This window comes from Falco biarmicus, chromosome 2 (assembly GCF_023638135.1).
Source record: "Falco biarmicus isolate bFalBia1 chromosome 2, bFalBia1.pri, whole genome shotgun sequence".
Taxonomy (NCBI): Eukaryota; Metazoa; Chordata; class Aves; order Falconiformes; family Falconidae; genus Falco; species Falco biarmicus.
In genome coordinates, this window is record NC_079289.1 from 116,424,420 (window position 1) to 116,496,508 (window position 72,089).

The 72,089-nt window shown below is 40.3% G+C and overlaps 1 long non-coding RNA gene across 1 annotated transcript; it reads right to left on the reverse strand.

The window, feature by feature from the left end:
- Positions 1 to 5,165: 5,165 nt before the first annotated feature.
- On the reverse strand, positions 5,166 to 38,534 carry LOC130144033 (uncharacterized). The gene is made up of 2 exons (XR_008819992.1): positions 38,366 to 38,534; positions 5,166 to 7,057 (listed from the first exon to the last, which is right to left on the reverse strand). It is a non-coding gene; the product is annotated as an uncharacterized LOC130144033 (long non-coding RNA).
- Between the last annotated feature and the right edge of the window lie 33,555 nt (positions 38,535 to 72,089).

Sequence of the window (72,089 nt, forward strand, 5' to 3'; positions counted from 1 at the left end):
ATGCTGTTGTAAATAAAAACACTTTAAACAACAACAACAACAAGGAAGACTGAAACTTTGATCAGGCTACAGTTAATTGATTAAAATGTCCATTTCGTTGTCCTTTCATGTCTAAGCTTCAGTAAACAACATGAGAGAGCAGAACCCAGCATGCAATAGTAGGAAGGAGGCCACAAAGGAAAGCCTGGCAAGTAAACAAAGATTAAAAAGAGAGGAAAAAAATAGATTATACAGAATAAATACAGAAACCTACTGTGCTCATGCCCAGCAGCTTAACCCAATTCTCCAGCTATGCCACTAAAAGGCAGAGGAATTTATAACCATCAGCAAAACACAAGCTCTTATTTACATTTATTTTTCTCACAGTAACCATATGAATTATTTCCTACCAAAAACACACATGATTTTTGCAAAACTAACCTAGTATAATGCTTCCAATATGAAAAGGATTAAGCACTGGGAAAGGATATTGACTTTCATTCTGATGAAATCTGAAAAGAAAACTTGTCTTTGGTTAACAAATAAGCCAGGTTTTCCACTCTGTTAAAGGCAGAATTGCTTTAGTTGCAATTTCTCTCTCATCTGAGAGGTATCAGGATGGTTCCCAAGATTCAAGCATTTCCAAAGACATTCAGACACATTAGCAGCAGGAAGGGCCACTGAAATACTTCAGGATTCTTACAAGTAGTCAGAAAGCTTTCAGGCTCCTTTTCTTATGCAGTCAAAAGAGACCCCCAATCCCTCCTTCTCCCCTCAGGCAATTCAGCATCCCGATACTTCAACTTCTGCTCTCAGTCTTCTCTCAAGAGAGTCAAGGCTCCCTCCACATTTCAAATAAAAAGCCTAGGGACACCCACCTCACTTATCAAAGTCCGTCCTTTCTAAGTATCCCTCTCAGCCTTGAATAACTCCTTGGAACTAAATCCACTCATGCTTTGGCTTAATTTAATAATTTGAGGTGCAAGAGTAATCCGAGACTGAGAGCTGCTCTTGGAGAAATTCCAGGTCATGTTTTTTCTGTACAGAATAGTGTTCTTTCTTTTTTTTTTTTTTTTTTTGGTGGTTGTTGTTATTAATGAAATGTCCTGCTTGGTTGCACCTCAGCGTCATTTGAGCTCTGCAACAGATTCAGTAGGTGAGTACAGGAGGGAGAGGGAGATGCAGGTGTAACCCACTGCGTTTCAAATGCTCTGAGTGACTCTGAAAGTGCAGTGGGCTGAAGTAAATCAGCAACCGCCAAAGATAAAATGGCTTATTCTTCTACGGACTACTGAAATTGTCATGATAGATAATAGATAGGTAATAGAGCTGATATGATTTGAGGGCAGTAGCTACTACAGAGCAACAAAGCTACATAATTCAGACCTATAAATTGTAGAGGTAGGTGTATAACCCAAAAAGGCATTTATTAAACCTCACCTATCATCCTAAGAAGGCCTGGCACTCAGCCCTCCCCTGTCATGGTAAATCATTGCACTCATTTATTTACTAAATGTGTTTGTTGTTAAAACTTAAATAATTCACTTCCATACCTGGCTATTGTTAGACTGTCTTTTCCACATGCATAAAACAAAAAGGGGGTTTCCATCCATGAACGACTAGCATCCTTGTAGTGCAATGTGACTATTATATTTCCACTAAACTAATGTAGTGGAAGAACCAACAAATTGCATTATTTATTTAGAAAGTTGCCCTAGGATTAAGTTTTATTAACATACTACTTGCCTTTCTAACTTTTCTTTGGGCAGCTGGTGAAATCCTGCATGTGCAATTCAGTACTGTCTCTTAAAAGAAAAAGAGCATTGAGGAGAGGGATGCAAACAACTACACCTACACACAGCACAACTTTCTTAAATAGTTGCTTCCCACCTCCAGTTAATTAGTCTATATTCAGTCAAGATAGAAATTTGATCTAAACAGTCACTGCATCAATATAATTCTGGTCACTCAATTTAAAGTACTGCCAGCCAGACTGGAAATGGTGATGTAATATACAAGGCTGTTCCTCAAACTAGAAGTTTAGACTTACGAGTTTCTAAATTTTAACACTTCCATTGCAAAACGTGGCTTTACTTTATACCACCTGGCTACCTTCAGCCAAGATTTTTGTCCAACTTGAGAAACACCATATTCCTCTGCTGCAGGATAGATACCTTGCTGTTCCTTTCTCCAGCAGCTACTGTTTTCCTCAGAAAGCCTAAAAGGCTGCAAACGTAACCCTCCTTCCCCTGCTCCTGCTCTCCTTTCTCTTCTCTTTCTCCATTACCTTTCCCCAGCTCCTGCTCACCCCCCTGCAATGTGCAGCCCAGCAGCCCGGTGACCGAGAGCGGAGCTGCCCCTCATATCTCTGCTCCCTTTGGAAAGCTCTGCTGGGCCCCACAAAAGTGGGAAATTGATTTTCAGAGCCAATGTCAAGCATGTGGCTTTGGGTGGCATAAATCTGACTGGTCTGATTTCCTAGCACCTGCTTTACTAGGATTTCTTCTTGGCTCAGACTTCTGGTTATGTCTGCACTAACTCACGCGTCTGCAGCACTTTATGACCTAAACTGCCGGTCTGTGACGTTTCTTCCTTTTTTGATACGCGTTCCCATCACACGCTGGGCTTCTAAACTGATCAAATTTAAGCCTAGTCTGAGAAGGGGGGGAACAAAAAAAACCCCAAAAAGTATATTTTAAACTTCGTATTGCTGCATCAATACATATTGGAATAAGAAAGGTTTAGTTGTCACAGCAACTGACACATTTGCAGGCCACAGTGATTGCTGTCATCTCTAGACCTCACCTACTCCCCTAAATGGAGATAACCTGCAAGAAGTATGAATGGCACATAAAGAGTTAGTCATTGATTAAGAGATAAATGCTTTTGTGCGTCACAGCATCAGCAAGGCTTCGCGTTGTCACAAACAGGCGCTCTCAGTTCTCCGTTCTCCGTCCTCACTTGCGTGAGAAGGCAGCAGAGGCAAACATTTGAGACATTGCGAGGGCATGTCATTAGCAGTGAGGTTTATGTTCTGATTAATTCTTGCCTAGGTGAATATTTGGGTCATAACTTACGTCCCAAGTAGAAACGTACAGGGGCAACAGCCAACTGACCTTCATTAGAAGGTGTTTAATTTTTTTTCCAAAAGTAAGTGTCACTACTTCTGCTCAATAAAGCACACTGAAATCCCCCTCCCTGGGATGCTGCTCAAATCGACAGTTCCCTTAGTGAAACCACCAGCTAACCAGCATCAGTCCTTGCCAGGACTCCAGAGCATTTCTTTATGGCCATCAACCACATGGAAAAGGAGGGTGGGGTGTGTGCAGGTGCCTTAGGAATAGCATACGGGGGGAAGGTAGGAGATACTTCTGTCTTTCTCAGCCTCTAAAGCCTGTAGAGGTAAGGCTGAGTTTAATTGCCCTTGTAAGTCCCTTTCTCTTTTGCGAAGGTGTCGTATCATTTGAGTCTGTGTACAGTTTGGGTCTCTGCGCCCTGGGACAAATAGCTTCAGTTGCAGTACCACACACTGTGTGCTTCGAGCCTTGCAGCTGGCTGGCTCATGGGATGTCTCTGTTCCAGGCACTATATGAAACAACAAATAATTATTTCTTATTCTAATTTTTGGTAGTTACCTTGCTTTGATATGCTTCTATCATAGCCACAAACACCACCGTCTCTTTTCCACGTTGAAAAATCCTCTGTAGTCTGCCTAACCTCTACCCACGTGGAAGCTATTTCACACTTTTTGGCCATCCTGCCCCTCCCCTCTGTACATCAATCACATAGTCTACTGTGTGCAAGGAACGCACCCTGCACACACTCTGCCAGAATTATTTTTCAGCAGCCATTGCATTTTAGCTTTTGGGCATTAAACTAAAATTTTCAGAAATTATCCACTATAACGTTAGAATCCCTTTCCAAAGCTAGTGAAAGTTAGTTCAGAGCATGGTGCATAATTGCCTTCTGCAGTGGAGCACTTAACAAAAAAAACGCATGCTCCTTACATGTGAACGATGTGCCTCAATGACAGAACAAATATAGGAATTACCAGCAGGCCCCAAAGAAGACACAACCCACCAAAAATTTATCCTCCCAGATTCTTCATTCCTTTAATTATTCTCTGACTGTCCTCATGATAGTGCTGGGTTCTAGCTGGGAATGGAAGTGGATATCCAAAATGTTGCTGGGCATAACCAGCACAACTAACTTTTATTTCAGAACCAATTTCTACTGGCAGAACTTAACTGCTTATCTGATATTTACTATTCCTTGAAGACCCACATTAGCTTACCTAATTGGGGCTTTCCCACACCTCTCTGACTCTTTGACTGCTTACCTTATAGACATTGCTTAAAACTCCTACATTTCCAGTTATCTGATAAAAAATACACTGCTGAAAACAAAAAGTCAAGATGATTTCCTGTTGTAACCCAAGTAACACTATGTAAAAAGAGAGGAATGACCTTTCTACATGAAGCACTAAGACAAAATCAAAAATTAATCAAAGAGGTAGGACATATCATCTTAGGTGATGAAGGGAAAAAAGATAAAGAAAGAACCAAGTTCCACAGTCACAGTGGTTAGTCTCAAATCACATTGCATTTTGTTTAACTTGTGCTTAAATACTGGATCGTGTAACATCACTTCAAGGCAGTTAATATTGCAATAGTGAGAGGTTATTAAAAAGAGTTCACAACTTCATTAAACAAGTATCTCCAATGCTGGAAATTACATTTTTAGATGGATAAAATAAAGTGAAACATTATCTTGACTTCTAAAGTACCATTATTATTCCTCCTTCCATTTTTGCTTTGGCTTGAAGAACGTCAGTGGCGTACCTTAATAGCATAAGATACCCAAATAAAATGTTGTAAAACTTCAAATCTGTAAATCTCAAGGCATCCAAATCAATATACACTGAAGGACAATGCAGCTGGGGCTAAGGGAAGTGAATTATGCCTACCATGTACAGCCTTGGTGGAGTTTTATTAAAGAGGAGAAAAAATTACTCCAAAGCTCCAAGGTATTTTATCTCGCCGAGTTAAAAACTTGTGAATATAGTGGTTTTAGATGTAAGTAGTGACATTTTTACTAAAGTAGCACGAATGTCACAGCAGTAATAATAGCCCACTTGTGTCATGTCCAGGCTTAAGCATATACGCACACATGGAGAGACAGAGAACTGCTGTCAGTCATATCTTTATTGCTTCTACAGTGACTGATGCTTTGCAGCCTGCACATACAGCCCCAGTGCCAAACTTGATCTTTTTTTTTCTCACTTAACAGCCCAAATGTACATCCCCAGCCACTAGTTGGATTTTCTGTTATTGCCTCATGCTTGCTTGATATGTGAGCTCTAGGCAACTGAGTTCTTCTCTCCGAGAAACATCAAACAAACAGCACTCTGGAAACACTAAGCGCTGCCCAGTATCCCTCCCATCTGACTCCGATTAAGCTTAAAATATAAAGAGCTAATCTTGCCAGTACTTATTGCTGGGTAAGTACTGACTACCAATGAATAATAGTCCCACAGATATCTACCTGGAGTAGACACACTGCCATCACTTGTAGTACTAAATCACTAAATTATTAAGTAGTATTGGGGTAAAGATTACACAAGCAGATATTTAACAGGTACAATATCTAGGTGCATTAGCTTCAGACATAACAAGACAATTTTCCTGCAAGTACTGTGCAAGCAATTTTCTTTTCTTCTTTGCAACAGAGTAAACCACTTCCACACCTTGGAAAGGCAAACAAACAGCTGTGCACAATATATTTAATAATATACCACTAAAAATATTTCTGTTGAAATAGAATTGCAGCACCAAGCCTCAAGCTAATAGCTTTTATGGATCCATTAGCTTCACTAGTTGCTGAATTTTTGAAGTGGAATAACAGATTTGCACATACCACCTCAAATTGTGCCTTGCAAGGTGTGTTTGCTAATTTTGAAAGATGAAGCTAGTAATGTGATATCTGAATGTGTCTGAACAGTGCAGTATATGGACTGCAATGCTTTTTAATCTCTCCTCAAATTTATGAATGTGCCGTATTTCAAAAAGCAGGGGCTTTTTCAATCATCTCATTTAAGTGTCAAAGATGCTTAGTACAAACATTGAGAAGATATTCATTATTAGGCTATTGATGCATTTGTATTTCGACAAGTAGTCATATCGTGTGTTTCAATTTAATTTTAAACTTAACATCCAATGCATGTAGAACATTTTTACATGATTTTTAAAATTCCTAATATTTATCAGACATAGTCTTCTGGTTGATAATAGCAAGTTTTGCAAAACTACATTTCCACAGGTAATTAAAGTAATTTCACCTAACTGAACTCACTGCTGTAGTATTCCTTTTTATTATTATTATTATTTTAATGCAAAAAATGCACAGTGCCTGCCATTAACTGAGTTTACCTCTGAAAAAGGACAGCTTGCTGCTGGGAATTCCTTGCAAATCAAATGTATTTTAGCCCATGACCAATGCTGGTGAAATCTATGGATAGGACCTCAGGGTAGATGGCTACTCCTTCACAAGGAAAGCATAAGATGCAAAGGGAGATGTCACATCACAGGCTATGTAACATGTAAATTGAACAGTGGGCTAGCCTCTAGGGAGAGGTTTTATCCTCTAGGGAGAAAACCAATGCTTTTCTGGAGAGCAGTTCAGGTCATCAAAGGAGGATCTACAGCTGGACTACCCACCTAAAGGAGCTGATATCTCTCCTCTGATTATAGGGAAACCCTGTGAATGCTAGCCAGACCAAGTGTTTGCGTTCAATGTTTAGGGCGGCACGCAATTAAAAATTCACCCAACAGAAATACGTGTACATATACATATATACAAAACAAATCAAAGAACAATTGTTCTCGAGCCCATCAGAGCTAAGCCATGTATGAAGGGTTGCGTTGCCTGTCATATTCCAGCTGGATGCTTGACATTTCATCTGCAGCCGTTCCTCGCTACACGTGTGGGTGCAGCTCCAAATAGTCCATCAACACCACTTTCTTCCATTCTTGTTAACAATGGCAGCAGCACAATCACTTGTTGCTCTGAAACATCTCCACTTTATAGAAAAAAAAAAAAAAAAAAAAAAAAAGAAGTGTAAGGGAGGGTAGAATCCCACCTAAGTACAGCCTAACTCTGACAAGAATTCTGGGTTTTTTGGATGAAAGGGAGGCCAAACAACAAGTTTTTCAGGACTGTTGGATAGGACCTCCTCTGAACTAGTTGCTTTGGGGGGCTTTCTTGAATGCAAACGATCTACCATAGTTTTATCAGTACAAAAGGATATTTCCTCGGCTACAGGAAAGAAGCTTTTCAAACTACTGAGCTATGTGTATAAATAACTAGGGAGAAAAACAAGACAAAAAATGGAGATAAACACAAGTAAATTGCTAGGTAATCTTTCCTGTAGATTGCACTTTAGCTAAATTACCTGTACTGATCTTAATTATCCAAATGGCTCCATTAAACAAATGAGATGTCTGAGAACCACACAGGAATATGTATTCTGATTTTGCTCTCCAACCTGTTTGATTAATATGCTACAAAGCTAATTAATCCTAAGGGGAAACATAAGAGTTGTGCTTCATATTGCACAGGTTACTAGTTGTTAAGTAGTAATACACCCAAAAGAAATTTCAATCTAAAGGGTGCGTTCACTATTCATATGTTCTCTATCTAATATTACATTTTAAGACTGCTTAATTATTGCTGACCTTTCCCTTAAAACCAAGTATTTATAGCACAAATTTGAACATTCAAAACATATGACAGAGAAGTTGTGTAGACAGTCTAGCAGAGTTCTACTTATAGGAAAACTTTTAGTGTTGTCAAGTACTGAACTGCAAACTACAGTGCTCAAGTTGATTGTGCGACTAGAATTTTCCAAAGAGCAAAATTTCACCACAATATTTTAACCCCTAAAGCAAATAAGTGTCTGACTTTGGATAGGATAAGAATCCTGAAGATTACACTTAATATTTGTTTACAAGCCTGTCTTCCATACAGAAGACTACTGAATCCTATCATGATATATAAATAGATGACAATATATGCTCCATAAAACAGGATAATACTTTATTCTCCTGCATATAAATTGAGCAGACAGCCTGAATTTGAAACAACAGTAAACAGTATATTTGAAAAAACTTTAGAAAAGAGTAGAAAAATCAATGACTTAAGGAGGAGTATCTTGAGTATCTCTGCAAAGCCCTGCCTTGCATTGCCTTACAGTTCCATAGAAAGAAGTTTAAGAAGTAAAATGCAGTTTTATCAAAGTTCAGGTTAATGTGCAACTTCATCACAAACCATAAGTTTTTAACAGGAAAGAAGCTCTTTAGGTGAACTAAAAGGCGGCTGAGACCCAGCTGAAAAATACGTAGTCTGTGATAAACTGTTACAATAAATAGTACAAGTTGGCTTTATTGTTCTCTACTAAAATTAAAATTCAACTTTGTGAGATTGACAGAAAAATAAGCTTCTGAATTGGTTTGATGAGTAAAAAATAGGTACACACAAATAGTCTAATAACTGCCATCTGCTACAATAAACAAAGGTGTATACAAAGGAAAGTGTACCCACTTTAAGGTAAGATGCTCGGATAGAAACATGGTGCTCGTGGTCTCAGAGCATTTTTATTCCTTGGCTATAGGAGAACTACAGACACAATGCAAAGAACACTGAAGCAAAGGTTTTGTGGGTCAAATTCTAAGAGAGATGAGATCATAGCATCAGTCAGGTTGGAAAAGACCTTTGAGACCATCAAGCCCAACCGGTAACCCAGCACTGCCAAGCCCACCACTAAGCCATGTCTCTAAGCACGGTATCTACATGTTTCTTAAACACCTCCAGGGGTGGTGATTCCACCACCTCCCTGAGCAGCCTGTTCCGCTGCTTCACCACCCTTTCAGTGAAGACGTTTTTCCTAATATCCAGTCTAAACCTCCTCTGGAGCCTTGAGGCCATTTCCTCTTGTCCTGTCACTGGTTACCTGGGGTCAGAGACCAATCCCCTCCTGCCTACAGCCTCCTGTCAGGCAGCTCCTTCTTTCCAGGCTCAACACCCCCATGTCCCTCAGCTGCCTCTCATGAGACTTCTGCTCCAGACCCTCCACCAGCTTTGTTGTCCTTCTCTGGACACACAGCAGCACCTCGTAGCCCAGTGGTTATGCCACTGGAGAGTCTGGGCTTGCCTTTGTATTTCAGGACATGGACATCCTGCTCTACCTCAGGATGTTTTCAGGGAAAGAGAAAAGGGAGAGAACTTCATAAGGTACATTCACTCCAGCCTTGCACATCCAAGAAAACACCTTCGTGTACCCTTTACATGATCATGCCTGCTCTGTTTCCACAGATGGAGTGGATCATGGTGGGCATGGTTCTAAATCTTTCCAAACTGTATGCCTTAGGACATGAGGCTCTTGCAGTTTGATCATGTATAAGAGACTTCCCACCATGCAGGTTAGCATAAGATTTCCCACCGCTGGAGTACTACAGGTTTTTGTAAAATATCTCTTCCTGGCAACTGGACAGCAAAGAATACCACTGGAGAGATGAACCAGTGGTTTACTTTAGGATTTCAGTTGCCAGTTAACCATGAACTTTAATTTTACTTTGAAATCAACCAACACGGCATTAACAAAACAACAAAAGTATATTTGCTTACTACAGTCACCATCAATATTATTTTATATGTTACATGTAATAATATTTCTATGAAATTGTACCATTATTCTACTATTTATGAAAAAATTACTTGACAGCTCTTCAACATAAGAAAATGTAAGGATTAATTAGTCCTGCAAACACACATTCTGCTAACTATTTTTAAGAGTCTGGGAAGCTCCTCACAGACATTTAAGTATGTGAAACAGAGATATCTGCCAAGCTTAAGGGCTAAAGATTTAGAAACTTTGTGTTCCCAAAAGAAGGACTTTTCCCAAAAATAAAAGTCTTGATGTTTCTTCAAAGATGTGTTAAGCTGACTGTATTTGAAATACTTAAACAAATAAAGCAAAATAAGAAAAAATATCATCAAGGTGTTTCAACTACTGATAAGTTTTATAAGCACATCTTTGGCTAGCAGCCAAATACAGGCTGCCACATTCAAAAGATTACATATAATTTGGCATATTTCTCTCAGAGGGATGTTTTAACTATCAGTGGAACACAGGCAATAGAGATAAAAACAGCAGATGGGATCAGAACATTGGTTTACTAATCCAACTAAAAGCATTTACATGAGAGGAAAGTCAGAAACAACCTTAGTAAAAAATTATATTCTGTAATCGCAAAATAAGTCCTCGCAATACACAACGTGCCTTTGCCTTTTAGTGTCTAGAGAGGATTTCTTACTCCATTCTTGATTTCTCTCTCTAATCTGCCTTAGCCTTCTGCAAGAAATAAAAAACCAATTTAATGTCAGGGTAAATTTTTAAAAATGTTAGAATACCATCTCTCTTTTAGAGCTCTGTATGGCTACAGGAACATATTATCAAGCTTATAGGTAGCAATTTTTCTTTTGTAAAATGCACCTTTGCAATTACAGAAATTATTGCCAAAGTTTATCAACTAGATTTGTGCACGCACACACAAACACATTTTCAAGCAAAATATTTCCTTTTTTTCCCTGTTTCTCAGAATAGTTAGTTGTTACTTGTTGGTAAGAAAAAGCTATTGAAATAACAAAAGCGGCAAGCGAAAAATATGAAATGGGGAGATCTGCATGTTTCATAAGCCTTTGATGATTTTCTTTTCAGAACAGTGTCCACACTTCTGTATTTTGGATGCTTTATCTTTTCAGTTATGATTACATAATGCTCCAGTGGGCAGATTAAAGAGGAAAGAAGAAATGGTAAAAAAGTAAGAGGAATAAAAACAGTGGAATGCTAGCAAAAGGAATGGAGGGTGGTGGTGGGGTGGGGGAAGTTATGTGAGCCAGCACTGCAAGAGGTTGAAAAGCAGCCATCTTCTATATTACTGGAAGCCTCAAAATCATTGAAGCTACTTTGCCAAAGATGATAATAGAAGCAAAGCTGCCTCTTGTAAAGAAGGCCATAAGCTGTTAGCAAGCCTAAAAGTATACAGAGCCTCAACCAACACAAAACCCTTGGGGCACAATATGAAATGTGGCCCAAATGAGGGCACGCTGGGAAGCAGCTTAGAAGGAGGAGGAAGAAATATTCCCATCTAGACCTTTTGGGATAAGACTGGGGGAAAAAAGGAGACCATAGGTAGGAAAGGGAGGCCATAGCACAGAACTGGGCAAAGATGACAGAAAGACATGGAAAAATGAATATGGGGAGAAGGAGAGACAGGAGAAGGTGAAAAAGGGGAAAGGCATTCATAGTGTAAGCGGTTGGTTTCTAAATGCCCCCAGCACTTCTGGGGAACAGCAAGGGATAGTGGAAGAAAAAAATGGGAAAGGAAAAGGAGAGCACATGCAGGAGATGGGAAGATCAGTCAGGCCTGAAGCTCTGAGACCAGAAACACACAACAGAATTTCACCGAAGAAATTAGTCCTTTAATGAACATTGCTATGTCAATAAAAGCCGAGTCAGGCTTCGCCACCAAGAATCTCTACTGAGTTAACTTTTATTGTTCTGTAAGAAGACATATGAACACTAGTTAAATCTTCTCCCTTTCACCATATGTTGCCTCCACACTACAGGCTGCTGCTAAAACGTAGTGACAGAGGTGCTGCAACGCAGACAAGGTCTGCACAAGCAGTGTGATGTTTAGGGGGAACTGAGAGCAACTGAGGTGGATGTGGAAGATCTGGGTCTGAGAGACATCTGCAAGTGGAAAAAGAGAGGGGAAAGTCCAATGAGGAGAAAGTCAGTGAAGCCTTGTGTTGAGCAGTTAAACTTGCGTTCTTCTGTCCCCTGAAGGCCCAGTTTTCCATCGGTTGAGCATATGATCATGTTGAGATAGGGGCTTTAAGAAAAATCATGGGACAGGTCAAAACAAAGCTTCTATTTTTAAGGTCTTACAATACCATCAAGTCAGATTCATACTTGTTTTGGAGATGCCCACTTGGTCTTGATCTTTTAAGATAAGCAATAAGCAAAGAAAGAGCAGACAATCAAAGCTCCACTTTCATTCTGTCTGACTGGATAGAGAAGGAGGAAAACCAAGGACTGAAAAAATATCTCAAGCTGAAGTCACAGAGAGGCAGACTAGGGAGATGACATGAGCAAAATAAAATGAAATTAGAAGTTGAACTGAAGTTAACACCTGTCAACCAGCAAATCTCTGGCTTTGTCAGACTCCGTAGTTTCCATTCCACGGAGGCCGACAGGAGAAAAATGGCACCCAGATGAAGTGAAATGCTTAGTTTTGAGAACATTTTTTGAAAATAATACAGACTTCAGTTAGCTTCATGCCGCAGCACAAAGATTTTTGTGGTTTTTCATGGAAGGCTTCACTTCCATAGCCCAGGCTGCTGCTGGCCAGAACTGTGCGCAAGAATTCTCACTGCCAGGGGAAAAGAACAGGGAAGAAATCTGTTGCAGGCATGTAACAATACTGACCTTGTTTTGAAGCTTTCTCAAAAATAATGTAGTATCTGCCAGTAAATGAAGTGTTATAAACCTAGAAATATTATTCTGCCTGTTAAAATGTAAGAAAAGGTATCTGCTAAAAAAAAATAACGCAGATAATTTTGTGCTGGGTTGGTAATGCAATAACACTTACCGCTGTGCCACTGAGTAAGGCTGTTCATCAACAGGTGCACCTACGTGACACACCAGCACAAGATGTGTGTGCACTAGTGGCACATATTAATCGGTCAGGCTGAATACAGCACAACCTCTTTACACATTTCGTACACAAGTATTTGACAGAAAAGCAATGCGAGAGCTGCTCTGCCTTCAAAACAAGTTATTTCAGTTTGGCGCTCAGGTCAGAAAGGCTACCCTACACAGCTCATGCACTGATTAAACTAATTTGATTTGGATTTATGAGTTCACCAACAAAGAGAGATGTCTTGGAGAAGGTGGCATCTGCTGTGGGGTCTATATTAAAACCTGTTTTACCAGAACAGATTCATTTTAAATGAAGCACTGAAGAGGTACGCCAAGAGGAAAACTGGCCCTTCTCAGGGTACAAAGTTACACATTAATATTGCTCTGTAGTATGTAGGAAGGCCAGTCTACAGTAGATGACGAGCACAGCTGTGTGCATTTACAGCTGTCTAAAGCACAACCATGGAGTGGCTTGAACAGCCATCTGCTACCCTGCAGCTATTAATTCACTAGATGCCAGTAATTCAACCAGTCTCTCTCTGATCCTGGCGTATGAGAAACACTTTGAAGAGGAAGGTGTAAATCACCATGTTGCAGCGCACCCAACTAGTGCAATACTTCATCTTCTTCTCTGTGTTACTTCAGATGCTGTAAAGCAAGCTACTTGACCTAGAGAGACAGTATCAGCACCAGGAAACCATGCCTCAGGAGGAGGAAGAGATTGAGGTTGAGAAAGGTGTTGGGACGGAGTGCAAAACCATCTTCCGATTTTGAACCTTGCTGGATGGCAACAAAGAAATTCATGTAACAGATTGCTTCCATAAAAGCAGTTTTCCTGGTCCTTTCACCCAGTATTAATAGTTTCTCAATTTATTAAAAAAAAAACAACCCACAACTTTTTTTTAAATGAACAATGTCAGCAAATTACCAAACTGTTTCTTGATGCAGCAGCATGCTTAAACCTAGATAAACTGAAGTTGGTGACTTAAATTTGTGAGATGTTCAGGCAGACAGATGATACACCATGAGTGCATTGAGATATGTAGAATCTTCCACCAAATCAGCTCCACAATTAAATACAACAGACATCATAAAAAGTAGCTAGAAAGAAAATCTTTGTAACCTAAAGCCACCAGTACTATGGGGCTATGAGATACCCTTGGAAGACCAAATTCTCTTTGGTGTAAATATGCAAGCTGGAAACTGTTTGGTGGACTGAAAGGCAGCTGACATAGCATTACTGCTCTGTGTTTCTCAAATAATCACGATGATCATAGATCAAAACTTGTTTCACTGACTTCAGGGTGGTGCCTGTGAATTGACACCGGGTTTGTTTCAGGGCCTGGAGGCAAGCTGAATAATTTACTTGAGATCCCAGCATCTCTCTTGTTATTTGTACCTTTCTCTCTCAGTCTCTCCTGGTAATAATATTCTTGCTTCTGGCTAACTGTACTGTGTATCACCAAACTCTCATCACTGTGATAGTTAGAAAATGTAGCGATTCTCTTTTCCCAAACTGACCATAAGGCTGATACGTTTTTTTCCTACCTGTCATTAAAAGCAACTGTTAAAAAAACAAACCAAAACAAACAATCCCTCTAACTCTGCAATTACATGTAAATCAGATAGCTAGAAATAAGGGGAAATTTTGTAAAGTAAAATCACCCCAAACGCAGGGCTATAATTTACCCTTGGAGAACAAAATTCTGCTCAATATAAATCTGAAAAAAAAAAAAAAAAACAACGCAGAAAAAACACGACTTAATTTCCTACTTTTGAGAATCAGTAGAATGCATTTTTAGAGTGTTTAAGGGGAAATACGTGCTTTGCTTCATGAGAGCTACAAATACTGGATTGGTTCTAAAACTGAGCTAGAAACAAAAACTGATTAAGGTATATCCAAAAGGGTTTATGAGAAAGTAATGTAAGAAATATTATATCAGAGGCAAAAAGGAGACACATGCAGGAGCTGGAGCTATTGTTTTATAAGAAAAATGCAGGTAAAGATTTAACTTTCTAGAGGGCTGAAAATGAGCAAGATTGCTATTGTGTATGAGAAAAAAAAAGAAAACCTATAAGACTGAAAGATGAATCATAGCTGCAGATAGTAGGGAGAATTCAAGTCATATACTTCATACACAAGTGAAAGTTTCGCTCATCAGAGCTGTGATATTTTTAGTCTTTTTGTAGATTAAGTGTGCAATTCCTAGCTGTATTGTGGGATGATTGTACAACACGCTAGAGAACAAGAGCTGCAGAACATAGCAGTTCACACAAACCTGAGACACATGCACCCCTTGGGATCTGGGGAGATTACTGGCAGTGGGAAAAGCGGCAGATAGCACTAGTAACGCTTGCTGACAGAACTGAATGAAACAAATTTGGAGGGTGATTACATTTAAAACAAAAACAAAAACAAACAAAACAAATAAAAAACCCAACAAAACCCAAAACAAACAAAAACCATACAAAGCAAACACCAATCTACGAAATGAGTTCTCCACTTGTTTTTTTTTGCCTTTGCAGTCCTCTCTTTGCTCTGTCATTCTTAAGAACCTAATTTCCTCCAAAATACCCCTTTTCAACTCATCCATCCCTCATTAAGCCCAGTAGAAAGTGGTTTGCTATTAGTTTATGCAGAGTTCTTTTGATCTCACAGTGAAAAAGACTGGAAATTGCCCTCGTGATAGACCTTCATATTATCAAAGTGTCTCTTAACTGTATCTGGAATTCTGCTCCAGCTTGCTATAGATTCGCACATAAGCCAAACAATTCACCTACAGACAACCCTTTTTCAAAATTAATGGGAATAAAGGAGAAGCTAGTCTGCCTGCCTTGTATGTTCATTGAACATTGATCTTTAACCTGCAACAAGCTAAACCTATCAGACCTCTGCAATTTGTTTGCAGCAATCGCTGAGGGAATGAAGGGTCAATGCATTACAACGTCAAGTCTTGGCTGTTCCAAGCCCTGCTATAAGATGGATGGTGTTGAACCTGCACCTCAGAAAGGAATGAAGCCGTTTCCTGGTAGCTTTCTCGTAAAGAATTATCACTTCAGACAATTGCATGTTTGGCCCAAGGAAATCAATACATATTTTACCAAACACCCTTTCATTGTAGAGACAACAAAGCTGGACGATGCTTTTGACAGAGCTGTACGTCAGCCTTTAGTTAATTAGGTACTAAATACTAATCTCAAGAACTACTGTCAGACCCACTACAATACATCTATATGAGCATCATACAAAATAAAAGGAGTTATGTATGTATACAGTAACTACAGCTCTCTGTTGTGTGTCACCCATGTATCCCCTGATCTATTTCTTCTGTATAGTATCCTGCTATATCTGATAAGGTTATATTCTCACCTGCAGTTTCAGAAGACTGACTGCTACACACTTTGTGTCATTTACAAAGATGAAACAGGCACAGCACATACAACTATAGTCCCAATACAAATAAAATCATACCTAAAAGACTCTGACTTCAGCTGTATAGGGTAGACACACTAAAAGTGGAATGATTTTTTTTTTTTTTGAGAACACATCTCAAAGGAATTCTAGACTTAGATCAATACATGACTAAGAATTTCCAAATTTTACATAGCACTGTCACATCTATTTGGCAAAACCCTGCTTTGTAAACAAGAAAAGAGATAATGAATATTTCCTTTATGTCTGTTTTGATAGTCTAAACCACAATTACTTGACTCAATGACTCTCTTGCTCTCACTTAACAGTATCAAGACAATGATCAAACCATAATAGAAAACATTTAGTAATAACCCAAAATTTACCTAATTTGTTTCCTATTTTCAAAGCTTGACTGTAGGCATCTTCCTTTTATTTAGTGAAAGGATCCTGTATGTATGCTGAAGTCCCGATTTCTCCCCCCCTGTCTGAGTAGATGAAATCCCTACCAGACACAAAATCTATGTTGTGCTTTGTGAAGTTTTGTTGCAGAGCAAAAGGTAATGAGTTTATGAGTATATAAAGGTTTAACAACTTACGATATCAAGTGCATTATAATTCCGCCTAATTCCTCCATCCTGAATGGCTTTTTCCCTGCTCTTTGCAGTTCCCACAAAGTCTTTTGATTAATTTCTGTCCTAGAAATCACAGCTGTTACAGTACTGCATACAGAATACTGAATGCTGCACTTATATACTTCTTTGGTGTTCTTTTCTTCGTAAGGATCCTATCAAGTAAAAAAAGAATGACCCATGAATTCTAGAGCTCCTAATGTTTCACTTGTTCCTTAATTCTCTAGTATCTGAGAAGCTAAGATCCTAAATGCTTCTGTACTGTTGGTATTTTCTTTTTCTTTTTTTTTTAATTCTTTTTAAATATACTTACTGTGTCTCACATTTTATATATCAGCTTTTTTTTTTTTTTTTTTACAAGGGAACAACCAATCTTAAAAGGCACACATTCGCTGAGCTTCTCATTGCGTAATTCTCATATAAAATACAAAGGTATTGATCAACCTCATTTTATGCAGTTCCTTGAAATGACAAGAAGCTGGTGAGAGCTCTTAAACACTGGATAACTCCATGTCCTGTGCTCTTAAAAGGTCAGCTCTGCATGAATTGGGAGTCAGAAATTCCCAGGGCTCATTTCCTCAAAATCTCCTAGCTTCCTTTGCACGGTGCTATTTTTCACCTGTGAAAAGAATGCAGGTTGCTATCTGTATTATCATTGTGAAATTCCCTTTTGGGTGGTGAACTCCTGTTCTAAGCTGCCTTTTGGAATGATTCTGCAAACCTCACTTTTGGCAGGAGTATATTAGAGATGGCAGAGAAGTGCTCAGCACTCCAGTTTCTGCGAGGGAAACAAAACCTTTGGGTTCTGCACACACAGAAAAACAAATCCTTCCTCTGACTGAGGCTGGGAGCAAGTCTGCCAGTTCAAGGGACCTCGGCTGTTTATAACATTATGCTGACGGAAAGCTCCTCTTCAGCATAACGATGTTCAAAGAGAATCAGCGAAGGGACACTACCATAAAACATTTGCTCCGCTTTCTCCTACCACCCTGCACCCAGTTGTGTCCTAGTTCCTTCCCATCAATATTTTTCTGAAAAAGACTTATCCAGGGTGGATGAGGAGGGGTCTGGTGAAAACTGAAAAAGAATGAGAAGTACCTTCACTGTCATTTCCCACAGCTATAGAATCAGCCTAGACAATTAGCTCAGGTTAGATGCAGAACATTTTCAGATGCTAAAGTCAGTGAAATTAATCTGAACAATAATGCAATATCCCCATCCTTCTCAGATTTCTGCTCCTATATCTGAACTACTTTAAGCAAGTTCAGAAGTCAGAATTCATCCTTTGCAAAAAAAAGAGATGCAACTGCCTCTCTATGAGACTTCAAGACTTCCAGCACATTACGGATGCACACGGGGCACACAAGGCTGTACTGCCGTGAAGGAGGGATTTATGGTCCTGAGCTCGCCTCCACAGTCTAACTAGATCGTGCAGACACGTATGAAACCAAGGACATAAAAGAAGGATGTAAACTATAACTACAGGCCAGTCAGTCAACTCTAAAGAAATGCTGGAGCATGAATTACAGTTGACCAGAAATTGTGAGGTAAGCCTCTTTCAACCACAGCTATTAACAACGTGTAAAAGGCCTGCTGAAGAAATCAATACATAATTGCAGCATTTATCAAGATCATATAGATTTGTTTTGTTCCTATCTAATTTGGTTGGTATTACCAAGGAGATGCCCACAAGTGGGATATCAAAACAGCACCTGGGAGGCTATTTCCTCATTTTGTTTTATCTTTTTGGTATTCTATTGAGGAATAAAATCTGATGTTAACTTCAAAAGACAGCCAGATTCTTTGAAAAAGAGATTGTTATTGATCATAGGTCCACAGCTGTGCACAGTAGAAAGCACATAAGGCTTTCCGTATACAAATCCTTTATGTGGCTTTTCCTCATATATTTAATTCTTTGCACCTATGCATTAACAATTCTTCCAATTGCATTAAAAAAAAAAAAAAAAAAAAAGCTAATCTAAAAAAAAATAAATCAGGAAATAATATTGGGAATATGGAGTTTGTTTACATTCTGCTACCTTCCTGAGGGGGTTAGTTTTGCTGATGGGGAAGAAAAAGCCAAGAAAACAGCTAAGAAATGAAATAAAAAGCTGAACTTCAGTTTCCAAGGGGCAGCTTCAGATCAAATTTGTTCAAATAGCAATATACCTTTAAAAAAAAGAAAACACCAAACCAAAAAACAAACAAACAAACAACAAAAAAAACCCAACAAAAAACCAAACAAACCAAAATCCCTTAGAGATGTTTTTTAATAGCTACAGTGCTTGCAAAGTCAAATTTTACAGCAGTCATCCTGAATGCGGGATACTAGCAGTAAGAATTCTCTTACTGCAGAAATCTACAAAATAAAAAGCAATCTGTGACCAAATGTTGCTTTACTGCACAACACTGACATTCTTCACAGAGGATAAAAGATTAAATGGAAAAGGAAATTAATTTTCTGAAAGTTTCTCCTTCACCTCACCAGCTCCCAGCTCTTTCTCCCTCCTTTCCATTCTGAATATTTTGAGAGAAAGAAAACAGAGCCCCAGAAGAAAAAAGAAAAAAATATTGCAAAAATAGTGCAAGGAAGCAAAATTAAGATGTGTAGCTGCAAAAAACCTTAAGACTGTAACCAAAACACTTAAGACTTTTTTAAGATCCGTTAATAAATATAAACAGATGTATATGAATACCTGTACTTATATATATAACACCATAAATCACTTGGGGAGACTTCTGTGAGAAATCAAGCTGATGAGGTTCAATTACAGGGCTCTGAGCTCTGTTCCATACATAGTGATACGCCAGTAATGACAGGAGATTCATAGTTTAGTAGAGAATACATGATTTTGCCATTATATTCTAATACACCTTCAAGGAACTTCAAAAGATTATTTTGTGGGCTTTGGGAATTTATAGGCAGCATTTTACTATGGGTTGGGTTTCAGTGTGAACTAAGCTGGGCTCCCAAGCAAGGGAGCGTGTGGTGACTTGAATACAAACCAAATGAGGTAGCACTGTTCACTAAAAACTCTTGTTGATTCAATCAGTGATGAGAAAATCCATTGGAAAAACCATCCAGGGTTCCCAGGTGCACGTTGCCAAGGGCTGGGTGAGTGTTAAAGGGAAACATCACTGACCGATCACCACATTTTTATATTCTTCTCTTGGCATCAATCTTTCACCTGTCAGAAACACAGTGCTGGATCACAGACTCACAGAATGGTTTGGGTTGGAAAGGACCTTAAAGACCATCTCATTCCAGCCCCCTGCCAGGGGCAGGGACACCTCCCACCAGCCCAGGTCGCTCCAAGCCCCGTCCAGCCTGACCCTGAGCACTGCCAGGGATGGGGCAGCCACAGCTGTGGATGGGGCAACCTGTGCCAGTGTCTCGCCACCATCACAAGAAAGAATTTCTTCCTAATATCTGATGTAAATCTATCTTTTTCTTAGTTTAAAGCCACACACACCCCGTCCTACACTCCACGCCCCTGTAACAAGCCCCTCTCCCGCGTTCCTGCAGGGCCCCGTCAGGCACTGGCAGGGGCTCTCAGGTCTCCCCGCAGCCTTCTCCTCTCCAGGCTGAGCCACCCCAGCTCTCCCAGCCTGTCTGCACGGGAGAGGGGCTCCAGCCCTCAGATCATCCTTGTGTCCCTCCTCTGCCCTTGCTCCAACAGGTTCCTGTCCTTTTATGTTGGGAGCCCAGAGCTCAACACAGCACTCCCCATGGGGTCTCTGGGGAGAATCACCTCTCGACCTTCTGGTCACACTTCTTTTGACACGGCCCAGGATTTGGTTGGATTTCTGGGCTGCAAGCACATATTGCTGGGCCGTGTTGATCCTTTCATCCACCAACACCCCCAAGTCCTTCTCCTCAGGGCTACTCAGTCCATTCTCCACCCAGCCTTAACTGATACTGGGGGCTACCCTGACATGCAAGACCTTGTACTTGGCCTTGATGAACTTCATAAGGTTCATCTGAGCCCACCCCTCCAGCCTGTCAAAGTTACCCTGGCTGGCATCCCTTCCCTCCAGTGTGTCAACAGCACCACCGAGCTTGGTGTCATCGGCAAACTTGCCGAGGGTGGGCTCAGTCCCACTGTCTGTGTCACCAATAAGGATGTTGAACAGCACTGGTCCCACTATGAACCCCTGAAGAACGCCACTTGTCATGGGTCTCCACTTGGACATTGAGCCACTGAATGCAACTCTGAAACTATCCAGCCAGTTCCTTATCTACAGAGTAATCCACCTGTCAAATCCATGTCTCTTCAGTTTAGAGACAAAGGTGCCATGAGGGACAGGGTCAAATGCTTTGACAAGCCCAGTTAGATGATATCAGTTGCTCTTCCCTGATACATCAATGCTTTATCCCCACCATAAAAGACCACCAAACTTGTCAGGCACAATTTACCCTTAATGAAGCCACTTTTGCTGTCACCAATCACCTCCTGATTTTCCATCAGGACTTCTTCTGAGCTAACATGGTCACTTTTAATAATCAGGAGTATTAACTGAATCCTGAATTAACAATTGTTAATTGGTTTTGGGGGTGTTTGTTTTCTTTTTTAAGCTTTTTTTTTAGTTTGTTAGGTTTTTGTCTAAAATACTGAACAACTGGAAGTATGTTTCTCCTACATTTTCAACGTGAAAAAGGAAACACAACAGAGAGCTCACAGAAGTAGAATTAATTTTTTAAACTATATTTTAAAAGGATGCGTATATTTTATCTGTCATGTCTGAAGTTACACACATGCAATCAGATATGCTAGCTACTTGTATTTAAGAAATCTTAACCTTTCTCCAGAAGACCACCTGTTTTCTCCTTTTAGCTGTATTACAGAATAAAATATCTAGGGTGCCATGTCTTTGTATCTCTTCAACCTCTACAGTAATTACTAAATAGATAGGGAATTGCATTTTCTTAGATTTCATTTTTTGAGCTGATGACTATAAGTCAAAGTCCAAAGAGGAATTCTAATGACGTTCAAAAAAAAAAAAAAATTCAAACCAATGTTCCTTTCACCACTGTCCCTACCAATGATTAAAATATATGGAAAAGGGAAAGTATTTAGACAGCCCTGTGTCCCTTCCTCTCAACCTACCAATCCATTCTGCCATCTTAAATACAAACCCTTTAGCAAGAGAGAGATGCTTTTGTAAAATGGAAAAGAAAAACCAGATACACCAATATGAGGTTTCTGAGGACGATACTGTAGAAAACTCTGAATCAAGCAACAGATACCATGTATCCCTCTAATTTCTGGTATGGAATGGAAGTTGATAGAAGCAACTAGCACGAGCCCACAAAGAAACATGGATAAAAACGTGGTGCAGGACAAAATGTCTCTTTTTTTTGATCTCCACAGATCACATAAAAAATCTCCACAGCTGCCACTTATTTTATCATTCTAAAAAAAAGTTAACACTTATGAAGGGAAAAGTATACCCCTGCAGAAATTCAGCAGCAGAGCAAGAACTGTGTAATATTTATATTACAAAAGAAAAAAAAAAAACAAACAACAAAACATAAGTACCTTTTCAGGACAGGGCTTGCACAGAACATCAATGATGCTGAAGGTGTGTGGCATGTTCATACACTGACACTGGAATTCCAGCTAACTATTTGTCTCCCAGGACTTAAGACTATTTTCCTTGTTCTTGTTCCACTCACTTGAGTAGTCATTTTTTAATTATTTTCCCTTTTTGGAGTTAAGAAGTGCTACTTAGCCAAATAGTTCTTTATAGAGGCTGCTCTGCCATGTAGTCAAAAATCTCACAAAATGCTGCTCTTATAAAAACGTCAAATTAGCTCCCTTCAAAATACTACTTTTCTACACTCTCAACCAAAATCTAGAAGCAAACTTGTTAAAGGAGACCCCACAAACCTCATGCTGGGTGCACTGCTGGTGGTAATCATTATTTAATTAGTTGAAAGGCAATTCAATTAATAAACAAGTTTGAACTAAATGTTATGAATAAATTCTTCATATAATTGATTTGGCTAATATGATGTGATATTAAAGTACAAGTGTGGCAGATATTTAAGAAACTTTTTTTTTTTTTTAAATAACAAAGTTTTTTTAATAGACAGGAACAGCTCAGCCGTAAGCCTGTACACACTCACCCAAGTGCACATACTTCATATATTAAAAAGTCTACAGGATGCACATAAAAAGTTTGGTTTTGTTTTGAATACATCCAAATAAATGAAGCAGACTAGAAATTTCATTTTCTTTCCATAGCAGACCAGTTCCCTCTGGCTATTTCTGATATCTTGACAAGAACAGAATAAATACATAAAAAGGTGTCTGCTTTTTTACAGAATATAGCAGGTACTCAGAACAGGTTCCAGTGAGAGGTGGACTCCAAAAAAAGCAATGAAATAACCATGAATACAGAAGATGCAAGTTAGATCATCTGGAAGTTGTACTGCTGCTTGTGGCTCTCCTTGGGAAACTGGATCCACCACACAGTGAGGTGCCTTCAAAGCCCCACTCGTAAGCAATTTCTTCAGTCTAAGCAATAAAACCCCTAGCATCTGTGAAAATGAAAGGGAATAGAATACTGAGGATTGCTTAAATTCTGTGGGAAACCCTAGTGCCAATGGACTCGGGGCTGGTGAGGAGCAGAGCGGAGCTGCAGGTGTACAGAAGCACGGCGCTAGCGTTGGCAGCCTGTGATGTCTGCTGCCAGCGTCTTTTGCTAGGCTGGCTTTATAAGGAAGCACTTTTCTCCCTGAAACCCACCCCTCCCATAAAAATTGTTCTGGGACCATAGCAGCGTGGTATCTCCTAAAAACCTGAGTGGTCTGTTAGGCTAGATAACATATCATTCTGTTAATCTGAATGAGAAAAAGATTTCAGGTGATGCCGTCTACCAGCAGAGACCCTGACTAGACTTTGCGAGGTGGCTTTCTTCTGTTCTTCTGCTGTGGCACAGAAAATTCAGTGGCTTTTGTTTCTATTTTGTTTCACTGCCCTGCAACAGAGTTTGATGCAAAGGACCGGTTTTTAAAAGAGCATTAACTAGACCCAGCACCACCTCCTGCATTTCTTTCTGTCAGCCATGCCTTAAAAGAATAAACACAACCCTGGCTACCTTCACAGCCTTCCCTTCCCCAATAAAATGCACAGCTACTCAAAGTATCATATTTTGTATTCACAGTGCCATCTTGACCTTCGATTTACATTTAGGAACAGTATTAATAACGAGAAAAGATAACCACACCACTTCAAATATTAAAAAATTAAAGTGTTAAAAGGCTGAAAATATTCACTCTTTTTGTTTTATTCGGTTCTAATAGCATTAACAGCCTTTTGGTTTAATCCTGGTTTTCTCAGCTTTTACTTCAACTTTCTTGTATCCTAAGATATCAGTATTTTACCTCCCTTTTTCACCAACAGATAAGAAAACAGAGAGGAAAGGGAGAGGGCAACACCCTCCCTCCGGAGTAGGACCCCGAATCCCTCAGAACATGACTGAGAAGGTGTGAAGGCTCTAGAGCCCGTATTTTAAAAGAAACACGCCGGCTGTGATAGCTTTATTCCCCATGAGCACTGAATTTAGAAAAGCCAACCGGGTGCTTCAAGCACCAGAACACTATAAAAGATGCATTACATTTGGTTTCTGAGAATAGACTAAGATAACACGTTTATTTAGGGTTTTGATCCTCTGAGATCTTAGCAACGAGCGCACCGCGCAGACAAAACCATCTCTGCAAAATTCTCCTTAGCAGCTCTGCAGCTCTTCCCAAGGGGTGCAAGACATGAGGGCTGGCAGGCCACCTCCATGGGCCAGGAGGGGGATGGGGCACGTGCCCTGGCCGGCTGGTTCGGGTGGGCTCCCACCGCCAGCCCAGAGGCTGAGCTGCTGCTCCCAGCTCTGACGGGGCAGGGGCTAATCCCTGCCAAGGCTCCTTGCCTGTTGCATGGAGAAAGACTGTCTGCACTTAAGCTTTAAGTACTTTTCAGGTGTCTTTTTTGTTTTGAGGGGACTCTCAGAAGCTAAAATAAAATAATAATAATAAAAAAAAAATATCAGCAAACCACCTTGCAAATGCACAAGAATTCAAGTACTGCAAGAAAACACAGACAAAAGTTTCTAACAAAATAACCTTTTGAAAATACAGTGAAGGCAATTGCTAGCGTTTATGTTATATATCATTAAGGCCTTTATAGACAGAAGGTAAAAAAAAAAAATATCATCACGCAAGCAAGGTTATTGAGGGTAGTGCAGACAGTGCAAACTTTATGTGAGATGGAGCTGAACTTTTTCTATTTAACTCATCCTATCTACCTCACACTGAAGTCAGCACTTTTCAGCTTGTGTTTTTACAATTCAAACAAGCCCCTGGTTTATTGCTCCTAAAACCAAGCACTCAGTACTTCATATATGGCGATGGTGAGAGATGCTACTGCGTCCTCCATTTTCTCTTTGAAAAATTTAATTATTAATTGCCAGTTATAAGTCACAGGATGATGTGCGAATGGAATAACCACATCCCATTTCATTTCTAGAGAAGCATGCAAAAGCCATGATTACTTCTAGTTTCATTTACACAGGACATTTCCCTGCAAAATAACACAGTCCTTGAAAGCGCACCTGCTCTTGCTCTACAGAAAAACCAACGCCAATCAAGATGACATTTGCAACAAATAGCATCCATGAGATTACTGAATTAAGCAACCCTTACCCTGCAGTTTAACATGAATTTCACCGATTGTGCACCAGCTTCCAGACCTGTCAGGTTAGCACATCTCACCGCACCTTCAGCAGACACAAAATGACATTTTCTTTTCAAATGTCATCATGTGTCCAGAGCTCCATGAAGAAACGGTATCAGGTTTTCATCTGGGAAGATGGAACCCATGTTCAGGCAGCAAAGCACAATATAAAAATCAATCAAGTTCCAGAGAATACTTAAGCTGAAAAAGAAACTGGTTTCACTGCACAGCGGTGATCAGAAGCCGGTGGTTTCAACAGTGCTTTATTTATGGAAGGCTCAGAAATCTCCTCTTTAATAAAAAACTTGCATTTATTAAGCGTACATTGCAAAATAGTCTCAATGACAAACTAAGCCTTGATAACGATCATACCCACTTCTCCTCAGTGCCCTTACCAGTGAGAGTCTGGCAGAGACTCTGGATTAAGAATAAATCCTTCATACAGCAGAAGTGTCAACACATATATCATCTCTCAGATTTGCCTCAATAATACAGTAAATTTCAGGACTTGTGTTTAAAGGGGAAGGGGGGGCGGGGGGTGGGGGGGGTGGGGGTTGGGGGGAGAAGTAAGCCCAAAATGCTGCTGGCTTACAAACAGAGCTTGGCACTCTCTGGAGAGGTGTTCTGTGTGTCAGCACCTCTCATTCCTGATGTAAGTACCAGGTCTGCAGGAAACAGGCTTTCTCTGGCTGAAACACTGACTGGTGGGGAAGCTCTAGGAGAGGAATGAAATCTTTACATCACGTTTGTTTTGCTTGCATTTTAAAGCAAACCTCCCAAGGCAATGCTAAGCTAATTATTTACAGTGCCACACTCTAACTTAGCCAGCAAATATGATCCTTTCATTAATGTTCCTGTGAAGAAGAAAAATCAAGTGAAATACAAATTGTATGTTTTATCAGAAACATTGGCTGCCTTCTGCTAAGGTGACTTCTAGCTTTTTTCAGATCCAGGTTCTATACAGTCTTTAGGGCTTTGTCCTGCCACATAAATTCAAGAAAGGAGAAACATTTTGCAAGAAATTCCTCCTTCAAAGTTCTTACTTTGTCTTTGTTCCAACTCTTGTTATGAAAAACTATCTTCTCCAGAGGAGAGACCTATATTTAAGACTGAACTCCCAAACATCCTCATTTTGTCAGAAATAGTCCCCTATAAATTCAAAAGCAGCTACAAGAACTACCTTGCACAGCAGCTGCCAGTAGACCTACTGAATTTCTAGGATCTTCCCCAAAAATTTCCCCAGGCAAATGACTCCCTGCAAGGGGACCCCTCTGCCACCCACCAGTCAGCCCCTGTCCCCTGCAGACCCCTTCTCCAGAGGGTGGATAAAGCCACTTGCTGCTCTGCAGGCAGCAAACCTGCTTGTTAGCAATGAGACTCTCTATGTACAGCTGACCCCGGCAGGTAATGCTGGGCGTTATACTGAGGTGGGTTGACATTGGCATCCCCCAGGAACTGCCCAGGGGCAAAGCAGGACCTCGCCATTGCGAAGGATAAGGCACGGAAGGAAAGGGAGGACTGGAGAAGAAAGCACAGGGACTGGAGGAAGAATGAGCTTTGTGGCAGATAAAGGCAAGAGGGAAGGGGAAGAAGTGAAAAAGAGAATGGTGACATTTTGGGTCTTTAATAAAGGAACTATTGTTAAAAAAAAAAAAGTGCAGGTCATCAGTGGAACTTGAAAATGTCAGTCACTTAAATGTTACTGTACTTGTTACCATGAAAGATGAAACAAACTAAGAGGTTCATCTCTCTCACTCCTTTTAGAACTTGTGGCTTAGATTCAGCTAAGGCAATTTATGATATCATAATTAAGGTTTTAATAAACTTGAAAGAAATAAAAAAAGATTCAGGTGATGATGGTCATAGCATTTGTAAATGGTACCACAGTTCCCTATTTTGCAGATAACTTCAGCACTTTAAGATTTAGATCCTAAAAAAATAAAATCTCTGTGAAAAACAAGTGAAACATCTGTCTCCGGGACCAGTCTGATCTTCCCATGGATAAAGGTGTACTCCAAGGTGGATGCCTGGCTTTAGCTAAGAGATGGTTGAAGTCACTAGACTTCACTAGTTAGACTTCATTAGTTAAAATGGTAAATGTGTTTTTACAAACTTTATTTAAATAAACTCCAATTTCCACTAAAAAAAGAAAAATAAATTAAGTCAGACTTATTTCAGTAAAATTCCAAGATGGTAAGGGAGCATCAGAAAACACCAGACACCTGGTTTTGCTGTATGCACTGCAATTAACCTCACCCCCAGGTTTAAATGGAGTACTACCTCCAAAATAAAACATGCCTGCTGTATATAGGTTACCCTGCTTCAAAGTCTGCTCTCATCTATAGCTACCACAAGCTCTGTGGTACAAGATGACACTAACAGGGAAAAAACGCTGAACTTTAAGTACTCTACTTCACAATATCTATTTTTTTGTCTTCCTAGCAAAGCAAGCTTTTACTGCGTCTCAAATGCTTGTTTAACCCTCCCACACACAGAGTCTGTTTCTGGCTTCGGAGCATATACATTTGCTCGCACTGAGTTTGTATCACCTTATAAAGTGACATATCTAAAACTCAGGTCAGCTTCAGGTTCTTCATAAATATTAAAAAATGAGATCCTGGGAAGGAAAGCGGAATATTGGAAAGGATGTTTCAGGAAATCCTCTTAAGAATCACTGAAAATATCTTATAATAATGAGAAGAAAACTAGGTCACATCATCTCCATTTCTTATTCCTCATTTTAAAATAAAAATTAAATATTTGAAATAGTTTAATAAGGAAAGCCAAGAGAAAGAACCAAGGAAAATCTTTCATTTCAGAGGAATTACAGGTTCCTTAGCACTTGAGAGGATTTTTTCTTAAGGCAAAGGAAGGAGATAAATGGAGAGAAAGGATATCTGTAGAAGAGGAATTCAGAAGATAGGTGATATTACTTGCATTCTGACACACGAAGGATTTTGTTAACTTCACAGACTCTAGGTAGAGACACTGAGGCATTGCTTTAATTGTATAGATATATATAAACAACCACAAAACACACAAAAACCCCAAACCAGCCAACCAAACAAAAAATAAATCCAAGAAACACACGCACACCCAAAACTTAACGTAAGTAGAATCATATCATCCTACACCTATTACAGGAATTTTAGCAGTGATGTGGCCAGAGAGGCTTATTTGCTGAAATATTCTACCTCATTTGAAACACCTGCAGGGCTATGAAGCCCTTGAGCCCTACTTCCATTACGTCATTTTCCTCCCGTCCTTCCCACAGCTTACTTCCTTTGTGTCAGCTTCCAGCTCTACCAAACCCTTGGAGAAACCTGTGCTCCAGAGCCATTGCGAACCAGAGGATGGATGATTTTGTGATTTTGGGCTTATAATTGTTTTTTTTTATAATTTATATTAACATGTAGAGGCATCAGCTGAAATTCGAACCTCTTTGTTAGACAGTATTACATCAAATACAGTAGGAGATGTAATTTTCCTGGATATTAATAAGACAAAAGTAGTAAGTGGAGAAAGAGGTCACACAAGGTTTTTCAGTGGTATGTCAGGGGAAGAAACCAGGAGTAAAATTCAGGTCTCTTGTATTGCAGCTCTGTCTCTTGTCTCCATAAATAAAACAAGAAACAAACCTTCGTTTTGTAATTCTGCAGCTTTAACTGTTGGTACTTAACCAGGTGAACAGGGCTTACAGTCTTTTGTAGAAAGTTGGCCAAATACCCCCTTGTAACTCAACATGCAGTCTTCCACCGAAATGGACAGAAACCGCTTTTCTCCTGAACTTTCAGGTTTTTGAAAATCACTTGATCTTCTGTAAAGGGAAAAATTTTATTCCACATCCTGGCCCTCAGAATTCATGCCATTCCTTTCTATTTTTTTTTTTTTCCCTGATTATCTGTAGTTCTTGCAAGAAGTGGTAACTGTAAGTACAAATTTGGCTAGAGAATGCAGAAAACATACTACTGTAACTGTGGTGGCTCACAGACAGAGGTGAAATTCTCTTCAGGTACAAAATTTGCCTAGTCTCTGGGAGAATATGTACCGCACATTCATCCCGTAACATCTCCAGAGATGCTATGGTTTAGAAGAGGCAGGTTATAAAACCCTTATTAGGAAGAGCTTAAGTAAATCTTAAATGGTACACAAACCTTCTGGGTCAATATGAATTTTGTGCATCACATGGATGACAATTTGTCCTGGTTTCAGCTGGGACAGAGTTATTTTTGTTCTTATAGCTGGTGCAGCGCTGTGGTTTGGATCTAGTACAAGAACAATGTTGATAACAAGCTGATGGTTTAGTTGTTGCTAAATGGGGCTTACTCTAAACCAAGGACTTTTAAGTTTCCCATCTTTGCCAGAGAGCAGGGGTACAAGAAGTCGGGAGGGGACACAGCCAGGACAGCTGACCCAAACTGGCCAAAGAGATATTCCCACCATGGAACGTCATGCTCAGTGTATAAACTGGGGGTGATGGCCAGGAGGGGTCCATCACTGCTGGCTGGGTGTCAGTCAGCAGGTGGTAAAAACTGTAGTGTGCATCACTTGGGTTTTGGGTTGGTTTTTTCCCCCTTGGATTTTATTCCACTCTCTCTCCCTCTCCTATTCATTACAACTATTATTGCTGCTGCTGTTAATATTATTTAATTTAAATTATTAAGCTGTTCTTAACCCAACCCACAGGCTTTACCTTTTCCCAACTCTCCCCATCCCACCATGAAGGCACGAGCAAGCAGCTGCATGATACTTAGTTGCTGGCTAGGGTTAAACCACAACACAAATAATCTTATCTTTTTGATGGTATGAAATGGATCCCACTCCTAGAAAATACAAATTTTAAGCATGGCATTATTTTCCCTTCTTTGCTGGCAATCAATATTTTTTTTATCAGCCTTACACAAAATATCAGGAGTATAGCAGTCCTGTAAACAATCAGATACATTTGTCTTTATATGTATTTTTTTCTGTTAAGCATCTCTTCACCCTTCATTTAATGCCTTTGGTCTTTCCTAGATCAAGCAATGATAAGGTAAATTAAAAAAAAAAAAAAAACAACAAAAACAGGACCAAAAAAATCCCAAATCTTTAAATTTAATAGAAAATAATTGCTACAAAAATTTGTATGTTTGAATAAAGCAAAATGTATACACAGATGAAACCACCAGATTGCTTGTTGATTATTGGCATTTGGTATTCTGCATGCCAGAAATGGATGATTAAAAGAGATGTACAACTCCCCAGACTCACATAGCCACATAGCTATTACACACAAATGCATTTGAAACCAGGAATTTTAAAAAAATAAAACCTGGGGAATAATCATCATTAGCTAACACCCAAAACCATTTCAGACCTGTTTTGTGACATTCTGTGAAGACAGTTGCAAGAAAAAAAAACCGTCACAAATACCACGATACAGTCCACGCCTGCAATATAATAATTTTCTCAAAGACTCTAATCTTTCTATTTTCTTTGCAATACTTTTTTGCATTCCAGCTATTTAGATTGTATAGTTCTCTTATTGTAAACTTACATCTGCAAACATGAGAACGGGGAACTTTTAATCCTTTCTTTAAGGAAAACTCGTTTTCCTTATATCTGAGAGAGAGCTTGAGTTTCACAGGTCAAGTGCCAGAGTAACTTTCAGGCCACCACCATAGGACCATTGCAAAAATTTTCTCGTATTTAAAATACTTGCCATTCCAAAAAGAAGCAAAGCCAATACCAAATTACTTCTTTAATCCCACAGCATTAGAAATGACCATTACTGAGCAAAACAAGAATTAGAGAAGAATGTTTTCCGTGAACAGCAAAGATGCTGCTTACAGAGAGGGCTGGTGGAGCCCTGCAGCAGCCACCTCACCTGGCTGGTCAAGGACCCTGCTGGGGACCATCAGAAGAGGCAACAGCATCTCGCTGCTGTACATTCTGGGCTCCTTCTCACACCAGCCCTTCTCCCATGCAGTCACAGAAGTACTTGGTGGCTCGAAGACTTAGACACGTGATTAAATACCTACACAGGAGGTAACATGCTGTACTGGTTGTGGCTGGGATGGAGTTAATTCTCTTCAAAGTAGGCCATACAGGGCTATGTTTTCGATTCCTAACTAAACCAGTGTTGATAACATGTTTCAGTTATTGCTTATACAGCGCCAGGGCCTTTTCTGCCCCTCACCCCACCCCAGCAGCCAGCGGGCTGGGGGGCACGAGGGGCTGGGAGGGGGCACAGCCGGGACAGCTGCCCCCAGCTGGCCCAAGGGGGATCCCAGCCCACACAGCAGCATGCTCAGCATATAAAGCTGGGGAAGAAAGAAGGACATTCAGGGTTATGGCATTTGCCAACTCAATACGATAGGCGTGCTGGAGCCCTGCTTTCCTGGGGATGGCTGGACACCTGCCTGCTGATGGGAAGCAGGGAATTAATTCCTTATTTTGCTTTTCTTGTGTACCCAGCTTTTGCTTTACTTATTAAACTGTCTTGATCTAAGCTCATGATTTTTCTCACTTCCATCTTTCCGATTCTCTCCCTCATCCCACCTGAGGGGGAGCAAGCAACTAGATGGGATGGAGCTGTCCACCGGGGGCAAAGCACGATGCATGCCATAGCCCAGTACCCAACGATGTGTACAAGCCAGATGATCCACAGAAAGGCAGTTACCCACCCCATGGGACGCAGCAGGCAAGCTGCCAGGCCACATTAACATCTCCAGCTCGAGTCAGGTCATTTTATAAACACTCTGGAAGCCAGAGCCAAAAAAAGCTTTGCTTACCTCAAAAGGAGGTGCTAAGATCACAATGAATAATATTCATGAAGACGTGTTGGCCCAGATCAAAATAGCACCAGTGAATCAGCAAAGCATATGAATGACAGGTTGTGAACTATTCTGACAGAAGATACATCCCCGTAGGGAAAGGTCACACCTTCAGCCACCTCTCCTTTGCTTCAGCCAACAACTCCCGTTACCAGGCAGAGCATCAGGAGTCATCCTCAGTGCTGCTCCCGAGGGACCAGCATCCCCCATCATCTCTGAGGGAAAACAAATGACTCTGGATACAAAATTCATAGGTGCCTCTAGTAACCCAGCAATAGAGAGCCCTAAGCAAGCAGCACGCTGTCCTATTCAATAAGAGTAATAATAACTAGTGCATTTGTAGGAAATGAGAAGCATAAATTCATATAGTAAGTATTGTTTGGGATGAATAATTCACCCAGCTCTAATTATGAGTATAGCATTCTGAAACACTGTTCATGAACAGCATCCCGTAAGCCTCCGATAGCAGCTGAAAAAGAAAACGCTATCTGGTGTATTTAAGTGCTAAACCCCACATTAATAACACCAAAATAGGAACTCCCCCATCTATCTATTTAGTTTTACGATGTATTTTATACATACGGAACTGGAAGATGACCTAGCAATAAAAGGTACTGGGATACAGAAAAATTCAGACACTTTCTGGGGAGGTCACCTCTTTTCCCTGGTCCTGGGTCCCCTCCGTGATAGAACTGCCTGTCTCTCTACCCAGGAGAGAAAATATTTCATAAAGGAAAGAGGATCACGCAGAAAGAGGGGATTCAACAAGAAAATATAAGCACCAAGAAATGTCAAACTCACAGTAAGTATAGAGTAACTAAGCAATTAAAATAAAATAAAAACCCAGCATCACTAACATAAAACATTATAAATTACAAGGCTTAAGTAATTTTTTCTTTTATCAAAATGTGCAGTCCTTTTATATTTCAATACCGTGAAACAGCTCTTAAGAAAATCCTGTACCACTGTTGCTTTTCTCCCCCTTTCTACTGCTGTGACTTCTGTGGGTAGAATAGCAGAGAGTGTTGATTTTGGATGCCACTAAGAATCATCGCACCACTGTAAGTTATAGTTTAAATTCCAAAATGGGCCACACGTCACAGAACCAACATAGAAAAATACTCCATATTTCTTTCTACTTTTTCCTAATATTAACATTATTTTACCACTAATAATACTAATTGGTTTTTTAATAACTTCTTGTAACAATTTTTGGTAACAGTGAAACAGCAAGAACTCCTGCATGCTGCTTATGTCCAAGAGTCCTTTATCGATCTCATGTCTAATCATGGCTCTGAACTGCAGATAGCAGCGGTGTGAAATGTTACACATGAAATCTTAGTCTGGATGAAGCCTGACTACATTCGTCATTGTAGTTATGATAATTATCTTCACATTTTTATTAACTTATTTAAAACTTACATATACCGAGGGGAGAACACAAAAACCCGATAACTTACACTGTGAAACCAGAGTAATAATAGCTATTAGCGCTGTTAGCATTTAACAAAACAGATAGGCTAAAGTCATGGACATATAAAACATTGTAGGAAAGAAAAGGCCATTATAAAGGAGATAATTTTTTTTTTTAAATCTAAAAAATTTTCGGTGATTTACCTTTTCATTGCAGCAGGTTCAATTATTACAATATTACGTTCACAAGACGCATCTTTCATATTTTTTCCTCAATTTTACTGGAAAAAAAAATAAATCCCAGTAGGATAAGTACCTATGACAGTATGTCATACGAAAAGACATGTTAATGTGGGCCATACAAAGAACATCTATATATAACATCTGATCCCATCTTCCTCAGTTCCACACCAAAAACTCTATATATTGTCGCTGCCAGTTTTAAAAGCTTGCAAAGCAGTTCAGTGATGTATCTGGATCAAAGCAAAACTACAACAGCTGAGTACTCATGCAGGTTATACACCTGCTGAAATTATAAATACTTTTCCCCCTAATGCATTACAGGTGCGCTGTGACTGCTTTTCTTGGGTGGGGGGAGGGAGTGCAGGGATAGGGTTGTAGTTTTAGAAGAGCATACCTCAGATATCTTATTTTCTCATTAAACTATGACTAATTGCAGTGCATAACAGATGCAGCAATATAACTTTGGATAACAGCTTCACCAATACCACATACGCTTTTTTATACTTTTAATTAGCACTTCCTTCCAAAGTATAATGCGATGAGATTATTTGAAAGTGTGGAAGTCCCACAAGACCCTGCACTATATCATTCTGTGCAATTCCCTGTTTACATGAATTCTCCATCTCCAAGACGTATTAACAGCCTCAGGCCTCCTCCATTAACATGTAAAATGCATTGCCAGATGCACGAGGATCAGAGAGGCAGAACAGCTCTTTAAGCGATTTGCCTAGGCTTTCTTAAAATCTTTTCAACTAGTATTGCTTATGAAGCAACACTGAACATATAGCACCTGCTGGGCTCACAAATGTTAGATTTGGTATGTGGGTACTGGCCAGCCCCCTTCTAGATTGCTTTAGGTAGATCTAACTTCTCAACCATGCCAGCACACTCCTTCAGTCTGTAGTATTTGTAATTACGTTATAGACCAGTCCTTAGATTACATTATAGTAAAACAAGGCCATGAAATGCCCACATCACAACTCCACCTTGACCAGCATGACTGATTTTAAGCGTCACTTCATGTGGGTTAAGTACTAAAGCAGGATCCCTCCTAGATTAAAAAAAAAAAAAAAAAAAAAAAAAAGAATTAAAAAAAAGGTCTAATACATCTAATATACAGATCTAATATACAGGAAAGCATTTAAAGCATATACTCTGCATTTAGGATCCTGCATTTAGGAACATCTGGATGACCTGACCCCAGGAAGCCTCTGTGTATGCTGAATCCTCAGACCCTGTCCAGATTGGCCTGGCACCAAATGCACAGTGAAGCCTGGAACTGGGGAACTCCTGCTGGAAGCAATGACAGAAACCTCACCTGTGAGTTGCTGTACAGAAGGAGTGTTTTCAGCTGTATGAAGCAGGTGTGGAATATGTTTCTGACTCTTCTTTCCACCAGCTTTTGCTAACACAATTTGCTAGTATTTAATAGTAAGTCCCTTAAATTTAATTATTACATTAGTAATGAAATAATGAACATTTAGTTGGACAGACGGTGTAGTATTTTAGCTTTTCTATAAGAAAACTAAGCCCAATTAAGCCTTCATGGTCTTCATCACGAAAGTGTCACACAAAGTTTTAAGATGTTCTGTAGATAAGAATATACAGGTTATTATCGCTAAAAATAATCAAGTCTGAAGATCTACATCTCCTACCTTGGCACTATGCTTGGGACACAGACTTGAAGAATTGAACAAGTTGGCTGTCTTTAATCAAAAAGAAGTGCCCTTATTTGAAAAGTCAGCATTGTATAGCAGCATGTTTATTTCAATATAGGATGAAATATTAACCCTTCATCTATTGCAATGGCTATTACAGGTGCACATGGTATAAAACATCGCACAGGTGTATAGCTTTGCTATAATTGCAAAACTTTTTCATACCTAAATGGTTGAACTGTCTTCAATCCTGAATTTTAATTTACAAGGTATTTTGGGAGAAGAAGTAGATGAAGAAGAACTCTAGATCAGAACAACTTCTTTTGAAAATGTGACAATCTCCCTGTTGTGAAGATTTAGTTTCCTGGCTAGCTGTACCTCTAAGATCGAAGGGTTTGTAGTTATTATGGAAACAAAGTAAAAAAAAAAAAAAAAAGGAAAACATCCAACCCCCCAAAATTATGGATGGCTAACTGTATAACTGTCCTCACTGATGTTTCCCATGCTTTTCCTGAGGCTTGTGGGGACGCGCAATAGGGAGAGATGGAACCTGCTCCTGCTGGTGTGCACTGTTACAGTAGTATCTGTTTCAGTAGTATCTGTTTTATCTGCATCCTTTTATTCAACTGTTATCTAGCCCAGTGTACAGTACTGTCTGCTTATATGACTTCCATCAGAATTTTCCTGAACTTGCCTTATTCTCTTACAAATGCTTAACACAGGACTGAATTCTAACAATAACGTTTTTTAGGAAAACATTCACCTAAAAGCAAGATAAGAAGCTCTAAAGCATGTTTCCCTGTAACAATGAAAATGAGGAAAAATATTAAATAAAAAATGGTTCTATTGCTTAGTACTGCTAATAATGAAAGAAAAACCAAACCTTTTTTCCCCCAACATCATCTTAGAAGATAGCTGGAAATGTTTAGGAAAAGACACAGTCAATTAACTGGAATTTGTCATCTTCAAGCTCTATTCATCACAATTATGCATTAGATGTAAAAATTTAGTGTATATAGCTGCTGACTCTACCAAAGATTTTTATGCTTTACAGAAGTATAGGTAGGAAAAAAGTAGGCTTAAGAAGTTTTCTTGGCATAAATGAACTATAGCATATTCATATACAGGAGATATCCTGTTATTCAAAAGAACTAAACCCTCTTTTGGGTAACAGTAAAAATTAAAGGTGTGGTACTTCGTTTTGACAAAAAAATATTTGTGTAGTCAGTAAAAGCTGTAGTCTAATATATGAAACAAATATGTTTGAGAGATGCTTACATATTGATTTTCAAAAGCGAGTAAATTACAGAAACAAGCTTAAGAGAAGTTGTTACTTTCTCTAGTGATGGGTTGCACACCATGTTGTGATAAGGGAAGTACCAGAAGCAATTGATTTGACTCTGTGATAAGGAATTCCAATAGTACTTCTTCATGTCTGCTTAAATAAACTTGTAATCATTTCAGGATGGCTAGTCAGATGTAGCTATTGGGACCAACATATGATCAACGTGGGGAACTGATGAGATAGCGGGAGACTGGCAAGGCAAGGGATAAATCGATTTGTCAGATGTTTGCAAGCATAACTGGGAACTGGGGCAGTGGGAATATCCATTTCAGATGTGACAGCTTTCCTGCTTATAATGAAACCCAGCACAACAAGAACAAGATTTAACGAGTAAGCACTGTTACGCAGAACAGGACTGAAAAAAAGGAAAATTCTCCTGAGCTACAACAATGTTACTATTAATTTGTTTGGTGGCTTGGAAGAAGCAATGCCTAACCCCTAAGCCTTGCGGAGGTAATTCAAGAAGGGTAAATCATATTTGTAAATTAATTTGTGCAAAGCCTTACATTATAGTTTTACTAGTGATGTGCCAAATCTCATTTGTGCAGTGTCAGATAGGCTGAAAGCTGGATTAGCCATACCTTATCCTTGTGTGTTTTTTTCAAAGAAAGATTTTGGGGATTTCCACTTCTTTCTGAATCTCTCTGTACCTCAGACAGACCATTTGAAGTCTTACAGTCCTGCCTTCAGACTGATGCTTAGGACATTCATGTGCCTTCCCGCTCAGTTTCAACAATATATTGGCATTAAAAATCAATATATAAGCAATTCCAAAACATTTTCTCTAATTATTTTCCCCTGAATATCTTGGACATTGTCACCTATCTTACTCCCAGCTCAGTGGCAGCATTAACATTTACACTTTTGTCTGAGGACAGATTTACACGTGTTCTTCCCAAAAGTATTTCTGAGCCTGGACAAAGGCAGGTTGAGGAGCAAGCAAATGCCATTTGGGATGGGGAGTCATGAGCCAAAAGATAATTCTGTTGTATCTATGATGATTTTTTTTTTTTTTCCCAGACCGAAAGGAGCTTGATTTCTTTTCTATAGTAGCTCAAGAAAAGAGGACAATAATTTTGACACCTAGACAAACTGTTTAACTAGACGCCTCTTCCCATATCAGCTATGTAGCAGTCAATTCATGGTAACTAGTAACAGCCATCCAAGACTCCTCTGCTTACTGAACACAGTCCTTAAACCCAACTGCTAAGTTAACTTATATATACATGTTGTTATACAAAACTACCACTCACAGATGCTACCACATAAAATTATAGACAAACAGAAACAGATGAACATATAGATAAATGCATAACTTTGATATGAGGAAGAAGGAGCAAAAATAAAACACAAGCTGTATTTGTTATTCCAGAACTTACCTGAAAATAGTCCTATAAATAACTCTCGTGGGGAACATCTTTCCTGAGATCTGCTGCGGAAACTGCAGTATGGCTGTGCCATCAGGAAGCTTGGGTTCTGATCTTTTCCAAAAGCAGGGACGCGACAGGCATTTCCACTCCCTGCCATTCACTTGACAGGTTTGGGATGTACCCTGATGGAGAAAATGCAAATATTGAGAAGTTTAATCATTTATTTTCCCTGAGCAGGAAAGAGATATGTAAAATAACTGCTTGCTATTTTTTTCTGTCGCTTCTGTTAAGTGGCGGTACAAGCGCAAACCTGAATTGTACAGCTTAGTTCTGAAGGCCTGTTTTCCCTCTGACAAACACTTGTCTGGGTTAATTTTTGAGGTGGTGAGGTAACAAGACCATATCAACAGCAAACATACGCCAAAGGCAACTTATTAAACCAGCTTAATAAACACAATGCAAGCACACTTAGTTCAATTTAATATAATATTTGTTGTTTACGGTCTATACGCTGGCTGATAATAAAGCACCAAAGCAAGTCGTAAATAGAATTTCACTTAATGAAACCATACGGGGCTTGACCCTACAGGGTCCTGAATCTCATGGAATCTTTAGTGATGGGCGAGAGAAGGTATAAAATGGCCACATTATGGAAAACAAAAAAATCCCATGAGTTATAAGGCAATATAACATCAGCAAGGGTTCATTTCTCGACAAAGAAATTTTGGCTTTTCCTCTTACAGCTAAATCCTACTCATATCCACAAGCAAAGATCTAGAGAGAGAGCAGGATGGGTGGATTTACTTCAGGCCTACGTACCCAGGCACACAATTTGACTGTGCATGTTAGTGAAGAAGATCTAAAGTATAAATTGCCACTTATGCTAATTGCCTCCTTAGTACATCAAAGCTGCATGAATGAATTCTTTCAACCACACAGAAAATAGCACCATTTAAATACTTGTGTTAGTAAAAGCCTTGCTTTGCAGATCTTCACATGTTGACACGAAGCACTTGCAAACTAAGAGACAGCAAAAAGTTTTTCTCGAAATAGGCAATGAATGTAAGGCACAAAAAAGTAAGAATTAGCCTGCTTTTAAGGACAGTAGCTGAGGCATTGGCTTCCTGAGATTCAGGCAACGTCCTTGACCCCTAACTTAAAAATAGTTTAAAAAAAAACACACCAAAAAAACCCCCAACCAACAAATTCTAAATGCTGACCAAATAGCTGTCTACCTTCTGCTTTTGTTTATAAAAATATTAAACCAAGATAGCTAAAAGCAAGCCACTCTACAAGAGCATGAGTATCTGAATCTATACCACCGTATGTGCAGCAGCAGACAGAGCACTCGCCACTTACTGCAACCCTCGAGCTCATAATGAATGAATGAGTACTCAAACGCTGTGTGACCTCTGAATGGTCTATAAATGCCCAAATTAGAAATTTCCATAAATCAATAACCTTTGTTTTAAAATGTATTTTTGTCCTTGCTTATGCTTTTGTCAGAGGAGAACTGAGGCTATCACCAAGTTATTAGTAAAACCATTAACGTTGCAAACAAGGATCTTGGTGTCACATTGCAGAGGTCTAGGTGATCATGGTGATAAACAAAATAGCTCCAGAATAATCCAGCTTACTCATCGGGATAAAATTCATATAAAACATCAGGTATTCCAATTTACCAGCCCTATAGCATTTGTCAGGGTAGTGTTCAAACCCCTCCCTTTCCACCCCCACCATCTTCTCTTTACAACCTGTTAAAATAACACTGTCTACAATCACAGGGTCATTTGTTATGCATGATATAATAGACTGCAAATATAAAAAGGCATTATCATTACTTTTGTCCTTTGTTCTTCCAGGCCGGAATATTGCATAGTTCTTTACTTTGACATTTATTGCTTTTAGATTGGTAATAGAATGGTTTGTGTTGCTCATTATCTTGAATGATGATAATATTAGAGTTTGGGGAGCCTGCGTTTCCTGTTAAGTAAAGTAAAGGCTTCATATAATTTACCAAAGGTTATTACTGGACAATTACCCACAATACAGTTCAAGTCTAATAAACGTTAGCCACATTCACTCTTAAACACCACATCTGTAGTATGGTTTCTAGGAAACTGCAGAGAACGATTTATGCCATCTGTGTGCATGGGAGGAAGAGGGCTGTTTACATTTGCCTATGTATATACATATTTTAGTATGTATTTTTGGCATTTATTAACAGGTGTCCTTAGGGAAAGGATTTCATTCAAAGAAGTACTTAGCAATACAGCTGGAATCCTGAGGAAAGAATGGGAGGGGAAGAGGGATAAGGTAAAAACCCATTTTCCCCTACACCATTAGAAATAACAGAGTCATTCCAGATTTAAAGTAGGAAAACTGTATCAGATTTTGGCCTAAGACTTTACATAAGAACTTACATAACAGCCTAATATATTAATCAATTAAAAGGGCATGAAATTCAGAACCGATTTCATGCTTCCATCCCTTTTATCTCTGACTGTAGCTGGCATCCCATCCTGAGCGGTGGTAGGACCCTGATCTCAGGGAGCTTCACCACCTGGGGCTGGCTCCATCCCTGCTAAGGGTGGCTGCGGGTTTTACACCAAAGAAATTTGCTAGGTTGGGAATCGTTGGCAATCAAATCCGTATCTGAGACTTGCAGATGTTACAACAACACTCTGTGTGCACAAACACACGTGTATACAAACTCTCAGCACTTTTTTTTTTTTTCCCCTGTTCCGTTTTTGTTTGGTGCTCCAGTTTGCCTGCAGACATTTATGTTCAATTTATGTTCATCAGTTCATTTTTTCTAGCAGCAGGCACTTTCAATGAAATGTTTCTATTTGGTGCCAAGTAATAGTAGCTAGAGTTATTTGCCCTATGAATCTCAGTAGATTAGTTTTTGTAATTTACATACATATCCAATTTCTTCCAATTTTCATTGACAGTTTTCTCTTTGGACTTTATTTCATTTCTATTTTTGAGCTCTAACATTGTTTCGTACTTAACAGCTCTCTGTAAACTTTCTGATACATTCTGCATTATTATAGTTAGCTAGTAATGCAAAAGTGAGAAAAAACCTTTAACTCTAAATGTTAAAATAGTCTGCAGAAGATGGAGTTAATGTTTCATGAAATAAATGTCACAATGTGAAAAACGTATTTTAATGGAAAATTGTTCAAAGCCTCAGATGTTTCTTTTCTGACTAACATCAGTTACTATTCTTCATATGAATCATAAACCCCAGACTGATTAGGTCATCTGGTTCATCCATATGGCAATAAATAATTTTAAAACTACAGAAATTTTCAGTTATGATGAGCTGACACAAGGTGAGTACGAGCCTGTAAATATAATTGTAGTCAGCTGACACACCTGTGATGGGTTTGCTCTCAAGAGGGAGCATATTGATGGCTGGCATTTCTGATGTTGTTAGAACAAGATAAGCTGTAAACCAAGATAATGTTCTTCCATGCTGTGCTAGGAACGATCAGCAGATGTTTGGGTGAAGCAAAGAGAACCACACAATTGCTGTTATTAGATCACTTGATATTATAATGGGTGGACAGGTGCAGGTAGGAGGGGAACACCTGCGGAGCTGGGCAGGTTTGCTCAGTGCGGGCCCAATCCAGTCACCCCTCGGGGTAAGGGAAGGCTTTCAAGGAGCTGCTGTGGGATTTCAGCAGGATTTAACATACGCAGGCAGAATCCCACAGACCCGTGCAGAAGCACTTTGCCCCCTGGGCACAGTAAGCCTGGCCCTGCATCTCCCATTGCAGCAGAACACATGAGCGCGCCTGGTGCGGGGCGCGTCGAGGCAGCTGTGCTAGCACTGATGCCTTACAGGCGTGCAGCTGCAACCACAGCAGTTTTTGTTGAAAACTGGAAAGCAGCAGGTGCTGTTTCAGCAAGGGGTGCTGGGCGCCTGGAGAAGACAACCAACATGGTCCAGTCTCCCTCCCAGACCTGCAATAATACAGAACACTTTTGTGAGCGCTTTCAAAATAGCCTAGGCAAGATAGAGACACAAATCCCATTAAAATTAAATCAATGTGCTTGTTACTTCCACCTGCTTTCAAGACTTCAACTTATTTTTAAAAAGCACAGTGGCAAGATATATAATGAATGGGACTAGTCTTTCAACTGTCCTTATCCTCTAGGCTAGAAATTGAGGGTGAATTCCAGTGCACGGCAGGGCAGCAGACAGCTTTCCCATATGACAGAAGAAACTAATTCCTCCACGTCTGTATATTTTGACCAAAAAAATGTATGAACTTCTTCCTGTACAGCCATGTTTCAGTAAACAAAAGAAAAAGGCAGTCAGAAAATACATGTTCAAATCTAAGCAATAAAGACCTGCTACATTCTGACGAACACAGTCACATCAGAGGAACAACACAGGAATGTTCAGCTGCACAGTTTTCATAATAAAGTGTATCCCAAGGAGACTTCCCCCCCCCCCCAAGGGATTTTTGAGGCAGGATCCTCATAAAGTTGAAGAGACTACACAGAATCTCATAACTGAGCTGTACACAGGCTAAAATTCAGCCTGGAGAGAGAGAGCAGTCACGGTGGAGCAGAGTGGCCAAGCTCAAGTCACCAAAGACTGCAAATCGGGCAAGGGCAAGTGCTGTTGATGTAGCCTTTCCCCAAGTGGACACTGATGATGAAGGTGTTTTACATGCCAATAATTTCAACCTTTGTTCAGTAAGATAGAAGCTTTCCATTACGTTATTGGCAAATACCTTGCTGCTAATTTACCCCTATGCTGCCAGTTAGCGCTTGCCCATCGGGGCTTGCAAGCACTTCTATCTTTCTTCTCCTGACTGTAATTATTTCACCAACAACCTAGCAAACTTCTCGAATGAAAGTAATCTTGGTGCCTAAGTACATTTTCTCTTTGTCGTCTTCAGTCAGTTTTAAACGCAGGTTCTACTGATGGGCTTGCATATTTATTTCAGTTTATTCATGTTTTTGTCAGTAGTTTATTTCAGTGTTGCAGCTCCTAAACCAAAGGACAATCTTTTTCAATTTGTGTGAGCGTGAATTGTACAAACATGAGCTCTGTAAGGGAATCCTCCTTCCCTCAAATCTTTAAACCATCTCCCTCTCTCCAGGGCTCAACCAGCACCTTGCACCTTGGCTGCAGGGGGTTTCTTGCTTTAGGTACCAAATTAGCGGTTTGAATTTCTCCTCTTTCCCCTCAAATGCAATTTCTAGTGCCATTCTTGTCCTTCGCCCATTCATGTGGTGGTTTAGAACAGCAGAGATACCAGTTCAAGCCCTCTCTGTTTCCTAGGAGAACCTGCATCTACACCTCTGCCAAGCCACAGAATGTAACTAAGCTGTCGTCCCTCCTCTGAGGTGCAGAATTCAGTGCTGCTTTTTCAAGCTATTCCGCTCTGCACAAACCACTGAAAATGCCAATTTTCTCCGGTTGAATTAATGTAATTATGTCTTATTAAAAAAGCAGCACGTTAAATTAAATCGTTAAAGAGTTCCAGCTTTCCTGATACACAGGATCAGCCAGCACACATGAAACAACACTGCACCATAGCAAAAGTCCGCAGCTTTACCGCTGCAAACCGATCGCAACATTGGCTTCAGGTTGCTCTGGAATGAATCAAACCACACATCCCTTTCTCGCCTAGAGAGGCCTGCAGGAGCAAAGCTGCGAGGAAGCTCCTACTCTGCTGACCACAGGATTTCAGTTTTAGTCCCAGAGAGCTTCAAAGGCCTGAAATCTGATGGCGAGGGCGCGCAGAGCTTACAAGCGCTGCAGCAGAAGGCTTTGAGCCCCTGCAGTTCAGCCTCCCTGAAGACACCGCAGTGGGTACCAGGCCAGCGCTGCTGTCACACACATTTTCCTCAATGGGAAAAGTCAGAGCATCCCTTGTTTCACGTATTCTAATTTACACAGGTACCTAAATCCCCATCTAGCAAATGCACGTAGGAATAAAAGCCTCACCAAAATGCAGCTGCAGCTGCTCTGTGCATGCAATAGCACTGCTGCAACGCCGGGTTCTGTGGACTGGTAACACTGGAATTCAAGCACTGCTTTTTTGCCATTTGCTGTCGTCTTAAGCATCACATTAAAACAATAAGGGGTCCTTAATCACTATCAAACTAAAATATCAAACTAAAATACCTAGTTACACATTTAAGGAATCGAGTAAGCAAGGGTGTGAGTGGGAAATTATAGCATCCACATATGGAAAAGCAATATGCTAATATCTTCTGACATAATGGGTCTTGAACAGGGCTCTTACAAGTGGAAACAAGTTTGCCTTCCTGAGGGAAACATTTTGGTTTGGTTGGAAAAAATAATATTGTCATTCTTTGAGGAAAAAAGTCTTTCCTGGAAGTCTTTTGGGACCCTCAGAAAACAAAAATATGTATTTACCTCCTGGTGTATTTTACTGTATTTTCCTGAATTAAACATTTTAAAGTCTATTATCCTTCAGGGGTTTGGGTTTTTTTGGGGTGTTTTATTTTTAACAAATAAAATATCCTCAGCAAATGTTTCCTGGTCTCATACTTGTTGCAGAAACAATGACATATAAAGCAAGTATACTTCTAACTTTTTTAGCGTTTTGTTGTTATCTATTCATCTTTACCTGCTCAGACAAAAACATCAATCAGACAAGCTAAACGATTGCTATCAGTAAAGCAAATGATCCATCAAGCAGGCATACATATTCAGGTCCCTCTCTCATGCAGGCAACGACTTTCAAGGGTGTCAGCTTGGGCTGCCAGGACTGTCAGGAGGAAGAAATAGGCTCTTTTTGTGTGGATTGGGTCACCCTAAATTACAGCCTAATTGGTTGCCTAAAGAAGTTCAGATGAGTCATTCCCTAATGCTCATTTCTTGTCACTAACAATGTGGCAAGAGGTGAGAAAACCAAGTGTACAGCTACAGCTACAGTAGACGCTTGAAGTTATGTGAAATGAATTCTGCCAGATATTTATTTTTATGAATGGTATTGACTCAAAAGATCAATGGCACTATGAAAGACAAAAAGCTGTTATTACTATTTGCTGTAAATTCTGGCTTAGGTTTTGATTCTAACCCCTTCTTGTTATTATTCAAGAATATATAATCTGTGAAAATTAATGGAAAATTAATTATTGCCTTATAACCAAGCAAATCAGGAACACAGATCTGGTTGTCTAGAAATGTGATTTGTGCTGCATACTGAATGCAGTCCTGGGAGCTACATTACATCACAGTGAGGGACAGAACTGGATGGTTTATGGACTTTATGCTTAAATAGGTAGTACCTCCAAGTCGACCATAAGGTGTGTGAAAGCTGCTGCATTTGATACTGCAAGACCTCCTTGAGCTAAATTACTTTTATATTAATAAGTAATGAGGGGATGGACTTACAAATCTGTTCTTGCAGGTTGATATTACAATAAAACATCTGTCTGGAAGAAAGTCTCAAGAAGGCACCTAGAACTTACCAAACCAAAGCAAGCTGTCTCCTGTTGAACATGTATGGTACCAAACCTCTCTAAACAACATCTCAGAATTGATACCATATCTGAACCATTGCATTTGCTGGTGTGGGGAGAAAGCAGGGGTGTGCAAAGCACCCTGCCCTCCCCTCCTCCCACGGTAGGCGAGGAGGCAGCCAGGGAGCTGCTGTCAAGGGATGGGAAGAGGTTTGTGGCAGACCCACACGGATCAAGGGATTACAGCGGCAAAACTGTTTTACTTCTGATGTGCCAGGCTGTCACAGGTATGTTTGTCCCCTCCCTGGGTAGGGTTTGGGGGAGCACCAGTGCATGGGGCAAGGCCTGAGTCCTTCAGAAGTGAGCTGGGGTTACAGTGTCTTCTCCAGCACACGGGGCGTGAAATGGGATTCGCAGTGTGAAGCCTGGAGACTTCTTTCCTCAAAAGGCAAGGAAAGGAAGAGATAAAAGACAGCTTTCCTTAGGAAGCTACCTGGTGAGAGAGCGTTATGCTGAATGCTCCTAAAAATCATTATTGCTTTATTTACATTTCTCAAACACCATGCGGGTCTACAGGGGTCAATTTTCAACAACAGACTAAATCTCAGCTGTTCCTTATCAGTCTGTACAGGAGGGTTGAGCCACAGGATGAAAGCTACCTGCCCAACTAGTGATTTAACTCTGCTATGCAGAGGATGACCTTACAGATTTGGGGTCCTTAACTCCACACAGCGTACCCCTGAAAAGCTCAGACTTGTGCCTTTCTGAATCTTCAGCCTGGCTGCCAAGAAATGCAATAATTTTAGGTTGATGCTATCACCATTTATAGAGCCACAGCTATGGAAAAGACTTTTCCTGGGAGATAATTATTAAAACCCCAAAAGCCTCTATCTGAACAGCTGGCACTGTAAGACAAATGGAAGAAATATTGAAGGAATAAAGTTTTTATATACACTGCATCCCTTTCTGTTCTACAGCTGACCCATAACTTCTTTTAAGTATCAAACATTAATAAAGAAAAGAAACTGGCAGAAGTTACAAAGTGTTCTCATCAATTTTTTCAACCTACTGTAAAAGCATTCTGAGACCTGGCTTTTAATTCAATATACAACAAACAAAAGACATCAATATGAATCTTGTTCCTTCATAACTTTTCTATTCAGTTTTAATCCAATTTCCTTTAAAAATCCCATTCTTTTACAAACCTGACCTGCTATTCCAGACAGTTAAGTCTAAAAACATTGATGATGCTTCAGGAAGACAGAGGCACACAAGTCATTCTACAATTCTTAGTTGTGAGAAAAGGGGAATATACCTGGAGGAACATCTGCTTAACAGCACGAAATTAGAAAGCAGAGAAAAGACAATTAATTACTCTTTCTTTTTTTTTTTCTTGTGTTTTAGTTGTTCTTGCTACACACATCAACATTAACTCAGCTTCTCCCTCAGCCTACCACAGCTCTCCGTAAGGCACAAAGACCCTCTCCATGCTACTTCCCTGTTTGTGAGGTGCTAAGAAAAAACAAGTGGCAACATGAACTCCAGTAAGCCTTTTGATCTCCATAGCTGAAATATAAGGGAGGGGAAAAGAGCACGTGCTACCCCAGTGAGATTACTCCTATAGGGCAAATATAACTGAGCTATATCCCAGAGCAACGCTACATCTAACAGACATAATAGAGCTGACGAGCTTGTAAATTCAGAAGGGGGTGATAGGCTGCCTGGAGCCAGTGGATTTTATTCTTGTTAGAAGGAAGGATAACTACTGTCACTAGAATTAAAAAAACCACCTAAAAATAATAATAATTAAAAAAAACCAAACAAACCCCCTTTAAATCCAGTTTACAGTAAAATAGCTTTTTATACTGAAACATCATTGCACAAGTAAATTCTTACTACTTCTTTTCACATACCGTCTCACTCATACAACTTTCTGTGTGTAATATATATGCAGTTCACAAGACAGGGAGGGAAAAACAAAACAAAACACCAGACAGAATGTATGTGTATCCTGAAAAGCACCCAGCAATACTAGAAAAGAGATTAAAATTTCATTTGCTGTGCTCTGGCATACAGACATTGTAGCAACTTCTTGGATGGTCTCCTTACCAAAAAAATATCGTATGCAGGACTACAGTTTCTGAGAACAAGTCTATTCTTCACGTACAATCTAGAGTCCTGAAAACCTTTTTCTTTACAATGACACACTGGTCTGCTTTTCCTCCTTTTCTTTCAGCTGATGATCTGCAAACTTGCAAATATGGATCTTTCATAGTGATTTCATCTCTTACCAACTTTTTTAATCCAAAACCTGGTACTGTTGTGCTTGAGCTGTAGAAACAAATCAGGCTCATTTTCTTCTTTTGGCAAAGTGTGATTTTATTTCTTGAGTCACTACACCCAAATTTAGCAGCCTGTGCTTTCAGGTCATCCGTCGACCCAAAAATGATGATCCTGCATCTAGTCTTTCTTTTCCTGTGTCATCCCTATGATCTCTCACTGAATATATTAGTTGTCTTTCTTTGTACTAAAGTCATGAATAGCTTAGAAACAAATGTATTGCAAAATAGATTAAAGATACGCTGCAGCCAAAGGTGTGGCTAAACCCTCCCCTGGGAAGCTCGTTTATACCATTCACCTATACACCTCCTCTCTTCAGGACCAAATTAACTTTTCTTATTTATCAACGAGGGACCACAACTGGTGGCACAAAACATGCAGGATGTGTAAACTTGGCAATTTGCAATGACCTTTACATAAAGAGAAAGCTTAGAGTAGTTCTCCCAGGAGCTGTAGTGTACTTGCGCTTCCCATTTCAAAGACACTTTGTCTTATTTGAAGAGAAAGTCCATTAAGTCCTAGAAGAATGCACATATTCAATATTGCGTTGAGATTTGCTGTGCTTGGTGGCATACAGAATAGTGCTTATAGTTCAGATTTGGGCTCACTTGATCAAGGCGAATCTAATACGCAATCCCAAATTGTAATATGTTCACAATCACTTTTCTTTTGTGCACACCTGAGATTTAAATTACCTATATAACTGTTCCTAGACAGCTGTTAATTATTTCCTATTTTTAATTATTCATATTTAGCATACCGTCTGCATAACACCCACTGATCTTTTGAGAAAGTAATTTTACAAATGCGATGGGACTGTAAAGGTGGAAAAGCCCTCCTACATTGCCAAATCCAGTCTTCCACTATTATAGCAAACATGTGTCTACGTTACAGTCCTCATTTTCACGTATTTCCTTTATAAAAAATTCTTGTTAAGGATTAAAATTCTTTTTTGTCTTGTCGAAAGGCAAGGGCTGAAAGAGAGCTGTGCTTGTGAGCATCTGAGATGTAGTTAGCTAGCCAGAACCGGATTGCCTCAGTAATGTGGTGTTTTAGGAGACTTTCTGAGGCTCAGAGAGCTGAGCCATCTGCTTACAACCCATTGAGGCTTCTCCAGGGGCAGCTGTGAGTGGCGGTCCTCCAGGCACATTCCTGTGCGGACCTCCCTTGAGACAGTGTTTTACTGTGCTGGAATTGCCTGGGCGATTCTATATTTTTGCTCAGGCTACATAAAATGGGGTTCAAAGCTTCATCTCGGCAAAAAGAAAGTTACTCTGTCTCTCAGTTCTACGGTAAAATACAAGTTACTGCAAGCCATATGGCTACTCTTCTACCACTCCAGGGATCACTAAAACTGGGTGTCAGCAGAAGTGGATCAACAACTGGAAGGGAAACAGGAGGCAGACATATCTGTGAAGGGTTAACTCTAGCACTGCTTTCCACCATGCCAGACTCCACCGTTTGTTCTGAGGACAAAGATATATCCTTACAGTACTTTCACACAAGCCATATTCGTTTTCCAGGCAAGGGACTGAAGAACAGATTTTTATAAGGTATTTAGGCTGCGTGAACTTTTGTTGTTGTTGTTTGTATACTCTCAACACTCTCTTTGGATCAAAACAGCTTGCATGCCTTGTATTTAGCAGCTGAGCCTTAACAGGACTGACAGCATGCTGCAAGGCCATTCCACATCTTCTCCCCTCCTCATCATTCCAGTCTGATTGTAGCCCAGTGGCCACGATACCCTCCTGAAGTCAGAGATACAGCTGAACTCTCTGAAGTTTCCACTGAAACCCCAGGTGAGCACAACCGATGCTACTTTTTCCACTTAACTCCATCCAGTGCTTGCATCCTCATCGCCCAGCCTACGTTCCCACCCCTGCTGCCACAAACGCAAATCTCCCCAGCAACATAAACCCCAGCTGCATACTAGATGTACAAAGTCATTAAAGCAAGATAAATGAAACAGAAAGGGTTTAATGCCTTTTGCCCCAGACAGCCTGCAACAAGGCATCTCGTTTTTACAGGCAAGTGATGGAGTTGACACTTATTTAAAAGGCCGGGTGTATTTTTTTACCTTGAATGAAGTGAGAATCAGTTATTCACCATATGTTAATGTAGTTAACACTAAGCAACACTAAAGTAGGGCGTGTGTGTGCGTGCTTCCAGTAATGACTTTGCATTTTGGAAAATTTTTGTGGTAGATTTTGTAAAAAGGGTGATAATTTGGTTCCAGATTTTCACAGTCTACACAGCCACTGAGATGGGGATAGCAAACAAGACTCTACTCATTATGGTGATGTTTCAGTAGTCATTCATTGTGGCAGGAATAAAAAATTACAACAACAATAATAAATTACTTTATGTTACTTATTATATTTACAAAATATTTGCAAAATTTTGACCCAGGTGGTCAGCTCTACCTTCTGCTCTCAACCAAAAAGGGTCTCGGTCCTGCATGGGGTCTACTTCATAAAAGCAAGATAAGACTGTAGGGACAGACAACCTCCAAGCAAATTTTGTGTTATTCTATTAAAGCTAAAACTCTTCTGGCTGAACTGTTGCACGACACTTACCTCTTCACAGACACAAGAAGGCACTGCAAAGCATAGTCGGTGTACAAATATCATCCATGCAGAGTAGCACCCGACTACTAGAGCAAGTTATCAGGGCAATACAGTAACAGATTTTAAAATTTCATCCACACATAGTCACCTTCTCAAACACAAGTACAACTCTATGGAATTCCTCATCTTCTGCCCCTGCTCATGCTCTGGTCCAAGAAAGCAACCCATTTCCAGCCACGCAGGACCTCTTACATTCTTGCCTTAGTTTGGCAACTACAGTTCTTCAGGAAGTTTCCTAGGTTGGAGGAGGGGGGGCAGGGCAGGAGTTGGAGGGTGGGAGAAGCAATTATTTTTAAATACTAAGCTATGATTTATAATGGTGTCTATATTCATTCCAGTATTTGTCATACAATATTTGTCTCATAACACACAGGACCTATAATGATGGACGTATAAGAGATGCTCTTGGCACAGCATTTGGCCATTTGCAAACATCCCTTCACAGGAATCCTCATTTGCTGCCAATGGCAGAGACCAAAGTCTGAAATCTGGACTCAGCCAGGACTTGGCAGCCTCCAGATGGAAACACAACCCACTGTCTGCCAAACCAACACCCTAACAGATTATGCTGTTACCCTTTCTCTCTGCTGGTGTCCACCAGCAGCCCAAATGAACGAATTGCCTCTGTGCTCTTCATAAAAGAAGACAGCAAAAACGATCCAGGCTATTATAATGAGCTTCACCTGCTCTGCAGTCATGTAGGGGCTCGGTTTCTGTTCAGCTTTTGTGTTTGTATCATCCTACTGGATGAGGCTCCGAGTATTTGTGTGGCTGCGAGCACGTGTGCTCAGCATTTTTAATAGAACAAAGGCCTAGCACAGAAGCAATTAGGCAAAGTTTTTATACTGGGTTTGCCATCAAGGCTTTTGTAGCATTTGTACAGCTTTTTTGGCTTTGCCTCTATATTTAAATCCACCTAGACATTATTAGCAAGTTAGACTGGTAGGTTCTTTGGCAAAATGCTTGGGTAAAATTGTTTTATATTTCCTAAGCAAAGCAAATGACCTGTCAGCAGGATGAGTTATGGGTGCTGCTCAACTTGCTGGGGGATGCCCCAAAGAATAATCAATTGCCTAGCTGTTTGGGTTTGGTTTTTAATGTGGCTGATACGTTAATGGGTCTCTAATTCAGCACATGCAGTATTGCTTTTAGAAAGATGAGATACTTTGAAAAATAAAGAGGAAGGGTTGACTTTAAGCCATCAGAGTGAAAGCAATATTCCTGCTTCCCTCTTTTGCTCTCCAAGAGGGTGAACTCAAATTGATGTAAATATTCCTACATAAACGCAAGTTAATACAGAAAGTAAAATGACCTATTTACAGTATAATGCATGTTTTATATTGCTTTAACTGTAGCCACATATAGGGCTTTTAACGATGCAATTAAGTTAGTTACAAAAAGAATTTCAATTCTTCCAACCAACATTGTTACACCACTAAAACTTTTCAGTCACAAGGCTGGAAAACCCAGAATTAGGGCCTGAAAAAACTGAGCACTACTGACGTTCCAGCAAGTCAAATATTCGTTAGTTCTCTGGTTGGCCCTGGCAACTACAAAGCTCTGGTTTTGGTCATACTATTCCGACCTCAGCCTCAAAATACACATCAGCCTGAGGCTGCAACTGAGAGTTGATGCTGGCTGGTAGTGAGGAGTCAGGTCTGCATTAGCATGAAGCCCCTCTAGTCTGAGGACTAAACATCAACCTGGTTGGAGCCATTTCATCCATACCCAGACATCCTCGCTTCAGAGTAACACTAGCTGTGTCCTGTGCTGCAGAAGCTAGGCAAACAATCTACGCCCTCAACGGATGAGGAGGGAGCAGATCTTTTGTGGTACTTTGTAATCAGGCATGCCTTTAGCAGAGCTACAGGCATTGCACTACTGAATCACTGACTCTATCTCAGTGGCAAGACTGAAATACGCTCATATTTTTTACACAGTAGAGCCTTTGCACTTTGCTTTTTCACCCTCTTCCCCCACCACCACCTTTTCTCCCCCCTAAAACTAAATAAGGCTGTAGTTGTTATATGTTAAGTACATGAAGATAAATACATGTTAAATGCATGAAGAAGGGAACTTGGATAAAGCTTGTTTCTTGTCCAGTGGCCACAAGGACAGCCCACTCCTTTCCAATGACAGCAAGCTGAGGAAAATGTCCTGTAAAGGAATAAAACTACAAACTCAGGACCAAAGTGTAAACCAGGTCAGAAGGAACCTCAGAAGGTCCCTGGGAACTTGATGAACAGCAAATCAGTACACTATTACAGCCAGCAGACCACCTGCTGCTTCATGCTCATATTGCTAATTCAATGAAATGGCATTAAAATATTTTCCAAGAACTTCACTATGAGGGGCTTCAAGAGTTGCAACTCTTGTAACTGAACTGCAGTGTTTGGAAAACCTTGCAACAAGCACTCAAATGCTCCAGTCTGATACAGCAAGCCACAAACAGGAAAGTGCCCGCTACAACCACTGGTGAGAAGTTTCCAAGAAGGATTTCAATGAACACGAGAGAAAGCAGGCATGAGGAACAGCAGCCAGCAGACGAATACATGGCTTCAAAATATGTTCAATTTGTCCAAGGCCTGTGAAATCTTGTTCAGCACCAGCCAAAGACAAACTATTTCCCCTTTTAAAGGCAAAGTGGGCAATGGGCAGCCTTATGAAAAAGACATGGCATTGCTCCCTTTACAGCACAGCTGGTAGGTATGGATAGCATTCAACCCTCCAAGTTTTCCAGCAAATGTCATGTTAATGTCTTCACAGAAAGGACTTATGTTTCACATCAGTCAGGGTATGTTTTTCAGTGACAATCAAAAGAAAATCTGTATCACAGCCAAATAGCTACCTTCTTTCATCGTCCTGGCAGCTCTCCCTCTTATCTACATGCCTGTGTCTTTGTTAGGTTCATTTTGTGTGCACAGTAGAAATCTCGCCTGCTGTACCAAGAGAACAGCTAGTTCTCTTTTGCCCTTGGCAGCCGAGATACTGACCCTCCCCAGTGCCTACTTTTTTTCTTCTCTCATTCCCAAGCAGCTATAGCATTCTGCTGGCCATCCAGAACGGATCAGTGGCTCTCTTGGTGTAGATTTTACTTTTTTATTATTTTCTTTCCTTTGGGAGTAGAGCTTAAGAGTGTTTGCTGAAGACAAGCCATTCGCAAGTCCAAGCTGGCTTCCTTTATTTCTGACCATGTCTTTCTGGGCTGTTTTTTCAACTCATTTTATCCTCCTCAAGTCAAACAGTTATTCTCATTTATAATTCCTGTAACCAGGCTTTCTTTTTCCCAGCTGACCGCTCATACACACTGCCATTGCTCTGGACCTGTCATTCACTAGATTATTTTCCAGCACATCTAAAAAGCATAAAGCTTTCAATATGCCCTCAGACTTTCAAGTATCCATTGGTGTGCACATACCCTGAACTGCTGACTTTCAAACACCTGGAAAAGTGTTTTCTCAGTGGTGAAATCCAACATCATCTTTAAGTAGCCACTCCTTCAGCAAGGACAACTGCATCAAGTATATGATAAATAGCTGGGGAATAGGAACCACTTGCATGCAGTACAGTTTAATTCGCCTTCATTCATAAGTCAACAAGCGAGGCAGGAGGGCAAATCAGAATCACTTAAAATATTTGGTGTTATAGTACTGGCACAAAAGAATTTATTTTTGCCACCTCCCATCTTACTTTTATCAGTGTGTCAGCTAGCCAATTTTGCATCATTTTCTGCTCGTTTTAGTGTTTACTACCTCAAGTAGCATCGTTAGTTCCAAGGGGACCTCTCAGAGCTGCACTCAAAGCACAAGCAAGTTTTCACACTGCATAGCAAAAATAAAGGGTCCTTTTCCATATCTGCTTCCTGTGTCACAGCTCATATGGTCTTTACACTCCGCTATTCGTAAATACCATTGTCTTCATTTTCTACTGAACACGTACTCACAACCTGATCTTAAGAGAAATGAAATAAGTAGCAAACCTACAAATAAGAGAAAGATGTTTTCCTCCAGAAGATACGCTCAGAAGGTATGTCAACATATGTTTAACCTAAAGGTTTCAACTTCCATAGAAATGAAGGCATGGAACAAGCACCACAGTTAGTGCTTTGATCTTAATGAATTTAGTTTGTATGTATTAAATTACCCATAAGTGTTGATGAAAGCAAAATGATAATTCTGGAGCACAGTAAATAAAATGCAATTAAAAACACCAGTGCAGCAGCACACCTGGGAGTTACATTTGTGTAAGAAAGCGATTCAGTAACAGATTGGGGAAACACATCTCACAAACGTTAGTGTAATGTCTGCAAAGAAACTGGCAGATTTCTTTAATTATGGCATAAGCTTAAGCAAATTACAAAAAATCTCAGAAATGTCTGATTCAGCAGCTTCTTCTTAATGGCAATATAATACAACTGTGGCCAGCAAAGAAAATAAATTCCCTTCTGGTAAGTCTACGTGCAGAAAAGCAAAACCTTTTCTTTATACTTCATGAATCCATGATTGTAAGTGCAAACTTCCTCATGCACTGGTCACTGCACAGTAGCTGGAGATTTCCTATTAAAATGAAGCAAAACACTACTGGCATATGACACCATTTCATCTTTCCAGCAACAGCAGTTTATACAAATGTATCATATAGTAAAGGAATATTAAGTAGACCTATTGTGAATGATAACAAACATGGTTGTAAGCTTAAAATACAGCCTGGAATATTTAGAAAATTCGGTCTCTAAAAGTAGGATTGATAGAGCTTACAAAATCCCACTAAAAAAAAAAGGTACCTTACTGGCTCATTTAGTATCAGATAATCACCCAGCCCCATCACCTGGTCCCAAATAAAAACACACGCAACCTTCACAAGATCATTCTCTTCATGGATATTAGATACATAGAACTTAGTGCTATCACATCACGCAGCTGTTCTTTTCTTCCCCTTTCTTTTGCCTTACAGTGGCACACGTTAAGACAGGTACAGATCAGAGATGGAGGGACTAAGCTGTGAAAGATTTTGAAGACCAGAGGGGCAGTTCTTCTAAACAGAATAGGGAGGACCTGGTGAGGGGAATGACAAAACTAGCTGGAAAAGCAACAAAGAGGATGTAATTACCCTCTACTTCACTAATATATCACCAAACCTTTACCGAAAGGCTATTTCAAACCAACATAAGTCCAAAACTGAAAACTGCCCTAAGAACCCTCAGTGAAAAGTAACTGCAAAACAGTAAGAAATCACGTTGCAAGAACATATTCACTGACTTTCCCTGCAAAAACAAAATTATAATGCCACTTGAAGGACAGAGTACAAAAATCACATTAATTACATTTGCAGGTAATAATGAAAACTAGGGCAGTATTTGTAGCTCAAAAAATAATATATTGCATGCATCCTGAAAAAACGTTGTTTGTAGAATACATTTATATGCCTATTTAGAAGGCAAATTGGAAACAAAACCAAAGTAAAGGGCACAAGCGATGTGGATTTGCTTAAACAACAATAGGATGGTAGTAGAGAACAAATTTAAAGTAAGTTTGCAATTAAGCAGTCATTAAAGAGAAGCAGGAGCTTCCTACCCCGCCCCCCCCCCCCCCCCCCCCCCCCCCCACCCCACCCCTCAGATGCTTAGGAAGACACTTGCACTGTCTGGGAAAGCCCTGAGCACCCCAGTTCTGTCTGTGAACATACAGCACTCCCGGGCTCTTCAGGTGACACTGGTGGGCCCAAGTGTAAGACACTACATTGAGTTCTGGGTCCTTCCACACAGGAGACCTGAAGTAGGTGGAAACACCAGAAGCCCAGTGTGCAACCAACAAGCCCTTGAAAAGATGATTTAGGAGAAAACTGAAAATAAAGCTAATTACTTGGATAATCTGTTAGGTTAAATGACAACTGTTTAGCAGTAAGCACTGAAAAAAAAGAACGGGTTGCAGTGAAGATCAATTAGGTGAAATCAAAGCCAGGGGAAAAAAAATAAATACAAGATTGACATCAAGCATTTTCTAATAGTGAGATGCAAAGAAATGGTGCAGACCCTCTCAAGAGACTCTTTTTAAGAAGAGTTCCCCAAAATCCCCATGCCCCAAGGGTATATAACTGGAAACAATCTAGTGCTGTTGGGGGCTGAGATAGATTATCGGGTTTGTTATGCCAAGATTCTGACACACTACCAAACTAACATCCACAAGGATCACAGCCAGAAATCAAAAATCCAGTATCTTAAGGGGATGTTTGTAACATAACATCAAAAATACAGGCGCAGCACACACAAACACCTGATCTAACTTTTACCACGAGTTGTTGAAAGAGAACGGGGATGTAATGATCATTTCTGTTGACTGAGGGAAATGGGGAGAGAGATGTCATGGGCAAGATGTGATTCATTTATTGCATCCTCTCCCCAGGCACCTGGCATGGGCCATTGGCGGGGATGGGGAACTCTTTCACCCACTGTTGCAGATGTCATTTTCCTAGAGAAAGGATATACACCAAGCTCAGCCATCAAGTCACACCCAAGAGACCAAAGAGAAAAATCATCATGGATCTGCTTCCAAGAAAAATGCAGGCTAATGTCAACTTAGAGATGGGAAGGAATATTAAATAGTTAAGAGTCTCCCAAGATGTGCATCTCTCTGGGGGTCTTCCATCTCCCATGCAAGGAGACAGATTGACACAGGAAAGGCTATGGTCTCGCCAAATCTAGACAGAAAAGAGCCCAGGGGAAAAATCTGAATATCTGCTCTGTTTTCTCCAAGAAAAAAAGATTTTCTCTATATAACTGATTTTTTAAATGCATCTATTTGGCACTATGTTCTGGCATTGCTGAAACACCAATGCCTCACAACCAGCACTTACATTCAGAGAAAGATCTTCACCATGAACCAAAATGCAAGTCATTTGGCTAAACTGCAAAGAATTGTAAAAAATAATAATATTGCTGAATGCCAAGCATCTGATATAAAAATAAAACATCTTTTCCCCATGGACATTTAGCTACTCACAGAAGCATAGTAATCAGACCTAGAAGGGACATCATCAGGTCACAGTCCATCCTTCTTCCTCAAGGCAAAAATCAAACTATTCAAAAAAATAGAAACTGAAAACTAGCCTTCATGTTAGCCATAGAATCACAGAATGGTTTGGGTTGGCAGGGACCTTAAAGACCATCTCATTCCAGCTCCTCTGCCAGGGGCAGGGACACCTTCCACCAGCCCAGGTCGCTCCAAGCCCCGTCCAGCCTGACCCTGAGCACTGCCAGGGATGGGGCAGCCACAGCTGTGGATGGGGCAACCTGTGCCAGTGTCTCGCCACCATCACAAGAAAGAATTTCTTCCTAATATCTGATGTAAATCTATCTTTTTTTTAGTTTAAAGCCACACACACCCCGTCCTACACTCCACGCCCTTGTAACAAGCCCCTCTCCCGCGTTCCTGCAGGGCCCCGTCAGGCACTGGCAGGGGCTCTCAGGTCTCCCCGCAGCCTTCTCCTCTCCAGGCTGAGCCACCCCAGCTCTCCCAGCCTGTCTGCACGGGAGAGGGGCTCCAGCCCCCAGATCATCCTTGTGTCCCTCCTCTGCCCTTGCTCCAACAGGTTCCTGTCCTTTTATGTTGGGAGCCCAGAGCTCAACACAGCACTCCCCATGGGGTCTCTGGGGAGAATCACCTCTCGACCTTCTGGTCGCGCTTCTTTTGACACGGCCCAGGATTTGGTTGGATTTCTGGGCTGCAAGCACATATTGCTGGGCCGTGTTGATCCTTTCGTCCACCAACACCCCCAAGTCCTTCTCCTCAGGGCTACTCAATCCATTCTCCACCCAGCCTTAACTGATACTGGGGGATACCCTGACATGCAAGACCTTGTACTTGGCCTTGATGAACTTCATAAGGGTCATCTGAGCCCACCCCTCCAGCCTGTCAAAGTTACCCTGGCTGGCATCCCTTCCCTCCAGTGTGTCAACAGCACCACCGAGCTTGGTGTCATCGGCAAACTTGCTGAGGGTGGGCTCAATTCCAGTGTTCCTGTTGCCAACAAAGATGTTGAACAACACTAGTCCCAGTACAGTCCCCTGAGGAATGTCAGTCATTACTGGTGTCCACTTAGACATCGAGCCATTGACTGCAACTCTTGTTATGTGCGACCATCCAGTCAGTTCTTTATCCACCAAGCGGTCCATCCATCAAATCCATGTCTCTCCAATTTAGACACAAGATTTCCATGTTACTCAGTGTTATATGCTTTAACGAGTCCAGGTAAATGATATTTCTCTTCCCTTCCCCACCAACGCTGTAACCCCATCATAGAAGGCCACCAAATCTGTCAGGCATAATTTGTCCTTAGTGAATCCATATCGGCTGTCACCAACCACCTCCTTATTTCCCAAGTGCTTTAGCATAGTTTCCAGGAGGATCTGCTCCATGATCTTGCTGGGCACAGAGGTGAGACTGACTGGTCTGTAGCTCTATAGGTTTTCTTTTTTCTCTTTTTAAAAATGGGGGTTACGTTTTCCCTTTTCCAGACTATGAGAACTTCAGCGTGCCGCAACTTCTCAAATGTGATGGATATTGTGGCTTAGCCACTTCACCCACCAGTTCTCTTAAGTTCCACAGATGCATCTCATCAGGTCCCATGGATGTATGCACCTTCAGGTTCCTTAGATGATCTTGAACCTGATCTTCTATAGCAGGTTGATCTTCGTTCTCCCAGTCCCTGCCTTTGCCATCTGTGAATCGGGTGGTGTGGCTAGAGAACTTGGCAGTGAAGACTGAGGCAAAAAAGACCTCGGTACCTCAGCCTCCTTTATAATCCAGGTAACCAGGCCTCCCATTTTCCTCCTGAGAGGGTCCATGTTTCTCCAGTCTTCCTTTTATTACTGACGTACTTATAGAAGCTTTTCTTTTGCCCTTGACATCCCTGACCAGACTTAATTCTATCAGGGTTTCAGCTTTCCTAACCTGATCCCTGACTGCTTGGACAGTTTCCTTGTATTCCTCTCAGGCTACCTGTCCTTGCTTCCACCCTCTGCAGGCTTCCTTTTTGCCTTTGATTTTGTCCAGAAGCTCCTTGTCAATCCATGCGAGACTTCCTGTGTATTTGCCCAGCTTCTTCTTTGTTGGGATGTATCGCTCCTGAGCTTGGCGAAGGTGATCCTTGAATGTTTACCAGCTTTCTTGGGCCCCTCTTCCCTCCAGGGCTTTGTCCCATGGTACTCTACCAGGCAGATCCCTGAAGAGGCCAAAGCCAGCTCTCCTGAATCCCAGGGTAGCAATCTTGCTGTGCACCCTCCTTGCTGCCCTAAGGATCTTGAACTCTACCATTTTATAGTCACTGCAGCCAAGGCTGCCCTTGAGCTTCACATTCCCTACCAACCCCTCCCTGTCTGTGAGAACGAGGTCCAGCATAGAGGAGCCAACGAGGAGAGGTGCTATCACATAGAGAAGAAAGTTATCATCAACACATTCCAGGAACTTCCTGGATTGCTTATGCCCTGACACGTTGTCCTTCTAACAGGTATCAGGTGGTTGAAGTCCCCTGTGAGGACCAGGGCTTGTGATTGTGAAGCTGCTCCTGTCTCATAGATAGATGACAGGGCCTCATCTGCTTTGTAAGCTTCTAGCAGACCCTCACTACAATGTTGCTCATCCTTGCCTTTCCTCTAATCCTGACCCATAAACTCTCAGTCAGCTCTTCATCCATCACCAGGCAGAGCTCCGTGAACTCCAGCTGGTCACTGACATAGAGGGTGACACCCCCTCCTCACCTCCCCCGCCTTCCTTCCTAAAGAGCCTGTATTCTTCCATTGCAACACTTCAATTGTAGGAGCCATGCCACCACGTCTGCTATGCCAATAAGATCATAGCCCTGCAAGCGTGTGCACATCTCTAACTCCTCTTGTTTATTCCCCGTGCTACACGTGTTTGTACAGACAGTTAAGTTGGGCCCCTGATGAAGTTGACTTACTGGCTGGAGCGGCTGTAACTCCTTTGTGCCGCCCTTCAGTTGCTCTCCTGCCAACCTGCAATCCCTGTCCAGGCTCCGAGCATCTATTGCTGGCACTGGCATCTAGATGGTAGGAGTGGGATGGACTGAAGTTCCCCTGCCCTGGCAACTTTAGTTGAAAGCCCTCTACATCGGCTTGGCAAACCTATGACCAGGTGCAGGTGCCTTTCACTGTTTTTCATGCTGTGGTGACAAAGAGAAGAGGACCAGAGAACTGACCGAATCCACATTTCAAAACAAGAACAACAGAAGTATATTCCTCTTGTTTGAAACCAGTATGCAAAATCCTTCCAATTGCTGCAGTGAAGTGTGGGGGAGGTACAAAAGAGAATAGCCATCTAATAAAAGAAATGAACATTGTGAAATGAGTGATTTGTTGGATGCTGTGAGCACAAGCAGCCATGAATCCTTTTCAGAAGCAGTCAGAAAAGCTTACAATGGCTCATAAATCCAAAGCTGGGGGAAAACAAAACAACGCAACAACCACCAGAGACAGAAATAAACCAAAACAAACACTTTGATAATGGGGGATGTCCCTCATATGAGGGAGAGAGATAAGCATTACTGGGTAGTGCCAAACAACAGCATATTTAAGCATGAGAGTCGACACGAGAAGCCATCAGTTTCATCTGTCTTGTTGAAAAGATCCGTACTCACGACTGGTCTGCAACCAAAGGGACCCGACCATTCCCCACTGTCACTGCACTGGAGCTGGGGAGCAGCATAAGCTACACTGGGATGTTCGTGCATATCAAGCTCATTGTAAAATCTGGAGCGACCTCCCTGGCTTAGGTCCCATTCTCTCTGGCCTTAAATGCTGACCATCTGCAGTGGTACCCCTTCCTAGGCATAGCATGGCTTTGAGATTCATCTTTACATGATTGCCTAGAAAGGAATATATAACAGAAATTAAATGTACTTCAGCAAGGGGCTTATCACAACTGAAAGAATTAAAGAGGGAAGGGGGGAGACACCAGTGAAGTACACAGGACTACTTCCATATGTAATGATGGCTATATGTGAAGCACTGAAGTGGTGGTGCCACATTTAGATGTCAGAAAAGTTATGAAGCCATGTCAAAAGGCCTGCCTATAATCCACATCCTAACGCAGCTGATGTTATGTGCCTGAGTACATACATTTTAGTCTAGGTGCTCAGTCTCATCCTCTCTCTTTATATAGGTATGTATATCATGGTACATGGGTATGGTTTTGTTCATCTTTCTCACGCTCTGGCACTTACCAGCTGAAAACGTAGACTAGTAAGAAATAACTGCATTCCTTGGTAGCAGAATTGCTTTTAATGTTTTATCTTACTAGGCAGCAAAACCCCAGATTGTCTAACATATTAAGGGAAAAATGTTATTTTTAGGTAATAATAGATGCAGTCTCTTTTTCCAGTTATGAACAGAAGGACACAATTTATTCTACTCTTCCAAACACATGTTTTCCTAAGAATAATGTCCTTTATTGGCATTTTCTCACCAGTATTTATCATTTTCAGGACAAATGGCAGTCAGAAGGTCTGCATACCAACATTTAAATTTATCTGCATGACACTTATTGGGCAAGAGCTGTACAATATATAAGGAACTTTTGTTATTTTTTCCCTATTGTGACACACAAACATGCAGGCATCAAGTTAACTGTTGGTTATACATCCATGCTCTAAATATAATGGCAAAGGTGGCATCTGAATTTTTAGCTAAAATATTAAATAATTATATTAAGATCACAATAATCTTTTCTTTTAACATTCAAAAAATGCCAAATTCAGTGAAAGTTCATTGCAATGTGAGACTACCTTGCTAGAAAAAGAAAAACCTCCAAGGATTAGTGTACCTGATTAAATAAAGGATTGAACTGAATAAACTCGGAATGGAAACAATGAAAGGGATAAGAATGCAAAAAGAGCATGCTGAATGAGAGTAAATTATGCAAGCATGGAGAAAAATTGCCACTCACTTCATTTTCTTTGTCTCATTAGAGATCTGGAAAGAATTTTGAACATGCTAAGAGAATACTCTTAGTCTGAGATACACTGAGCTGTACCAGCGAGATCACTGGCTTCCCTTACGTTGAGTGGGCTTAGTGTTCATGGAGGATGCTGGGCATGCAGGACTCCAGAGTGAAGACTACATTCCTCTGTTCACGGCCAAAGTTACAGAAACTGACAGCAATGTCTTTCCATGCTCCATACCACTATCATACAACCTTGGTTTAATGACCCCCATGCTGGCATGAAAAAAAAGCTCTTCGCTGCTACCTGTCAGTCAAGAATATCTGTCAACTGGATCAGCTTGTGTTTAATTGTGGGTGACCCAAGCAAGTAGGCTATCTTAGAAGTTTCACTTTGCGCTAATGATCATTTCTGAATTACCTCTTCAAACAACAGTTTTGCATCTTTATGAAGCAATGCAATTACCCATACTAACCCCCATTGTTACTAGACCTTTTTCAGCTGTTCAGAAATGTGACCTTTGAGACTAAAGTTTCATGACATAGGAGCTGTAGTAATAAGACTAGTTTTAAGCCTTAATTAGCTTTAATTAAGACTAATTTGCCCTGGCTACTCAATTTCTGTCCCTATTCAGCACTGTATCATCCCTTGAGTTGTGCTGCTACGACCTGTTTTAAATCAGGTTAATTAAATGACCTAGGCTGAAAAACAGCTCTTTAGGTGGGATTTTGTTTTGTTTTGATCAAAGAGCATTTTCTTGACATATTTAATAGGACAGCCCACAAGACGTCAATTCAGCTGACATGGGGGCACATTGCATCCTAGAGACCAGAATATGCTGCCAGGGGAAGGAAAAAACTTACCCCAAAATCATGAAATTTTCTGCAGCACAGAGTTACAACCTAAGACTCTCCCTCTCGTTAAATCAGCCTGTCTAAACTTACTAAATATAAATTCTGCGTGTGTTGGGAAACCAAGAAAAGAGATTAACTGATTTCAAGCACAAGCTGGAAGCTACAGAACATGTCTCCAGATCCTTGCCTCCACAGTAGGTGATTTCAGATGGAAAATGCCATCTGTGCAGTGCAACTGCCCAAAGCCTGGAGGTCAGCTCCCAGCAAGACTTAGACTCAAACTGCCTCCAAACTTTCCGGTTTCCTTTTCACAAGACCTTTATCAGTATTACCTCTAACCCAGCTCATCTTGAATCAAAACTGAAAAAAGTAAAGACATTTTATGTGCCAGCTAGAGTAACTACTGATATTGCTCCTAACAGCAATTCTTCCTTATTGAAAAAAAGGATGAAATAAAATCAGCAACAGAGCAGAGCAATGTGCTTGCTAACTGGCCCTGCCACTGCAGTAACAATACAAATGTTTTGCACTTTCCAAGGCAGCAGTTCAATCCCATTAGCCCCTTTCTTCTGTAAACTGCTCTCCTCCATTTTGAGTGACTCAGCTCCCTCCTACAGCTGGAGAAACGACAACCTACTTTTCTCCAAAATGAAGTAGTCACCTTATTCCCATTTGTTCAGATACTGGTTTAAAACCAATTTTCCTCTGTCTCCTGTTTCTTTTCCAAAATTGACATTCACATCCCTTTTCCAGGCATATTCAGGCAGCACAGGCAGCAGAGGGATTCAGGCTGACGAGAACAGCTGATGGATTCAGCCCCCGGGCAGCACACTAGCTCTTCGGCGTGGAAGACGATCCACCCCTTTCCCCCCAGCACTGAAGTATCCGAGGACCAATTGAAATTCCCAATTGAGGAATTGTTCTGCCCTTCTCTGGTCCCCTGTTTGATCTCAAAACTTATAAATCTTTCACTGAATGGTAGAATTATGACATCAGCAATGACCCAGCCAGACATCACAAAGGCAGCAAATTAATTAGCGCTCAGCTGTTCTGTTGTTTAAGATTCTGCATGAGCCCTTTCACATTTTTATAAAGTCATAGTTCACAGCCGTATCATTACTCTAAACACGACCCTTCAATGACACAGCAGTCCGGACATACGACATTTTTTGCCAGCTGGCAGTGGAATTTTTACTATACCATTAGATAAAAAGATTAGAGAAATATTGGAGAGTATAGATAGAAAATACGGTCAGCAGTCTGGAGCTAAAGGGAGCTTCAGGCATGTGACACACTCAGGTTATTTTCAAGCTAACAGAATTTAGCATCCTTCTCAATCTAACATCTGTATTCAAAGAGTCAGTCACTGTATCTTTGTCATAGCACCAGCATTGTTGAACATTAGCCCTAGTGTTTTTCCTTTTTTCTTTAGCCTTGTTCTGGGCAAACATGCTTTAGATCAATAAAATCTCCATTCCACTTCATCATGAGCTCATTCCTTATTTTCAAAGGGTCTTAGTGAATAAGATATTCTAGAGAGAAAAAAAAAAAAACACCACAAACAAAAACCCTAAATTATTCCAATTGAGAAATCCATTTTGCTAGGAGACACATTCTCAAATAAAGTATTTGTGAAAAATCACACTCTTGTGCAAATTAGAATATTCAGCCACTAGCAAAAAACTTCACAAGCTCTGAGCACCTTAAAATTCAGAATAGCACCACAGAGTTTTTCTATTAGGGGAAAAATATACAGTTCCCGCCCCCTCCTGATTTACCTTCATAAAAAAACCTGTGCGAGTATGTATGTCTATTTTATACATATATATATATATGGACGGATTAGCAAGCTGGAGGCTACCCTTCTTCCAATATTTTCTACGTTTGCTCTTTATGTTTGCATGATAGATGACATCAATCCATGCCCCTACACTAGATGTATCTTACAGGTATGGCAGCATATCTGGGGCAAACAGTTCTGTCAGTAAGAGTGCAGGGTCACTAAAGGAAAACCATCTGGAAGATTACCTGGCATGCAAGGTCGTTAAGAGGAGAATCTTTTTCCCTCCATGACAGGAGACGGGCTCACAACGCAGCAGAGCTCCAAAGCAGAATTGTGAAGTTGCCCAGAGGTTAGCCTGGATGCACCCTAGTAGAGAAATATATGCCAGCAGCAGAGACCACACACTTACTGCAACTTCAGTGTAATCCAAGCATGCTCTGGTGACATCTGTGATCTCAGTGCAGGCCCTGACAAAAATGTCTTCTAAGGCCAATATTTATTTATTTTTTTTTCCCCACTGCTGACAACTGGCGCGTTTCAGAGGTTCATGTATCCAAATGATACTAATATATTCATACTACATCCTTCCATTTGGGGAAACTCAGACTATTTAATTAAGCCTCACATGGCACAGCAGGGAAAATATTTTTAATGATATCCTGTGGTCAAAATCAAAATTTGCTGACAGTTACCTCACAGTGGTGCCCAAGTTTAATACTGCTTTTCATACAGATAAAAAGAGTTTTGTTGAACAGTACTTGGCAAAACCTGACCTTTCGTGGTCATATGTCACAAGACTGGAAGACCTGCGGGATGAAACGTGTCAGGTGTCGGAAAGTGCGCAGCAGCACCCTGCGCAGTGGGGGCTCAGGATGGGCAAATGTGTGGGGAGAGGATATGCAATTAACTCCGCCAGCACCTGGATCAGAGACTGCTGAACATCTATACTTCTGAGATACTATGGTCTAAGATCTACAAGAAGCACTTATAACCTTAGCGTAACCTATTTTCAAAGGTTTAAAAACACAGGTTTTTTTAAGGGGGCAAGACTTCATCTATGTCAAAATTTATATATATATATATATATATATATATAAAATTAATAATTACTTAGAGGTTTCATGTCTGTATTTTTGTAAATTTTCCAGTACCCAGAGATTTCTGGTCAGCTTTTGGTTACAGAGGCCAAGCTTTTCTTGCAGGACAAACCAGATGTGGGAAACGTCAATCATGAAGTGCAATGAATAAGGAAATTCTCAGTATGCCCCTTCCCTTTTACAGCTACAGATGTTTTTATCTCCTAGTGTCATCGCTTAATTGGCAGACTGATATAAAACAGTGTATTCTCAGCATCTCCCTTAAAGAGATTGGAATATCCATAGAAAGAGTATGCTGGGAATTGATAATCACCCCTCAGATCTTATAGGAAATGTAGCTCTGACCTGTTGGAGGGTACATTGAGTTCTTGATGCAGTCAAATCAACTTAGTAACAACTGTTTTGGCCGTTTTATGCTAACAAGGGTTTTTCCAAATTGCTCCTTCAGCAACTTTGCTGGAACTTGAAAAGAAATGTGATGCTGATGAGACAGTAATTATTAAAAAAATACTGTCATGGCCCAGTCTGTTGTTAAAAGTTTTAAAAATTTGTTTTAACCAAGTTCAAATGGCTCCTTTATTTTCAGCTGTCACTGAGCAGATATTTTAGACGTATCACCAGTAAAAGTAAATTAAGAATTCCTTTTTTTTTTTAAATGGCTGAAAGCATTTCAGGAACCCAAGTTAGGAAAACACATTCATACATACACTTCTATTTGACATTAGGTTCAAAAAGATAAAAGAAACAGCCATATTTCTTAGCAGGTAGCTGCAGGTTAGAAAAAAAAAAAGAAACTAAAATACTTTTAATGAACCACAAATTAGCTGAAGTCTAAGAAAGTATCTATTCCCTAAATTAATAAATTGAACAAAAATTTAATTTGACACCATACGTACTGTCTGAGTACTTCCCTGTCACAGACACATTCATCAAATTGTATCAGCCTTTAGATTTTTATTTCATTAAGAAGTAGGAGGAAAACATCACCTTTGAACATGACAAATGTCACTATAAGCAAAAATGGACAATGACTGATCACTCAATAGCAAGATATTCTTCTGCTTCATTGCCATCATCTGTACTGCAACAACAGAAACAGGTATAGAACTGACCAGGAAAAGACATGAATCATGCACATGTGCGTGTCTAATGCACGAAAAAGATCCTCAGAGACAGACTTACCTACGTACAGGCATAATACAATCATGTAGCCAGGCTTAAGATATTTGCCTTTGCAAATGCTAACTGCAAGATGGTCATACTTTTAGCAAAAGCAAACAAAGACCACCACATACGCTCTCAGGACACTGCAAAGACAATTTTCCTGCACTCGTTTGCATGGTACCTGCTGCGTAATTTTCAGATGTTAATGTTAAATCACAAACACCATTTCCAGAGTGGAGATATCCGATAACAAGCCAATTGTCTGGAGACATCCAGACATGAACACCCATCTGAAAAGCCAACATGGCACATCAGACTGTTTGCACCAATTCTAGATCCATTATTACTCATGATACCTAGATATGCTTGCGCACAGAACTCCATATCAGTTTTAGCCAATATGTCAAAAAATATAAAGGAAAATGAAAAGGATGAATTTTTCATTTAATCTTTCCTTTTTTCCCCCGTTTTTTTTTCCCCATGTAAGTATCCAAAAGAGGTTATTTTCATTAATATTGAAAGACAGAAGAAAACGGGAAAATTTTAGCAGTCAGCTTTGTCTCTGCCTGCTAATTTACTTTATTAAAAGCCAGACAGCATAACTGAACTGGAACAATGCTGTAAATTTACATAGCTAGAATTTTCAGACTTTTTTTGCATTACTGTGATGTTCACAATTAACCAAATTAATCCCAACTTTAAAGAGCTTTTAAGAGCAGCAAGGAATCCTTATTTGTTGCTCATTCTCCCATTTATTAACCTTATTGTTTCACTCTTCTGAAGTTTACTAGCAGTAAACAAATCCCATATGAAAGCCAATAAAATACTTCTTTTGTAATGTTAATGCTACTGTCTTTATAAATCTCCAATTCCAGGCACAGCCTTAGCTCCTTACCGGCTTTGATTTATGAGTGGGCTGACCTGAGCCTAACCCTGTCAGCTTTAGTTCTGAGACAGTCCTTAGGAATACGGGTCTCTGATCTGGCAAATTCCTGAGAGGGAAAAATTTAACTGAGGAAGGCTCTCTCTGACAAGTGATAAAGCCCTGTTCTCTTCAGGTTACACTAGAGATGGGGTTATGGGCCGAATTAATAGAGGAAGACACAGGGACACTAAAAAAAAAAAAAAAATCATGAAAGAAGAGAAGAATAGAGAGTTTATGGGAGAATTACTGAGAAGGAAAGAAGGAGGGGTCGAAGGGAAGCAATCAATTCCCATTTATAAGGTAGGGAGTCTAGCAAACTAATTAGCATTAGAGCCAGATCAATTTTCTTACACAAAGTATTTTATGAGATTGTTACATGACAGTATACTAATTAAAACTGATTGGCCTAATTAGAACAGCATTAATAACATAGCAGGCACTGGCAGCAACACGGCTTAGTCCATTTTGTGCTTTAAAGATAAAAGATACGTGAGAGTCACCACAAACAGTCCTTGTTTTAACATAACGTTTTGTTTTTCAGCAAGCCAACGGTATGTCTACGATCATACACTGGTGAATAGCTTGCTGCTTTTCTGCCGTAGAAGAACAGGAAGAAAACCAGCAAATTAGCCAGTATAAAAGGGAGTGACAAACTGAGAACTGAAAACAACGGTGTGTTAGAAAAGCGATTAGTGAGAAACAAATATAAAGCATGGGCCTGATTCTCTCATGCCCTGAACCTTGGGAAATAATTTCCTGGCAGATCACTCTAGCAGTACTTCAACCAGACTTTGCTACTGCATAACTTCATGCAATGCAAGGCAGCAGAGAAACAAAGTGCACAGCTCAGCAAATTACAGTCCTGGGAGTCTACAAACATGGATCAATCTACAAGCTTCCAGATTTCCCCCAAGGACTTACTGAATAACCAGTATTTCCCAAAGTTGTTCATAAAAAGTTGCCCAGATTAAAGTTGTGATGAGACCTTTCCTTTATAAGAAATCTTCTGAACAAGAAGAAATCAGGAAATCATGTTTTTTAAGGAGAATACCATGCAGTACAGGCAATCCTGGTTTTATCCTTTGAGGAAATGAGTGAAAATTTATAAAAAGCGTGTTTCTAGTGTGTGAATAATGAGGAATGGCCATATGAATGAATGAACAACCTTCCACAAATGTTTGAACGAAGACAAATCCTCAAATATATAGCATTCTGTTTGTACAGCTAAGTATGCAAAAGGAGGCAAAAGCATTATTAAACAAGTTCAAAGTGAAGAGCTATTCAGAAGTGGAATATTCCCCAATGGTATCTTGGAGCACTTGCCCACTTCAATTTGTCATTCAGACTTTAACTGTTGTGATTCTGCCATGGTAAGTGAGAAATCAACGTGTGCTGAAAAATCAGGATATTTAGGGTTTCACAAGATAGCTGCTGCAGCTCAAGGTATTAGAAATTTTAGATTAACAAGGGAGATAGGCATTGTAAGTAGGTAGGTAGTCAGACAGACAGTACCTAAGCCTTAGAAAGTAGAAGTTTTTGTGGTTTTTTCCTGGAGCAAGCCTTTCAGTCTATAACAATTATAGTGGTAATACAGTATTCCACCAATGCTCTGCTCCTCACTGCTTAATGGTACAAACCAAAACGAAGCACAATGGTAATCTGGTGCTCTGCTTCCAAAAGATACTGCCTTGAAACCACTCATCCTGGCCACTGCTGTCTTCCACAGCAGCTGCTGCAAAGTAGGTACTCCATACAAGTTACCTCCAGAGAATATGCACTTCCAAAATATCTTCTAGCTGTATCAGAGTTTTTCACCCATGTGGGTAAATTTTCATAAATAAAGCAATATAATTTCAAGATAACAACTGCCCTGTGAGTCAACTACTAAAACAATACTATTACTAATGCATCAGAATTAAAGTAGGAAATACAGCAACTTCCCAGAATAAATTCCTACTTGACTAGAGAAATACCAACAGAGAATTCCTCTCCAGTGGAAAGAGAGGAAAGAGGAAAATGGGAACACCCATAAAAAGCCTCCAATAAATACAATGTTCATGGTTATAATTTTAGTTCTTTGCCTATCATACATGAATATGTATTCATTGCTTTTAAATAAATATATCTGTATATCATTTCCTAAATCTGAACGCATATGTGAAGCGCAGCATAGTAGCGCAGAACGTATACAGGAATTAGTTGATTTTAGTATCTTAGGCTTGACAAATTAACTTTAAATTATTAAACTCCATATTAATTCCATAAAAGAGATATATATATAAAGTACTTGTGCAATGGACAAGATGAATCCATCACTAAATTTTTCTCCAAAACCTACAATGGGTCTCTGAAGAACCCAGGGCAGCTAACGGACCTTTGCTTGCATGAATCATATGGCTCAGCTCTGCGGTCTCCCACGATGCCCAACATCTGCCAAGTGTCACCTTCAGAATTTCTGTATTTATTTACATAAACATACCTCAGAACTGGGGGGAGATTTTTACTGACGTTCATTTGATAACATCTGAATAACTCATGACTTAAAGAGTTACAAATAGGTTATTATTGAGTGCAAATTTTAAAAGCTAAACCTCAGATAGAAATGGATCGTTCTTGCCCTGGTACTCGTATCTGCACACTTCCACGTAACATTCTGACGGGTTACACAGCTGAATGCATGCTCGGTACCTGAAGCTCATCCCCTGGTTTTGTCTGTCTCTAAGTCTCCTACAGCATTGCCTCTATTTCTCTGGCTCACTTTATGAGCATAAATCTTTACCCTTGGAAGGGTTTGGAAACTGTACCTGAAATCCCATCTGTTACAAGATTCAGGACCTCTACTGAACCCCAGATCCACCTTGGTGTTTAAGCATACCTTTTCCTCAAACAAGCAGATCTGCTGGCAGCCTGGTTTACAGTTCTCCCATTTGGAAACACGTAATATTTGGCACAGACTTATACAAAGACTGCAAAGGTTCCAAAAATCTAGTCTCTGCTTCACACAGTACAAGACATATATGGATACGGCAGGAATAAAACGAATTTTGCTTCCAGTTCTCTGCCTCAATTTCTTTGTCAGTCCTGTCTTTTGCACTTAGAACAAGCTCATCACAGTAGTCCAGGTTTCTTTGTTCTGTGTGTAGTTCTTCCCCAATCCATAGTTTTTTCTGCACAGTTCCTTCTTCAGACTGCCCTGAAGCTAAACTACACCTCCAGCTATAAAAGAATTCCCTTTTCTTATTCTTCAGTGTGTCCATTATTACCATTCCTTCTGCTTCCTTTTCACTTCTGCCATTCCTTGAGCTAGTAAACTAGTACTAAACCAGTAGTTTCTTTTTTCCTTTTACAGATTTTTTCAGTCTGCAAAGCCTCATGCTAGAAGCTAGAAAAATCACCTTTTTCATAGTCTGCATCCAGACCCTTTATCCTGATACTCTCCTCTGACAAAAAGCAGAGTTTAATGAGACTGACTTGGAAGAACCATAACTCACCCTTCTAGTTACACCTAACAGTATATAACTAATTCCACA